General features: G+C 41.6%; 1 protein-coding gene across 1 annotated transcript; it reads right to left on the minus strand.

Annotated features, from left to right (window-relative positions):
* Positions 1–35,694: 35,694 nt before the first annotated feature.
* LOC142176053 (uncharacterized) lies at positions 35,695–36,415 on the minus strand. The gene is made up of 2 exons (XM_075243110.1): positions 35,800–36,415; positions 35,695–35,699 (listed from the first exon to the last, which is right to left on the minus strand). Exons 1-2 carry the CDS (start codon positions 36,413–36,415, stop codon positions 35,695–35,697), a joined length of 621 nt encoding a protein of 206 aa, XP_075099211.1.
* Positions 36,416–72,089: the final 35,674 nt, after the last annotated feature.

A 72,089-nucleotide genomic window follows, 5' to 3' on the forward strand; every position in this document is an offset into this window, starting at 1 on the left:
GCAATAACTCTACCCTCCTGCAACAACACACAACCAATCCCAACTCTAAAAGCATCACAATACACAGTATATGAACCTGAAGCTAAGGGTAAAACCAGCACTAGAGCTGTGGCCAAGGCTATCTTGAGCTTCTGAAAGCTCTCCTCACACTCGTCCGACCATACGAATGGAGCACCCTTCTGAGTCAACTTGGTCAAGGGCGATGCAATGGAGGAAAATCCCTGATCAAACCGACGATAATAGCCTGCTAACCCAAGAAAGCTACGATTCTCTGTGGCTGAGGACGGTCTGGGCCAACTCTGAACCGCCTCTATCTTCTTCGGATCAACCTGTATACCCTCACTGGACACCACGTTCCCCAAGAAAGCCACTGAACTGAGCCAAAACTCACACTTGGAGAATTTTGCATTAAGCTTCTCCTCCCTCAGTCACTGTAACACAACTCTCAAATGCTCTGCGTGCTACTCCTGACTATGCGAGTACACCAGGATATCATCAATGAATACAATAACGACTGAATCCAGATAAGGCCGAAATACACTGTTCATCAAATGCATGAATGCTGCTGGGGCATTGGTTAGCCTGAAGGACATAACAAGAAACTCATAATGACCATATCTGGTCCTGAAAGCAGTCTTAAGAATATCTGAATACCTGATCTTCAACTGGTGATAACCCGAACGGAGATCAATCTTGGAGAACACCCTCGCTCCCTGAAGCTGATCAAATAAATCATCAATGCGAGGTAAAGGATACTTGTTCTTAATTGTTACTTTGTTCAATTGCCTATAATCAATGCACATTCTCATCGTGCCATCCTTCTTCTTCACAAACAAAACCGGTGCACCCCAAGGGGACACACTAGGCCGAATGAACCCCTTATCTAGGAGTTCCTGAAGTTGTTCTTTCAATTCCTTCAACTTTGTTGGTGCCATACGATATGGCGGAATAGAAATGGGCTGAGTGCCCGGCACCAGGTCAATACCAAAATCAATATCCCTGTCCCGTGGCATGCCCGGCAGGGCTGCAGGAAAAACATCGGAAAAATCCCTCACATCTGGGACAGAATCAATACTAGGAGTCTCAGCTCCAACATCCCTCACAAATGCTAGATATGAAAGGCAACCCTTCCCAACCATACGCTGGGACTTCAAGAATGAGATCACTCTACTAGGGACATAATCAGTCACACTACGCCACTCGATCCGCGGTACACCCGGCATAGCCAAACTGACTGTCTTAGCATGACAGTCTAGAATAGCACGACACAGAGATAGCCAATCCATGCCCAAAATGACATCAAAATCCACCTTGCTCAATAGCAATAGATCCACTTGGGTCTCTAGACCCCCAATAGTCACCACACATGACCGGTACACACGATCTACAACAACAGTATCGCCCATTGGGGTAGATACATGAACAAGTAAAGCAAGAAACTCACGGGGCGTACCCAAATAACGAGCAAAGTATGATGACACATAAGAAAAGGTTGAGCCGGGATCAAATAATACAGAGGCATCTCTGTGGCAGACTGAAATAATATCTGTAATGACAGCATCTGAAGAAATAGCATCTGGCCTGCCAGGAAGTGCATAGAAACGGGCCTGACCGCCCCCTGATCGACCTCCCCCTCTGGGGCGACCCCTAGCTGCATGACCTCCACCCCTAGCTGACTGGGCGGGTGGTGAGGTAACTGGAGTAGTAGTCGAGGGATGACCCCTCTACTGAGATGAACTAGCCATAGGACGAGGACACTGCCTCCACACATGTCCAAACTCTCCACACTCATAACAACTCCCAGGTGCTGGAGAAGGGGACTGAAGGGAACCCCTCACACCGGAGTGACCAACTGATGCACTCAGCATAGAAGAAACCTGAGCTGACGGGGCATGAGATGAACTCTGGGCTGGAAGGGCACTGAGTGATGATTGGCCCCGCTGAGCGATATCGACCACCTCCTCGAACGTAGCACCCAACACCCTCTCTTGGGTCATAAGAATACGAAGGTGATAGTTAAGCCCATCAACAAATCTCCTGATCCTCTCACGATCTGTCGGAACCATCCAAATGGCATGACAAGCCAACTCAAAAAACCTCGACTCATACTGTGACACAGTCATATCCCCCTGTCGCAACCACTCAAACTGTCTACGCAGCTCCTCTCTGCGGGACTGCGGCACATACTTCTCCAAGAATAGAGTGGAGAACTGCTGCCAAGTAAGGGGCGCTGCTCCAACCGGCGTACGCCTCTCATATTCCTCCCACCATGTGAATGACGGAGGCTGGAGTCTACAAAACTTCTCAAGACGACGCTGCTCATCATCTGGCATAACTGGCACAATAAACTCCTGAGCTGGTGCAACCGGCTGAGCTGGAGGTGCCCCCAGTGTCTGTAGTCCCTGCACTACCTGCTCAGGTGTGCGAGCAGCGGGGATCTGATTGCCTCCCCCGGCCTGTGAAGTAGCTACTACTGTAGTGGCTGAAAATGCCTGAGCCAGGCCAGTGCAAACTGATAAGATATGTGCCAAGGCCTTTTGAAGACCCGAAACCACGATAGGCATAGCTGGTGCCTAAACTGGTGCTGCTGGAGCATCCATAGAGAAAGCCTAATCCGAAGTCGGGGCAGTCGATGCATCAACAGGTGCTGCCCTCGCTGCTCTGCCCCTGCCACGTCCACGTCCGCATCCACGGCTTCTGGTGGCCCCAGTGGGTGGCACTGGTGGTCGACCACCTTGTCCGGTAGCTCGCGTCCTCACCATCTTTGAGAGAATGGAATATCAGAAGTTTAGTACTCGGACCAACAAGTTCGCACGACAAGAGTTTCAAGAATATGAAATTTTTCCTAAAGGTTCTGTAGCCTCTCGAGGATAAATACAGACGTCTCCGTACCGATTCGCGAGACTCTACTAAACCTGCTCATGACTCGTGAGACCTAAGTAACCTAGGCTCTGATACCAACTTGTCAGGACCCAATCCCCGAACCCGGTCGTGATGGCACCTCTCGTGAAGACAAGGCCAGCCAGACCAAAACGGAACACCTCTTTTAAACAGTTAATCATCATAAACAGTAATAACATATAATATAATGCTCATAAATTGCGGAATTTAACGATAATAACAGCAGGAACCATCCCGACACAGCCCAAACCGGGGTGTCACAAGTCATGAGCTACTACAGAATCTACTATAGGTCTACAAAGTATGGAATCTGATACAACAGTTTGAAGAAAACATAAATGATAGAGGAAAAGAGAGTCAAGGGGCTGCAGACGTCAACAGCTACCTCGTAACTCCAAATCACTGCCTAGCCTGGAAGGAATCAGCGCTCAAGTGCGGACTCTGCTATACCTGAATCTGCACATATGGTGCAGGAGAGTAATGTGAGTACTCCGACTCAGTGAGTAATAATTACAAATAATGACTGAAAGTATGAAAACACGTAAAGGCACAAAGCAATTCCATATCAAGCAGTAAAATCACTTAAAGCAGTAAATCAGTAAAGAAATCAAATGATATTCCTTTTTAAAACAAGTAAAACAGGTAATTTAACAGGTAATTAACAAGTAGAAATCCGCCACTCGGGCAAAGTATCAATCGCTCAGCATAGTATCAGCCCCTCGGGCTCACTCTTAGTACAGTATCAGCCCCGCGGGCTACCTCACAATCACTCAGCATAATGGTCAGCCATTGTTACCTGACCAACTTTCATCAAACAGTGTCATTGTTACAACTGTTTCAAATCACATGGGTACCCGCGCTCACTGTGGGTGTGCAGACTCCGGAGGGGCCCCTTACGGCCCAAGCGCTATATCAAGCCACCTCGTGGCATCATCACTCAACATATCCTCACATCACTCAAGCCACCGCATGGCATAAATAGTATCTCAGGCCCTCGGCCTCATATCACTTAGCATATCCTCACATATGGCTCTCGGCCTCACTCAGTTCAGAAATCATCATAAGCCCCTTGGGCATTAGTAAAACAGTAGTTCTCAGCCCAAAACATGATGTAGAAATATCATTTAAGTTTCAAAACTGAGTAAAAGTGGCTGAGTTTGTAAAACAGTAGATATCAACTGAACTGAGTTCAAATTATAAGTCAAGCAGTAAGGAAATAGTGATAAAAATCTCCGAAGGGTCCAAATAGTTGGCACAAATCCCAATTATGGCAATCAACCCAAATCATGATGGTAACAAATGAATTTCAGTCAAATATTCGGTAAAATCATCAATCGGGATGGACCAAGTCACAATCCCCAGTAGTGAAAACCCCACGCTCATCACCCAGCGCGTATCTTGCTTCAATATGGCACTACGACGTGCAATACGGGGTATCAAACCCTCAGAACATCATTTAGTACCATTACTCACCCCAAACTGGCTAATTCTCTAGCTCACAACGCCTTTGCCCCTTGAATTGGCCTCCACGCGTGTTGAATCTTTCCAAAATCAGAATGAATACGTCACAATATGCTAAGGGAACAAAGCCCAAGCGAAAACATTCGAAAAATATCAAAAATCTCGAAATTAGCAAAACCCGAGCCCCGGGCCCACATCTCAGAATCGGGTAAAATTTACATTTTCAGAATCCTCATACCCTCACGAGTCTAACCATACCAAAATTATCCAATTCCAATACCATTTGGTCCTTCAAATCATCATTTTACATTTTTGAAAGGTTCCACAATTTTCTTCCCAAATTCCATCTCAAATCACGAATTAAATGATGAATTCAGTGATAGATTCATGTACTCTAACCAAATCTGAGTTAGAATCACTTACCCCGACCAATTTCTTGAAAAACCTTCGAAAAATTGCCAAAATCCGAGCTCTCTAGGTCAAAATATCAAATAAAACCCAAAACCTCGTATTTATAGAGTACCCCTCGGATTCCGACACCGCTGACCGCACAAAAATGACCTCGGTCCGCGCAAAACCAGAGGGGTCTGCGCAAAATCGACCGCAACCACGCAGGTCTTGCTCTGCAAGGACAGGCTTTAGTATATTGGCCATAACTTTCGCTACAGATGTCCATATTGCGATATCTTTACCTTTCTGGAAACGAGACACGAAGGGCTACAACTTTCGGTTTTGAATCACCTCAAAATTCCTTGTGGATCAAATGATATGAGCTTCCGAAGTAGGACTAGCAACCTACAGTCTTCACGACCGCAGCCGCGGCCACTTTGATGCGGCCAGCACTAGGCCAACGCGCCCAGCGCGAAAAGGAGCGCGGTCCGCGCCAAAACTGCTGCTCCCTCCATTTTTCTAAGTTCCGGGGTGTCCGTACTCGCTCAAAACTCACCCGAGGCCCCCGGGACCTCAACCAAAAGCACCAATGCATCCTAAACATTATTCAACCTCATTCCAATCATCAAAACACCTCGACTAACACCAAAATCATCAACTCACATCGAATTCAAGCCTATGAATCTCAAAAACTTCCAAATTCCATTTTTGATCAAAAACCCAACCAAACCACGTCCGAATAACCTCAAATTTTGCAGACAAGTTTAAAATGACATAACGAAGTACAGAAAACTCTCGGAATTTCATTCCGACCCTCGTATCAAAATCTCACCTATCAACCGGAATTCGCCAAAATACTAACTTCGCCAATTCAAGCCTAATTCTACACCGTACCTCCAAAACCACTTCCGATCACTCTTCTAAGTCACAAATCACCTCTCGAAGCTAACCGAACCATCAGAACTCACATCCGAATCCTCTAACACATAAGTCAACATTCAGTTGACTTTTCCAACTTAAGCCTTCTTAAAAGAGACTAAGTGTCTCATTTCTTACCAAATCCTCTCCGAACTCGAACTAATCATCTCGATCCCATAAAACACGGATAACGAAGCGTAAAGAAGCTAAAATGGGGGAAATGGAGCGTTAACTTATGAGACGACTGGCAGGGTCGTCACATCTTCCCCAACTTAAACAAACGTTCGTCCTCGAATGAGTCAAGAAACATACCTGAAGCCTCAAATAGATGAGGATATCTGCTCTGTATCTCCCACTCGTCTCCCAGGTGGCCTCCTCCACGGGCCGACCTCTCCACTGCACCTTCACTGAAGCTATATAATTTGACCTCAACTTCCGAACCTGGCGACTCAAAATAGCTATTAGCTCCACATCAAAGGTCAAATCGTCATCCAACTGAACCGTGCTGAAGTCCAAATCATGAGACGGATCCCCAATATACTTCTGAAGCATAGAAACATAAAATACCGGATGCACACTCGACAGGCTGGGTGGTAACGCAAGCTCATAAGCCACCTCCCCAATCCTACGAAGCACCTCAAAAGGCCCAATGAACCGAGGACTCAACTTGCCTTTCTTCCCAAATCTCATAACACAGTTCATGGGCGAAACCTTCAGCAGGACCTTCTCACCGACCATGTAGGACACATCTCGAACCTTCCGGTCCGCATAACTTTTCTGACGTGACTGCATTGTACAAAGCCTCTCCTAATTCACCTTCACCTTCTCTAAGGAATCCTGAACCAAATCTATCCCCAATAGTCTAGCCTCGCCGAGCTCGAACCAACCAACCGGAGATCTACATCGCCTCCCGTACAAAGCCTCATATGGAGCCATCTGAATACTCAACTGGTAGCTGTTGTTGTAAGCAAACTTTGCAAGTGGTAGAAACTTATCCCATGAACCTCCAAAGTCAATAACACAAGCACACAACTTGTCCTCTAATATTTGAATAGTACGCTCTGACAGTCCGTCCGTCTGAGGATGAAACGCTGTGCTCAACTCTACCTGAGTACCCAACTCTCTCTGCACGGCTCTCCAGAACTGCGAAGCAAACTGAGTAACTCTATCTGAGATGATGGAAACAGGAACACCATGCAACCGAACAATCTCCCGGATATAAATCCCTGCCAACCGCTCTGAAGAATAGGTAGTACACACAGGAATGAAGTGCGCAGACTTGGTTAGCCGATCCACAATCACACAAATAGCATCGAACTCCTTCAAAGTCCGAGGAAGTCCAACCACAAAGTCCATCGTGATTCTCTCTCGTTTCTACTCGGGAATAACCATCTGCTGAAATAAGCCACCCAGTCTCTGATGCTCATACTTCACCTGCTGACAGTTGAGATACCGGCTACACATCCCACAATATCTTTCTTCATTATTTTCCACCAATAGTGCTGCCTCAAATCCTGATACATCTTCGCGGCACCCGGATGAATGGAATACCGCGAGTTGTGGGCCTCCTCCAGAATCAGCTCTCTAAGCCCATCCAGAACCGTCTCAATATCACGAGCGATATCGACCACCTCCTCGAACGTAGCACCCAACACCCTCTCTCGGGTCATAAGAATACGAAGGTGATAGTTAAGCCCATCAACAAATCTCCTGATCCTCTCACGATCTGTCGGAACCATCCAAATGGCATGACAAGCCAACTCAAAAAACCTCGACTCATACTGTGACACAGTCATATCAATTGCCTATAATCAATGCACATTCTCATCGTGCCATCCTTCTTCTTCACAAACAAAACCGGTGCACCCCAAGGGGACACACTAGGCCGAATAAACCCCTTATATAGGAGTTCCTAAAGCTATTCTTTCAATTCCTTCAACTCTGCTGGTTCCACACGATATGGCGGAATAGAAATGGGCTAAGTGCCGGGAACCAGGTCAATACCAAAATCAATATCCTTGTCCGGTGGCATGACCGACAGGTTTACAGGAAAAATATTGGGAAAATCCCTCACAAGTGGGACAAAATCAATACTAGGAGTCTCAGCTCCAACATCCCTCACAAATGCTAGATATGAAAGGCAATACTTCCCAACCATACGTTGGGACTTCAAGAATGAGATCACTCTACTAGGGACATAATCAGTCACACTACGCCACTCGATCCGCGGTACACCCGGCATAGCCAAAGTGACTGTCTTAGCATGACAATCTAGAATAGCACGACACGAAGATAGCTAATCCATGCCCAAAATGACATCAAAATCCACCATGCTCAATAGCAATAGATCCACTCGGGTCTCCAGACCTCCAATAGTCACCACACATGACCGGTACACACGGTCTACCACAATAGTATCGCCCACTGGGGTAGATACATGAACAGGTAAAGCAAGAAACTCACGGGGCGTACCCAAATAACAAGCTAAGTATGATGACACATAAGAAAAGGTGGAACCGGGATCAAATAATACAGAGGCGTCTCTGTGGCACACTGAAACAATACATGTAATAACAGCATCTGAAGCAATAACATCTGGCCTGCCAGGAAGTGCATAGAAACGGGCCTGACCGCCCCTTGATCGACCTCCCCCTCTGGGGCGACCCCTAGCTGCATGACCTTCACCCCTAGCTGGCTGGGCGGGTGGTGAGGTAACTGGAGTAGTAGTCGAGGGCTGACCTCTCTGCTGAGATGAACTAGCTATACGACGAGGACACAACCTCCACACATGTCCAAACTCTCCACACTCATAACAACTCCTTGGTGCTGGAGAAGGGGACTAAAGGGAACCCCTCACACCGGAGTGACCAGCTGATGCACTCAGCATAGAAGAACCCTGAGCTGACGGGGCATGAGATGAACTCTGGACTGGAAGGGCACTGAGTGATGACTGGCCCCGCTGAGATCCATGATGACCATGACCCAAAGATGCCCCGCGATACTCTGGGCGGACTGGCTGAGCATGCCTGAAAGAACGGCCTCTACCATGCTGAAACTGGCCCCTCGAAGAAGCACCACTATAACTGCCAGATCCTCGAGGCTTCTTGGCCTCCCTCTCCTCTCGATCCTAACGGCGAACCGTCTCAATCTCGCGAGCGATATCGACCACCTCCTCGAACGTAGCACCCAACACCCTCTCTCGGGTCATAAGAATACGGAGGTGATAGTTAAGGCCATCAACAAATCTCCTGATCCTCTCACGAGTTGTCGGAACCATCCAAATGGCATGAGGAGCCAACTCAGAAAACCTCGACTCATATTGTGACACAGTCATATCCCCCTGTCGCAACCACTCAAACTGTCTACGTAACTCCTCTCTGCGGGACTGCAGAACATACTTCTCCAAGAAGATAGTGGAGAACTGCTGCCAAGTAAGGGGCACTGCTCCAACCGGCCTACACCTCTCATACGCCTCCCACCATGTGAAGGCAGCCCCAGTAAACTGAAAGGTGGTAAATGCCACACCACTAGTCTCAAGAATCCCTGCTGTACGTAGTATCCGCTGACACTTATCCAGAAAACCCTGGGCATCCTCGCCCTCGTCACCACTGAATGACGAAGGCTGGAGTCTACCAAACCTCTCAAGACAACGCTGCTCATCATCCGGCGTAACTGGCACAATAAACTCCTGAGCTGGTGCAACTGGCTGAGCTGGAGGTGCCCCCGGTATTTGTAGTCCTTGCACTACCTACTCAGGTGTGCGAGCAGCGGGGGTCTGATTGCCTCCCCCGGCCTATAAAGTAGCTATTGCTGTAGTGGCTGATACTGCCTGAGCCAGGCCAATGCAAACTAATAAGATCTGTGCCAAGGCCTTCTGAAGACCCGGAACCATGATAGGCAAAGCTGGTGCCTGAACTGGTGCTGCTGGAGCATCCATAACGGGAGCCTGAACTGGAGCCGGGGTAGCCGATGCATCAATAGGTGCTGCCCTCGCTGCTCTGCCCCTGCCACGTCCACGACCTCTGGTGGCCTCAGTGGGTGGCACTGGTGGTCGTCCACCTCATCCGGTAGCTCACGTCCTCACCATCTGTGAGAGAATGGAATATCAAAAGTTTAGTACTCGGACCAACAAGTTCGCACGACAAGAGTTTCAAGAATATGAAATTTTTCCTAAAGGTTCTGCAGCCTCTCGACGATAAATACAGACGTCTCTATACCGATCCGCGAGACTCTACTAAACCTGCTCATGACTCGTGAGACCTAAGTAACCTAGGCTATGATACCAACTTGTCACGACCCGATCCCCGAACCCGATCGTGATGGCGCCTCTCGTGAAGACAAGGCCAGCCAGACCAAAACAAAACACCTCTTTTAAACAATTAATCATCATAAACAGTAATAATATATAATATAATGCTCATAAATTACGGAATTTAATGATAATAACAGCAGGAACCAACCCGACACAGCCCAAACCGGGGTGTCACAAGTCGTGAGCTACTACAGAATCTACTATAGGTCTACAAAGTATGGAATCTGATACAACAGTTTGAAGAAAACATAAATGATAGAGGATAAGAGAGTCAAGGGGCTGCGGACGTCAACAACCACCTCGTAACTCTAAATCACTGCCTAGCCTGGAAGGAATCAGCACTCAGGTGCGGACTCTGCTATACCTGAATCTGCACACATGGTGAAGGGATTAATGTGAGTACTCAGACTCAATGAGTAATAATTACAAATAATGGCTGAAAGTATGAAAACACGTAAAGGCACAAAGCAATTCCATATCAAGCAGTAAAATCACATAAAGCAGTAAATCAGTGAAAAAATCAAAAGATATTCCTTTTTAAAACAAGTAAAACAAGTAATTTAACATGTAATTAATAAGTAGAAATCCGCCCCTCGGGCACAGTATCAATCACTCAGCATAGTATCAGCCCCTCGGGCTCACTCTCAGTACAGTATCAGCCCCTCGGGCTACCTCACAATCACTCAGCATAATGGTCAGCCATTATTACCTGACCAACTTTCATCAAACAGTGTCATTGTTACCACTGTTTCAAATCACATGGGTACCCACGCTCACTGTGGGTGTGCAGACTCCGGAGGGGCCCCTTACGGCCCAAGCGCTATATCAAGCCACCTCGTGGCATCATCACTCAACATATCCTCACATCACTCAAGCCACCGCATGGCATAAATAGTATCTCAGGCCCTCGGCCTCATATCACTTAGCATATCCTCACATATGGCCCTCAGCCTCACTTAGTCCAGAAATCATCATAAGCCCCTAAGGCATTAGTAAAACAGTAGTTCTCAGCCCAACACATGATGTAGAAATATCATTTAAGTTTCAAATATGAGTAAAAGTGGCTGAGTTTGTAAAACAGTAGATATCAATAGGACTGAGTTCAAATAATAAGTCAAGCAGTAAGGAAACAGTGATAAAAATCTCCGAAGTGTCCAAATAGTTGGCACAAAGCCCAATTATGGCAATCAGCCCAAATCATGATGGTAACAAATGAATTTCAGTCAAATATTCGGTAAAATCATCAATCGGGATGGACCAAGTCACAATCCCCAGTAGTGAAAACCCCACGCTCATCACCCAGCGCGTATCTTGCCTCAATATGGCACTACGACGTGCAATCCGGGATTTCAAACCCTCAGAACATCATTTACAACCATTACTCACCTCGAACTGGCTAATTCTCTAGCTCACGACGCCTTTGCCCCTTGAATTGGCCTCCACGCGCGTCGAATCTATCCAAAATCAGAACGAATACGTCACAATATGCTAAGCGAACAAAGCCCAAGCGAAAACATTCGAAAAATATCAAAAATCTCGAAATTAGCAAAACCCGAGCCTCGGGACCACGTCTCGGAATCGGGTAAAATTTACATTTTCAGAATCCTCATACCCTCACGAGTCTAACCATACCAAAATTATCCAATTCCGATACCATTTGGTCTTTCAAATCATCATTTTACATTTTTGAAAGGTTCCACAATTTTTTTCCCAAATTCCATGTCAAATCACGAATTAAATGATGAATTCAGTGATAGATTCATGTACTCTAACCAAATCTGAGTTAGAATCACTTACCCTGACCAATTTCTTGAAAAACCTTCAAAAAATTGCCAAATTCCGAGCTCACTAGGTCAAAATATCAAATAAAACCCAAAACCTCGTATTTATAGAGTACCCCTCGGATTCCGACACCGCTGACCGCACAAAAATGACCGCGGTCAGCGCAAAAACGACCGCGGCCCGCGCAAAAACGACCGCGGCCGTGCAGGTCTTGCTCTGCAGGGACAGACTTTAGTATATTGGCCATAACATTCGCTACATATATCCAAATTGCGATATCTTTACCTTTCTGGAAACTAGACACGAAGGGCTACAACTTTCGGTTTTGAATCACCTCAAAATTCCTTGTGGATCAAATGATATGAGCTTCCGAAGTAGGACCAACAACCTGCAGTCTTTACGACCGCGGCCGCGGCCACTTTGACACGGCCAGCACTAGGCCAGTGCACCCAGTGCGAAAAGGAGTGCGGTCCGCGCCAAAACTGCTGCTCCCTCCATTTTTCTAAGTTCCGGGGTGTCCGTACTCGCTCAAAACTCACTCGAAATACACCCAAGGCCCCCGAGACCTCAACCAAAAGCACCAATGCATCCTAAACATTATTCAACCTCGTTCCAATCATCAAAACACCTCGACTAACACCAAAATCATCAAATCAGATCGAATTCAAGCCTATGAATCTCAAGAACTTCCAAATTCCATTTTTGATAAAAAACCCAACCAAACCACGTCCGAATGACCTCAAATTTTGCAGACAAGTCCAAAATGACATAACGAAGCTACAAAAACTCTCGAAATTCCATTCCGACCCTCAGATCAAAATCTCACCTATCAACCGGAATTCGCCAAAATACTAACTTCGCCAATTCAAGCTAATTCTACACCGTACCTCCAAAACCACTTCCGATCACTCTCCTAAGTCACAAATCACCTCCCGAAGCTAACTGAACCATCGGAACTCACATCCGAACCCTCTAACACATAAGTCAACATCCTGTTGACTTTTCCAACTTAAGCTTTCTTAAAAGAGACTAAGTGTCTCATTTCTTACCAAATCCTCTCCGAACTCAAACTAATCATCTCGATCCTATAAAACACTGATAACAAAGCGTAAAGAAGCTGAAATGGGGGAAATAGAGCGGTAACTCATTTGACGACTGGCCGGGTCGTCACAACTCAGCTGGTCTCTAAAATATCCAACCTCACAAGTTTGTTAGCCAAGGACTGAATGTCCAAAGCTAGTGGCCTTTCCTCTGCTGAAATGAATGTCAAGCTACCCTTACTCTCTGCCTTCCTGCTTAAGGCATTCACGACCATATTTGCCTTGCCCGGATGTAAAGAATGGTGATGCCATAATCCTTCAGTAACTCAAGCCATCTACGCTGCCTCAAATTGAGATCTCTTTGCTTGAATAAATGCTGTAAGTTGCGATGATCAGTGTAAACCTCACATGACACCCCATACAGTTAATGCCTCCATAGCTTAAGAGCATGAGCAATCCCGGCTAACTTTAGGTCATGCACGAGGTAATTCTTCTCATGAATCTTCAGCTGAAGCATATGCAATTACTCGTCCCTCCTACATCAATACACAACCCAAGCCAAAACGTGAAGCATCACAATACACTGTATACTTCCTCAAACCGGAAGGCAACACTAGAACCGGTGTTGTAGTCAAAGCTATCTTGAGCTTCTGAAAGCTTGCCTCACAATCATCGGACCAACGGAATGGAGCACCCTTCTGGGTCAATCTAGTCAAAGGTGTGGCAATGGATAAAAAGCCCTGAGCCCAAGTCAAGATGGGCATGAATTAACCCCAAGCCAAGATAATCCCATGACTGAAATCGGGCTTAAACAAGTTACAGGCCCAAGTTCGAAACATCGTATAATTTCACATGAAATGTATTTGCAGGAGGAATTTTCATCATTTAGAAAACCACTGAGTAGCACGATATTAAACTTACAGTAACGAGTCATTGAATCAAAGATCACATTTCAAAGATAACAAACATCATTAATACCTAAAGTCACAGGAACACAAAGAAAAACTCATTGATTCAACTAGTTGATATTTACAGAATCATGGTTTGCTCACTTTAAATCCTTTTTAAATTTTCTCATTTAAAACCAAGTTTGAATCAATTTACTCAGACATTAACTGTTGCAATAGTGATTCAGTCATTAGTATAAATCCAGAAAAATTCCAAAGCAGGCTCCATTGCATCACAAACGTGGATCATAGCCTCAATTTTTACAATAAAGCTCACTAATACACACTAAACTAACACCTTTTGAAATTAAAGATGCATTTCAATACATAAAATCCAAACTCTGGCCTGCAAATGCTCATGCTTTCCAAACCCCATTCTCTCATGTGTAAGTACATCACTAACAACAATTTGGTACAAATTTTCATGATACCAAGAGTTACATGACTAATAACATCATGAGAGGTTTAAATATTGACTATTAACATGCTTTAGCATGATAAATGAATATCAATAGCAGTTGAATTATTTTAAGAATGGTTTCAAACAAAATTTCAACTAATGATCAAACAAACAAACAACTGATATTAACAGAGAACCACAAGGAAGCACATGTAGCAAACAAATACAAGAAACTCAAAAATAGGCATAGTCATGGAATCAGCAAACTAAAGAACTTCATTTTCATATTCAAAGAGAAGTACAAGTGTGTTTTGGCGTACCTAACAGCAGCAGGTAGCAACAAAGCATAAGAAACAGAAAATAAATCTCTGAACTTGAAGACAACTAAACCAAAATCTCACACAACTTGATGAAAGATGAGCAAACACAACAACTAAAGCAGTAAACCTTGATCACATACTGCCACTGGGACCAAAAGTGCCTGAATATGCACACAAGGTGCAGGGGGTAACGTGAGTACACTAACTCAGTAAGTAACGAGTCCAAACTATAGACTGAAAGGTAGTGACGAACTCAACCGCAACAGAAATAATAGAAATATATGTGCAAAAACGTAGGCATGCTTTCAATTTTATAGACAGCTGAAACAATAAGATAGAGCAGATACGAACAAGGTAAAGAATAAAACTCTGTTGCATCAACATGCCAATGCACATGTTGTATGTCATACACTATGCTGAATATCTCATGTGCTCACACTCTCAAATACCCGTCCACTCAGTACTGTATATGGCTCATATGGCCTAGGAAAGATCCATCCTAGATTATATACATCTCTAACAGCAGTCAATCAGTACTGAGGAAGGCCAATCCAACTCTATGGAGAAGATCCATCTTCAGGTAATAATAATATCCTCACAACCACTCGGTACTGTATATAGCTCACACGGCCCAGGGAAGATCCATCCCGGAATATATACATCACTGACCATCAGTCTCTAGTAATGAGGACATAGGCCAATCCATCCTCATGGAGAATATCCATCTTTAATAATAATATCAACTGCACTCACTAGGGGTGTGTACAGACTCTAGAGGAGCTCCTTCAGCCCATGCGCTATCACAAATCAATATAACCGCTGCGACGTGCAACCCGATCCCATAATTGTCACTCATAATCAGGCTCCCAACCTCACTCATTCATCACTCTCCAATCTCACCCACGGGCTCACAATGCCATGAAAACTAGCTTGGAACAATGATATGATGCGCCAATAAATAACAACTGAGACTGAGATATGATATGAAATGCATGAATATGACTGAGTACAGAATATCAATGAATCAGTGAGATGACAGAAAAAATGACCACTAGGGGTCCCAACAGTATCGACGTAAAGCCCTAACATGATATCTAGCATGTTTTACAACTCATTTACATTATCACATAATGGAAACACGGATATCAACAAAAAATAGTCATTAAACGGTGCCATGGAATGAACCAGGTCCCGATTCTCACGGTGCACGCCTGCACGCCTATCACTTGGTATGTATGTCACCTCAATACTAACCACATAACACGTAGTTCGGAGTTTCGAACCCTCAGAACCAAGTTTGAAAGTGTTACTTACCTCAAATCGAGCAAACATCCTACTCTACAATGTCCGTTCCTCTGAACTCGGCCTCCGAACGCCCCCAATCTAGTCACAAGCAATACAATACGATCAATATAGGCTAAAGGAATCAATTCCACAAGAAAAACACAATTTCATAGACAAAATCCGAAATCGGCTCAAACCCGGCCCCAGGGCCCATGTCTCAAAATTCGACAAAAGTCACAAAACCCGAAAGCTCATTTACTCTCGAGTCTAACCATACTAAATTCATCAAAATACGACATCATTTGCCCCTCCAAAACCCCACAATTCACTCTCCAAATTCCCAAGCCCTAACCCCCAATTTTCACTTCAAAACCTTACTAATTAAGTGAGAAATCTATAGGAAAACACCATTTCTAAGGATAGTTAGGCTCAAGAAACATACCTTAGTGATAAACCTCGAATTCCCCTTAAAAATCTCTTCAAAATCTCCAAAACCCGTGTTCAAAAATGTGAAAATGAGAATAATTCCCGAAGTCCTCTATTTATATATTCTGCCCAGCAAAACCGCATCTGCGGTACAAATTACGCATCTGCATACCAAACTCTGCTTCTGCGGAAAATCACTTAAAATCCAGCCTTCGCTTCTGTGATCAATTAACCGCATATGCGGTCATCGCATGTGCAGAATCCCATCACACCTGCGCCCCATAATCCGCTTTTGCGACCATCGCATGGTGGGAACTTCATCACACCTGCGTCTTCTGCTCAGATCCTCCAATCTTGCATCTGCAATCTTTTGCTCGCTTCTGCAGGCTCGCACCTCCGATGAGACATCCACAGGTGGGATTATGACAGCTGAGTTCAACTTCAGCATTATTCCAAATTCCAAACGTGTTCCGTTAATCACCTGAAATCAACCTGAGGCCCTCGGGACCTCAACCAAACATACCAACCTATCTCACAACATCATACGAACTTAGTCACATCATCAAATCACCTCAAACAATATCAAAAATACGAATTACGCACAGATTCAATCCTAATGAATTTCGAAACTTCAAATTCTACAAACAACGCCAACACCTATCAAATCACATCCGAATGACCTCAAATTTTGTATGCAAGTCAAAAATTACACCACAAACCTACTTCAACTTCCGAAAATCCAATCCAACCCTGATATCAAAATTTCCATTGCCGACCAAAATCGCCAAAATTCCAACTTTCGACAATTCAAGCCTAATTTCACTACGGACTTCCAAATCATATTCCGGACGCTCTCCTAATTCCAAAATCACAAAACGGAGCTAACGGAATCAACAAAATTCAAATTTGGGGTCGTTTACACATAAGCCAATATCTGGTCAATTTTTCCAACTTAAACCTTCTCCTAAGAGACTAAGTGTCTCAACTCATCCCAAAATTACTCCGGACCCGAACCAACTAACCCGGTAAGTCAAAATACACCTGAAGAACACAGAAGAAGCAGAAAATAGGGGGAACGGGGTTATAACTCTCGAAACGACCGACCGGGTCATTACATCCTCCACCTCTTAAACAAACATTCGTCCTCGAATGGGTCTAGAAACATACCTGGAGCCTCAAATAGGTGTGGTTATATGCTCTGCATCTCTCGCTCAGTCTCCCAAGTAGCCTCCTCTACGGGATGACCTCTCCACTAGACTTTCACTGATGCTATATCTTTTGATCTCAACTTTTGAACCTGACACCCCTAAATAGCCACCGACTCCACATCATAAGTAAAATCACCATCCAACTAGACCGTTCTGAAATCCAAAACATTAGATGGATCACCGATATACTTCTAAAGCATAGAAACATGAAATACTGGATGCACACCCGACAAGCTAGGTGGCAAAGCAAGCTCATATGCCACCTCCCCGATCCTCCGAAGCACCTCAAATGGCCTAATAAAACGAGGGCTCAACTTGCCCTTCTTCCCAAATCTCATAACACCCTTTATGGGTGAAACCTTCAACAAGACTTTCTCCCCAATCATGTAAGACACATCACAGACCTTTCTTTCAGCATAACTCTTTTATCTCGACTGCGCCGTGCGTAGCCGCTCCTGAATCAATTTCACCTTGTCCAATGCATGCTGAACCAAGTCTATACCCAAAAGACTATCCTCACCCAGCTCAAACTAACCCACTAGAGATCTACACCGCTTCCCATATAAAGCCTCATACAGAGCCATCTGAATACTCGACTGATAACTGTTGTTGTAAGCAAATTCCGCGAGTGGTAGAAATTGGTCCCATGAATCCCCATAATCAATGGCACAAGTACGTAGCATGTCCTCCAATATCTGAATACTGCGCTCTGACTGTCCGTCTGTCTGATGGTGAAATGTTGTGCTCAACTCAACGTGAGTTCCCAACCCTTGCTGTATGACCCTTCAAAACTGCGATGTAAACTGTGTGCCTTTGTCTAATATTCTAGAAACTGGTACTCCATGAAGGCGAACAATCTCACTGATGTAAATGTCAGCCAACCGCTCTGATGCATAGGTAGTACACATAGGAATGAAGTGCGCGAACTTGGTCAGCCGATTCACAATCACCCAAATAGCATCGAACTCCATCAAAGTCCGTGGGAGCCCAACTACGAAATTCATGGTGATCTGCATCCACTTCCACTATGGAATCTCTATCTGCTAAAGCAAACAACCCGGACTATGATGCTCATATTTCACCTGCTGACAGTTGAGACACCGCGCTACAAACCCAACTATATATTTCTTCATCCTCCTCAACCAATAGTATTGTCTCAAATCCTGGTACATCTTTGCAGCACCCAGATGGATGGAATACCGCGAGCTATGGGTCTCCTCTAGAATCAACTCCCGTAGCCTATCACATAGGGCACACATATCCATCCCTACATCTTCAATACCCCATCATTACCAATAGTCACATCTCCGGCATTACTATGCTGAACCCTGTCCTTGAGGAAAAGCAAATGAAGATCATCATACTGGCGCTCTTTGATGTGATCAAACAAGGAAGACCGAGAAACCACACAAGCTATTTACCCGACTGGGATCCGAAATATCCAATCCCACAAACTAATTGGCCAAAGCCTGAAAATCAATTGTGAGATGTCTCTCCCCAACAGACTGGAATGCAAGACTACCCATACTTACTACTTTCCTACTCAAGGCATCGGCCACCACATTGGCTTTTCCCAGATGATACAAAATGGTAATATCATAGTCCTTTAGCAGCTCCAACCATCTCCGCTGCCTAAAATTAAGATCCTTTTGCTTGAACAAGTGCTGGAGGCTACGATGATCAGTAAACACCTCACAAGACACACCATAGAGATAGTGCCTCCAAATCTTCAATGAGTGAACAATGGCAGCCAACTCCAAATCATGAACAGGGTAGTTCTTCCCACGGGTCTTCAACTGGCGCGAAGCATAAGCAATCCCTCTACCCTTTTGCATCACAATATACTGTATAAGAGCTAGAAGATGATGGCAAAACTGACACTAGAGTTGTGGTCCAGGCAGTCTTGAGCTTTTGAAAGCTTGCCTCACACTCATCCGACCACCTGAAAGGAGCAACCTTCTAGGTCAATTTGGTCAAGGGCGATGCAATATAAGAGAAACCCTGTATGAACCAATGGCAATAACCCGCCAAACCAAGAAAGCTACGAATCTCTATGGCTGAGGACGGTCTAGGACAACTCTGGACTGCCTCTATCTTCTATAGATCTACCTGAATATCCTCACTGGACACCACGTTTCCCAAGAACGCCACTAAACTGAGCCAAAACTCACACTTGGAGAACTTAGCATAAAGTTTCTCCTCCCTCAACCACTACAACACAATCCGCAAATGCTGGGCATGCTCCTCTTGGCTATGAGAGTATACAGGATATCATCAATGAATACAATAACAAACGAGTCGACATAAGGTTGGAACACACTATTCATCAAATGCATGAACACTGCTGGGGCATTGTCAACCCAAAAGACATCACAAGGAACTCATAATGACCATATCGGGTCCTGAAAGTTGTCTTAAGAATGTTCGAGTCCCTAATCTTCAACTGGTGATACCCTGACCTTAAATCAATCTTGGAGAACACCCTCGCTCCCTAAAGCTGGTCAAATAAATCATTAATACGAGACAAAGGATACTTATTCTTGATTGTGACTTTGTTCAACTATTTGTAATCAATGCACATTTTCATGGTGACATCCTTCTTCTTCACAAATAGAACTGGTGCATCCCAAGGTGACACACTAGGCCGAATAAACCCCTTATCAAGGAGTTCCTGAAGCTGCTCCTTCAATTCCTTTAACTCTGCTAGTGCCATACATATAGTACAATAGAAATAGGCTGAGTGCCCGACATCAAATCAATACCGAAGTCAATATCACTGTCTAGCGGCATGCCCAATAGGCCTGCAAGAAACACATCCGGAAAATCCCTCACCACGGGAATTGAATCAATAGTAGGAGTGTCTGCAGTGACGTCCCTCACAAAGGCCAAATAAGAAAGACAACCCTTCCCAACCATCCGTTGGGCCTTCAATAATGAAATCACTCTACTAGGGACATAATCCGACAAACCTCGCCACTCAATCCATGGCACTCCCGGCATAGCCAACGTCACCGTCTTAGCGTGACAGTCCAGAATAGGATGACACGTAGACAACCAATCCATGCCCAATATCACATTAGAGTCAACCATACTAAGCAGCAACAGATCCAGTCTAGTCCCCTAATAGTCACTATACACGACCGATATAGACGGTCCACAATAATAGTATTGCCCATCGACGTAGATACATGAACAGATGAAATAAGAGACTCGCGGGGCATATCAAAATAATGAGCAAAATACGACGACACATATGAAATAGTGGAATCAGGATCAAATAATACAGAGGCATCCTTGTGGCAAACTGAGATAATACCTGTGATCACAGCATCTGGAGCAATAACATCAGGTCTGGCAGGGAGTGCATAGAAACGGGCCTGACCGCCACCTGAATACAGCATTACCCTCTAGGGTGACCCCTAGCTGACTGACATCCACCCCTAGCTGGATGGCTGGGTGGTGGTGAAGTAACTGGCATCGAAGTTGATGGCTGACTCCTCTGCTGAGATGAACCTCCCAAAAGGTGGGTACAATACCTCTTGATATGACCCAAATCCCCACACTCAAAGAAATTCGCCTTGTAAATGACGGTGGAGACAAAAGGGAGCCGCGAGCACCGGGATAATTGCTAGAATGACCAGACATAGATGAACCCTGAGCTGATGGTGCATGAGACGAACTCTAAGCTGGAAGGGCACTAAGAGATGAGTGACCCTTCAAAGAACTATGAGAACTATGGCTAGATGATGTACCACGGTGAACTGGACAAGTCGTCTGAGCATGCCTGTGGGGACGCTCCTTTTCGTGGTGAAACTGACCTCCAGAAGAAACGCCACCAAAACTACCAGATCCCCGAGGCCTCTTGGCCTCCCTCTCAACTCGCTCCTAGCAGTGAACCAACTCTATCTCCCGAGTAATATTAACCACCTACTCAAAAGAAGCACCAAACACCCCCTCTGGTCATAAGAATCCATAGCTGATATGCGGGGCCATCAACGAACTTCCTGATCCTCTCCCTGTCCGTGGGAGACAACCAAACAACATGATGGGCTAGCGCAAAAATCTCATCTCGTAATGCATCAAAGTCATGTCTTCCTGACGCATCTGCTCAAACTATCTACGCAGCTCCTCCCTACGAGACTGCGGCACATACTTACCCAAAAAGAGAATGGAGAACTCCTTCCAGGTAAGGGGCACTGCACCAACTGCCCTATGCCTCTCATAAGCCTTCTACCAAGTGAAGGCAGCCTAGAGAACTAAAAGGTAGTAAATGAGACCCCACTAGCCTCTAAAATACCTGCTGTATGGAGAATCCTCTGACACTCATCCAAGAAACCTTGGGCATCCTCGCCCTCTGCACCGCTGAAAGTCGGAGGTTGAAGTTTACCAAACCTCTCCAATTTATGTTGCTCATCATCAGGCATGACAAGAACCATATAGTCCTGAGTAGCTGCAACCAGCTGGGCTGGTAGTACCCCCGATGTTTGAAGTCCCTGTACCACCTGCCCAAGTGTGCGGCGGGAGTCTGAGCACCTTTTTTGGCATGAAAAGTATCTGTTGCGGCCGAAACAAAGACCGCCTGAGCAAGACTGGGGCACACGGTCAAAATTTAAGCACGGCTCGTGCCTGAGCTGGTTCTGCTGGTACATCTACAATCGGAACCTGAACCTAAACTGGGTCAACTGGTAGGTCTGCAGGTGCCACCCTAGCTGCTTTGCGGGATGCACCCTACCCTTGCCACGGCCTCGACCGCAACCTCAGCCTCTCGCAGCCCCAAGTGGTGGTATTGGTGGCTATCCGTCCTGCTCAGTAGCACGTGTCCTCACCATCTATGAGAGAATAGAATAACAGAAGTTTAGTTACCAGAATCAACAGATTCGTACGACAAGAATTCAAGAATGTGAAGTTTTTTCTAAAGGTTTTGCATCCTCTTGAAGATAAGTATAGACGTCTTCGTACCGATCAGCAAGACTCTACTAAACCCGCTCATGACTCGTGAGACCTATGTAACCTAGGCTATGATACCAACTTCTCACGACCCAAAACTCGACCTGTCGTGATAACGCCTATCGTGAAACTAGGCCAGCCTCAACTCAATAACCCAACACTGCAAAAGTATTTTTAAACAATAAACACGAAAGTGACTATTTATTAAGGAACATTTTTAAAAACAAAATAAAATCCAAATTATGATATAACTACCGAAAATTAGGGTGTCACTAAGTTCATGAGTGTCTAGAGGAGAACATAGTCTATTACAATGTTTAAAGAAACAAACTAAAATACATCTGGAGATAAAGAAGGAGAGTCAAGACTTGCGAACGCCGTGTAGATACCTCAATAGTCTCCTAAATCATGAAGCCTCGATCAACGACTGCCACTAGGACCAAAAGTGCCTGAATCTACACACAAAGTGTAGGGGGTAACGTGAGTACACCAACTCAGTAAGTAATGAGTCCAAACTATGGACTAAAAGGTAGTAACGAAATCAACCACTACAAAATAATAGAAATATATGTGCAGAAACATATGCATGCTTTCAATTTGATAGACAGCTAAAACATTAAGATAGAGCAGATACGAACAAGGTAACAAATAAAACTCTGCTACATCTACATGACAATGCACATGATGTACTATGCTGAATATATCATGTGCTCACACTCTCAAATACTCGTCAACTCAGTACTGTATATAGCTCATACGGCCCAAGGAAGATCCATCCCGGATTATATACATCTCTAACAGCAGTCAATCAGTACTGAGGAAGGCCAATCCAGCCCTATGGAGAAGATCCATCTCCAGGTAATAATAATATCCTCACAACCACTCAGTACTGTATATGGCTCACACGACCCAGGGAAGATCCATCCGGAATATATACATCACTGACCATAAGTCTCCAATACCGAGGACATAAGCCAATCCAACCTCATGGAGAAGATCTGTATCCAATAATAATATCAACTGCGCACATTGGGGGTGTGTACAGACTCTGGAGGGGCTCGTTTAACCCAAGACCTATTGCAAATCAATATAATCGATGTGGCGTGCAGCCCGATCCCCAAACTGTCACTCATAATCAGGCTCTCAGCCTTACTCAGTCATCACTCTCCAATCTCACCCACGGGCTCATAATGCCATGAAAACTAGCCCGAAACAATGATATTATATGCCAATAAATAATAACTGAGACTAAGATATGATATGAAATGCATGAATATGACTGAGTACAGAATATCAATGAATAAGTGAGATGATAACAAGAAATGACCACTAGGGGTCCCAACAGTATCGGCGTAAAACCGTAACATGATATATAGCATGTTTTATAACTCATTTACTTTATCACATAATGGAAACACGGATATCAACAAGAAAGAGTCACTAAACGGTACCATGGAAGGAACCAGGTCCCGAACTCACGGTGCACACCCGCACGCCCGTCACTTGGCATGTGCATCACCTCAATACTAACCACATAACACGTAGTTTGAGGTTTCGAACCCTCAGAACCAAGTTTAAAAGCATTACTTACCTCAAACCGAGCAAAAATTCTACTTCGCAATGTCCTTGCCTCTCAACTCGGCCTTCGAAGGCCGATGTGCCCGATGTGCCACGACGAGTGCCCGAGTCCTACTTGTCGAACACCTTTAAGCACGCGACAAAGATATAAATATGAATAATATTTGCTAAATTATGACAGTAGCATGCACGAGTAAAACCTATCCATAAGACATATATGCATATACGTGCGGATTACAGTGGGCGAGCAAACAAGGCCGCGATAGACAACTATATACCCAAAACTGAAAGCCGACAAGGCCACATACTATCCAACTGGACATAACTGTCTACAGACCTCTAATAGAAATACAACTGTACAAAGACTGGATTGAGCCATGTCATACCCATATATACATGTACAAGCATATTGTACCAAAATCAAAAGCAGCTCTGGATCAAGTGGAGCACGCCAACTCTCGCTGATCAAGGATCCTAAGAAAGGGGACCGTCAGCTTGCCTACCTGCACCTGCGGGCATGAAATGCAGGCCCCGTGAAATAGGGCATCAATACAATAATGTACTGAGTATGTAAGGCATGAAAGTCAGTACGTAAAAGACATAGATGAAACATGGAATAAAGAAATCCATCTGTAAATCTGAATAAATTTGTAAATTCTGAAACATTTATAATGTCATGCACATGAATATAAATGTCATGTCATGCATAGGTATGGATGTACATAATATCATCAAGCCTTTGAGGGCATCCCATCATATCGTCTCGGCCACTGTGGGCAATATCATCAACATATACCAACTGATCAGGTGCTAGTGCGTATATAATGTCGTAACATTTTCCCATATCCTATTTACATATATATATATATATATATATATATATATAAATACGCGTATATAATGCCATCTGGCCATAGGTCAATGCACATGTATAAATGAATGAAATGCATGAAAAATATTTAATAATCTCGATATTCCCTCTGGATAAACTTTTTCAACTGCGTATTATTCTAAGACCCATGAACAGAAGATATAATAATAATTCACATAGAGAATCCAGAATATAGACACCCCTAGGATTTCTATGAATAGAGTCATTTATGAAAGTTGTGCATTTGCTCGTTTCGTTTATTTCGTATGGATCATGCCAAAAAGAAAGGAGGGATAGCCTTAATATACCTGGAGTAGGGAAAACTCCGTATAATACTCTTGAAGAAGATTGCACCGTACTCCTATAGAACCGCAAAATTTTACGTTGCTACGATTCTAACAAATTCTCGTTAGAATTGAATTTGGAACCGTAAAACTGGATGGAATTAAGCTTATGTTCTTGTAGTATTTGAACTAGGAAATGATGTATGTTTCTTGATTTTGGGTTTATGAACATCTTTGGTTCTCTTTTGTCCAAATGAAAATAGGATAAGACTTGTAATAAGTCTTTACTTGTTAAATTCAAATAAATCTTAGATGGCCACCTAGTCCTTAGAATGACTAAGAGTCATGCTAGCAAATGCTGCCACGTTACATTTCTTGGGGGGAGGGGTGTTAGGCTTATCTCATAATTCATTAATTAATTAGGTAATGTCCCGTTATCCGGTAATTAACCAATTACTCGTATAATTAAGAATTATCTCAAATTACCTAAAAATACTACTCATTTTTAATATACTTTATACATATACTATCGTGGTTATATGGTACTAGTTCATAATTATCAGGTATTATCGCTCGACCTGTATTTTATCCCAAATTGGCCACTTTCAATGAAACTCGTTTTCTTTAATTCATGTACCCTTTATCCTTCATGATACTTATTTATTGCTTGTTATAAATAGCATAAATACGTTAACCCCAAGATAATCTTATCCCCGAGTCTACGTCGATTAACTGAAGATGAAACTTTAACGTATGAAAACGTGAGATGTAACATCCTTCTCCCCTTAGAAACATTCGTCCTCGAATGTTTAATTCTCCGGGATCTATATAATCTTGGCAGAGTCACCTTTATAACAATAATACTCCCAAATTTTCCTCTAGAAACTCAATAATTCAATGTGACATAGGACCACAATTATCAATAACGACCAATGACAATAATTAACACAAGAATCCATACACGTACCTTAAGTTGTGAGGTCTTAGTCAGACCCTTCTCTGGAGGGGAAATAAGTAGGGATATCTAGACTTCATGTCCTCATCGGCCTCCCAAGTCATTTCTTCTACATTGTTGCTTCTCCAAAGTACTTTCATCGAAGCTACATCTTTAATTCTCAATCTCCGAATCTGTCTATCTAATATAGCAATGGGAGTTTCTTTGAATGATAGCTGCTATGTGACATGAATGTCGTCAATTGATATGATTCTGGAAGGATCTCTGATACATTTATAGAGCATAGACACATGAAAGACTGGATGTACAGACTCCAAGTCCGAAGGCAAGTCCAACTCATATGCTACCTGGCCTACCTTGCGTATGATCCTATATGGTCCAATGTATCGAGGGCTAAGTTTTCCTTTTTTTTCCGAACCTCATAACTCCTTTCATCGGTGATACCTTTAGGAATACCCAATCGTCAACATGAAATTCCAAGTCTCGACGTCGATTATCTGCATAAGACTTTTGACGGCTTTGAGCTGCTAATAGCCTTTCCTGTATAAGCTTAATTTTCTCGATTGCCTGCTGTACCAATTCTGGTCCTACTAACGTAGTTTCCCCAACATCGAACCACCCTATAGGCAACCTATACTTTTGTCCGTAAAGAGCTTCATATGGAGCCATCTGAATATTAGAATGGTAGCTATTATTATATGCGAATTCAATAAGCAACAGATGATCATCCCAGCTATGAAAGAAGTCTATCACACAAGATCGTAACATATCATCATGTGTCTAAATAGTACGCTCAGCCTATCCGTCTATCTGGGGATGAAATATTATACTAAGACTTACCTGAGTCCCCAATCCTATTTGGAAGGACCTCCAAAAATTAGCTGTAAACTGAGCACCTCTATCGGAGATAATACAGGAACACCATGCAGTTGTACTATTTCCTAAATATAAAGCCTTGCATAATCTTCTGCGGAATATGTAATCCTAACGGGTAGAAAATGGGCTGACTTTGTAAGCCTATCAATAATCACCTATATCGAATCAAACTTACGCTGGGTACGAGGTAAGCCTATGATGAAATCCATATTGATTACTGCCCATTTCAAAGTCGGAATCTTCATAGCCTGCAATAATCCACTGGTTTTCTGATGCTCAATCTTAACTTGTTGATAGCTAGGACACTGAGCACCAAACTCTGCTATATCCTTTTTTATTCCGTCCTACCAATATACTTCCCTAATATCATGATACATCTTTGTCGCTCCTGGATGGATAGAATAACAAGAATAGTGAGTTTCCCCCGTAACCTGTTGACGCAGCCCTGCAACATTAAGGACATATAATCGTCCTTGATATATGAGGACTCCATTTTCTATAATCTCAAACGGTGTATTTTCTTTCTGAGAGGTGGTATCCCTATAATGAACTAATACATGATCCTCATATTGGCGTTCCTTCACTTCAGCTACTAACGAGGATGTTGTTGTATCCTGAATAGTAATTCCAATATCACCTGAGTCTAGTAACCGAACTCCAAGACTAGCTAGCTGATGAATCTTATGGGCTATTCCCCTCTTCTCTGGCTATAAATATGATAGGATACCCATCGATCTATGGCTGAGGACATTGGCTACCACGTTCGCCTTCCCTGGATGGTACAAAATATCAACATCATAGTCTTTAAGTAGCTCCAACCATCTTCTTTGACGTAAATTCAATTCCTTTTGCCTGAAGATATACTAGAGGCTCTTATGATCCGTATAGATATAAACATGAATGCCATACAAGTATTGCATCCACATTTTAATGCATGAATCACTATGGCTAACTCAAAGTCATGGGTCGAGTAATTCTTCTCGTGCTTTCTTAGTTGTCTAGAAGCATAAACTACAACCTTACCATTCTGCATAAGCACACAACCCAGGCCAATGCTTGAAGCATCACAATATATAACGTAACCATTGGTCCCTTCTGGGAGCAATAGAACCGCTGCTGAATTTAATCTGTCCTTCAATGCCTGGAAACTCCATTCACAAGTGTCAGTCCATTGAAACTTTGCTCCCTTCTGAGTCAACTTTGTCAAAGGTGCTGAAAGGGAAGAAAATCCCTCTACAAATCTTCTGTAATAGCCTGCCAAACCGAGAAATCTACAAACCTCCGTCGGTGTTGTGGGTCTAGGCCAAGTCTTTACTACCTCAATCTTTTGTGTATCCACCCGAATGCCTTCACCCAAAATGATATGCCCAAGGAAAGCTACAAAGTTCAACTAGAATTCACATTTGGAGAATTTTGCATGCAACTTTGCTTTTGTAGAGTTCTGAGCATAGTAAGCAAATGATCTGCATGTTTAGCCTCTGAACAAGAATACACCAATATATAGTCGATAAATACAATTACGAACAGATCTAAAAAGGGCTCGAACAGATCTACCTCTCGGCGATGCCGTATAACCTTTCCATTCCAAAACAGGCTCCCCTAGAAAATGAAATCGGACTATCTTTGATCTACAATCAATGTTGGCATGATAAGAAGCCAACCAATCCATACCCATGATAACATCAAATTCTACCACATCTAACTCGATTAAGTCCGCTACGGTAGAACGACTATGAACTACTATTATACAACCCATATATACTCTCTTAGTTATCACTAAGTCCCCAATAGTTTAGACACCTCAAAAGGTTTAACCAAATCAGGTTTTATTCCAAACTTACTAGCAACCAATAGAGTAACATATGATAAGGTGGAATCTGGGTCAATTAGTGTATATACATCATATGAGGAGACTGATAATATACCTGTAACAACATCAGGCGATGACTCATGATCCTGTCATCCTACCAATGCGTAAATGTTGTTCTGAGGATCGCTTGAGCTAGATGCTCCGCCTCTTCCTCTACCACGACTCGTCGATTCTTGTGAACCTTGCCTAGGGGGGCATACTGATGATGACAAACCAACTTCAAATCCCACTGGTTGAGCTATGCTTGCATCACCTCTCATCAGACAATCCCTCATAACGTGGCATGGATAACCACAAGTATAACAAATACCCAATCCCATATGGCACTGCCCGACATTCTACTTACCACACTGAGCACATCGTGGCAAGGGCGGCCTCATCTGACTTGACTCACCCCTATACTGAGAACCTGAGGCCCTGGAATTTTGACCACACCCTAAATAATGTGGAACGATCAAATCTCCTACAGCCAAACTGAGGGGGTGCTCTAGCCGATGGCTGGGCTGGATATCTCGGCAACTATTGTCTCTGACTACCTCAAAACTCACCGGAAGGACGTGAAGACCTTACTCGCTTATTCTGGTCCCTATCATGCTCATGATCGGCCCTCTATTTTTGCTTACGCTCCTCTAAACCCTGAGCGTATGCCTGAATATGAGAAATATCCATGTCTGGCTGAAGTGACACCAACATACAATTGTTAAGCAAGTGAGGCTCTAATCCATCACGAACCGGTGAACCCGATCCTTCAGCTTAGATGCAATAGTGGAAGCATACCTAGCCAACAAATCAAACTGAAGACTGTACTCCCGAACACTCATGTTACCCTACCGAAGGGTCAAGAACCTATCAACTTTAGCCCGTCTAATCTCTGGTGGCAGATAATGATGAAGAAAAGCTTCTATAAACTCCTACCACACTACTGGAGGGGCATCCTCACCTCTGGACAATTCCCAAGACTTGTACCAATTAACTGCAACATCTCGGGGTCTATAGGAAGCTAGATCAACTGACTCAGTCACAGTGGCCTTCATTGCCCTTAACGTCCTCTGCATTATATCAATAAATACTTGAGGGTCCTCGTTTGGATCTGCCCCAGTGAATAACGGAGGGTCTAAATTAATGAAGTCACAAACCCTCGCACTAACAGACCTATCTGTATGACCAATACCTACTTCGTGATGCCGAGCCTGTGCGTCTACTAATTGGTTAATAGATTAATAGCATCTCTCATCTCCTGACCCAGTGCATCTGGCTGAGGAGCTAGACGTACAGGGACGGGCCCTGGAGTAGGTGCCCCTCGGAGCTCTTCTGGAAAGTGCAGGGTATTGAAGTCTGAGATAGAATCTCACTTTGAGACTCTCCCCGAGCCCTAGTAACTTGTGGCGCTCGACTAGTAGTCTCTCCAGCCACAGAATTTCCCTTTTGGGCGGCTGCAATCTTCGGAGGCATCGCTGAAAACGTAACATATCATTAGGAACATGAATTCTTATATCGCACGATCTGAGATAAAAAAGAGAAGATAACATCCTATATGTCTTCTAGCCTCTTGTCTATAAGTATGGTGTACAACAAACTCATAAACAAGACTCTACTAGACACGATCTATAGACAACCCTAGGACAAAACTGCTCTGATACCACTTTTGTCACGACCTAAGCTGATGGGCCGCGACGAGTGCCTGAGTCCTACCTGTCGAACACCCTTAAGCATGCGACTAAGATATAAACATATATAATATTTGTTGAATTACGAGAGTAGCATGCACGGGGAAAACCTGTCCAGAAGACATATATGCATATACGTGCGGATTATAGTGGGCGAGCCAACAAGGCGGCGATAGACAACTATATACCCAAAACTGAAAGCCGACAAGGCCACATACTATCCAACTGGACATAACTGTCTACATACCTCTAATAGAAATACAACTGTACAAAGATGGGACTAAGACACATCATACCCATATATACATGTACAAGCATATTGTACCAAAACCAAAAGCAACTCCGGATCAAGTGGAGCACGCCAGCTCTCGCTGATCAAGGACCCTAAGAAGGGGGGCCGTCAGCTTGCCTACCTCCACCTGCGGGCATGAAATGCAGGCCTCGTGAAATAGGGCATTAGTATGAAAAATGTTTTGAGTATGTAAGGTATTAAAGTTAGTACGTAAAAGACATAGATGAAACATGAAATAAAGAAATCCATCTGTAAACCTGAATAATTTTGTAAATTCTGAAACATTTATAATGTCATGCACGTGCATATAAATGTTATGTCATTAATAGGTATAGGTGTACATAATATCATCAATCCTCTGAGGGCATCCCATCATATCGTCCCGGCCACTGTGGGCAATATCATCAACTTATACCAACTGATCAGGTGGTGGTGCGTATATAACGTCGTAACCTTTTCCCATATCTTATATATATATATATATATATATATACACACACACACATATAATATATGCGTATATAACGCCATCTGGTCATGGGTTAATGTACATGTATAATAAATGCATGAAATGCATAAGAAATACATTAATAAGATTTGTCGGTATGTCATAAGATCAATATACCTTTCAGATAAACTTTATCAAATACATATTTTTCTGAGACCCGTGAATAGAAGATATAATAATAATTCACATGGGTAATCAATAATATAGACACCCCTAGGATTTCTATGAATAGAGTCATTTATGAAAGTTGTGCATTTGCTCGTTTCATTTATTTCCTACGGGTCATGCCAAAAAGAAGGAGGAATAGCCTTAACGTACCTGGAGCAGGGAAAACTCCGTATAATACTCTTGGAGAAGATTGAACCGTACTCTTATAGAACTGCAAAATTTTACGTTGCTACGATTCTAACAAATTTTCGTTGGAATTGAATTTGGAACCATAAAATTGGATGGAATTAAGCTTCTATTCTTGTAGTATTTGAACTAGGAAATGATGTATGTTTCTTGCTTTTGGATTTATGAACGTCTTTGGTTCTCTTTTGTCCAAATGAAAATGGGATAAGACTTGTAATAAGTCTTTACTTGTTAAATTCAAATAAATCTTAGATAGCCACCTAGTACTTAGAATGACTAAGAGTCATTCTCTTAGTTGGTGGCCTTTTGCCACATTTTGGGGGGGGGGGATTAATCTTTATCTCATATTTTAATAATTAACTAGGTAATGTCCCATTATCCGATAATTAACTAATTACTCGTAATTAAGAATTATCTCAAATTACCTAAAAATACTACCCATTTTTAATATACTTTTTACATTATAATACCATAGTTATATGGTACCTTGCATGGTACTAGTTCATAATTATCGGGTATTATCGCTCGACTCGTATTTTATCCCAAATTTGCCACTTTCAATGAAACTCATTTTTTTTATTCGTGTACCCTTTATCCTTCATGACACTTACGTATTGCTTGTTATAAATAGCATAAATACGTTAACCCCAAGATAATATTATCCCTGAGTCTACGTCGATTAACTGAAGACGAAACTTTAACGTACGAAAGCGTGAGATGTAACACTATAAATGAGTCGACACCTGTCTATGAGCCTCTAAAGGAACATAAGTGCTACAACATTGCCAGAACAAGGCCCCGACATACCCATGATGTCTATAACAAAAATGCCTGCCAAGCCCACGGCAAGTCCGGAGAAGGGATCTCGCCAATAACCGCAAAACTAAGCAGCCTACTGTGGTGGGAGCTGCGTCTGCCTGTCTATCAAGACCTGCAGCATGACATGCAACGTCCACAAATAAAAAAGACGCCAGTATGAATAAAGTACTAAATTTGTAAGGAAGGTAACCATAAGTACAAACAATAATCTAAGCAGGGATAGAGAATATACAACTGTAACATTTGGGTGCCTCTGAGGGCTACTGACATGAAATGCATGATACATATGTATATATACATAAACTTTTAAAACACACGCCTCTATGGGCATCATCATCATCATATCGTACTCGGCCGTAATAAGTTCGGTAAAAATGTACCCGGCCATTATAAGGCTCAATAGAATCGTACCCGGCCCCGTGGAGCTCGGTAAAACCCAACTGATCAGTGGTTGCACAATAGGTGTCGTACTCGGCCGACTATAGCGCGGCTCGGTAGAGTAAAATAGATACATATATATAATGCATGCTCGACTCATGGAATCACATTCTAAACCTTTCGGAGTGACGTAAGGTCGGTATCCTCTGTACACATTATTAAGACTAACTCTTCACTATGAATCTTATAAGAATCAGGAAGTACCAACAACATTGATAACATAAGAATAAGAGAAGCAACATCAACATCAATCGCTCCATAAGAAGGGAAACAATGTAAGTACTGCTAGCTTCTAAGAGTAGAATATCTTTGGAAGCTCGTTCATTACATTGTGTCAATCGGAGTCGTGCAAAAGAAGGAAAGGGATAGCCTCACATACCTTGTATATACTGCCCAACCTCAAGCTATGCAAATTTCACGACTCCTTAGTTTACAATAAGAGAAATGATACTATCGTTATCGTTTAGGCATCATAACTATTATGTATCGACCGCAACCTATTTTACGACGAAACAAACATCACCTCCCCTATTTATATGACTTCCCACAAGTCAAAAAAATCACCAACATCCCAAACAATATCAATAACAATCATATTGAGCCTCCCAAAACAGTCCACCAACCAACAACACTACTACCAAGCCTTTCGATATATATTTCACAAGTTCTAGCTTCAACGACTTAGCCGCAACTTGGATAATCTTAAATACATGTAGAGTAAGAGGTTCCTTATCTTTAAACAGAAAAAACAAATCCAATTTGACCTTAATTTTCCATAAAATATTCCTCCAATGTTACCACAAGAACAAGGAAGCGAAACTAGCAATCAATAAGGGTTTTTCGGCACTAGAATCAATTTATAAGACATGAAATCACCTAGAGTTGATATTAAAAACTTGAGGGAGTATTTACAGAACATAAACCATTTAAAACAACCTCCCACATGAGCTATAATAACACAAAAATGAGCAACAACAAGAAGAACAAGAAACTTACGAGCATCACGGGATTCCCGACACTTGATTTGTGTTGTTTATCCTTTGTTTGGGTCTTGGATTATGAGAGAAACTAAGATATGAATATACTGAAAAAATGACTTGAAATGGGTTGAGGCATCTTTTATATATATCCATATGTCTTAAATCGCCTATGTGGGCCCCATAGAGAGCTGCTTGGCGCAGTCTCGCGAAAACGTGAATATTTCTCTACTCCAGATCGTATCGATGAACGATTTAATGCATTGGAAACTAGACTCATAGATCTTTAATTTTGTGTGTATATTATTCCATAATTCCAAGTAAATTGGGAGAAAAGCTTAGTAATATTTGACCTAAAGGTTAAGTAAAATTATGAACCTAAGTTGCGACAACTTTTGTTGACTTTTGTTTCATAAATCGTTTGACTTCAAGACTTATGATAAGGATATTATATGATTCAAATACCTTAAAACAACACCTTTTGAGTATATTAAGCACCTATGGGTTTACCCGAAAATACAGGTTACAACATCCTTGATTTAACTTCTAATACTTGTTAACCACCCTTATACACCCTTGTATAATTGAAGACCAATAGGATTAACTTCTTATCATCTTAAATATAATCTCTTAATGGATTTATGTCAATTATCTTATGGAATTAAGTAACGTATGTGAATATGGGTTGTAACAATTTGCCCCTCCAAAACCCCACAATTCACCCTCCAAATTCCCAAGCCCTAACTCCCAATTTTCACTTCAAAATCTCACTAATTAAGTGGAAAATCTATGGAAAAACACCATTGCTAAGGATAGTTAGGCTCAAGAAACATACCTCAGTGATAAACCTCGAATTCCCCTTCAAAAATCTCTTCAAAATCTCCAAAACCCGTGTTCAAAAATGTGAAAATGAGAAGAATTCCCGAAGTCCTCTATTTATATATTCTGCCCAGCAAAACCGCACATGCGGTACAAATTGCATATCTGTGGGTCCGCATCTGCAGACCAAGCTCCACTTTTGTGGAAAATCACTTAAAATCCAGCCTTTGCTTCTACGATCAGTTGAACGCATCTGCGGTCATCGCAGGTGCGGAATCCCATCGCACTTGCGGTCCAAACATGCACTTGCGCCTATAATTCGCTTCTACAACCATCGCAGGTACGAGAACTTCATCGCACCTGTGCGTTCTGCCCAGCTCCTCCAATCTCATATCTGTGATGTCTTGCTCGCTTCTACAGGATCGCACCTACGATGAGACATCCGCGGGTGCGATTATGACAGCTGAGTTCAACTTCAGCAATCTTCCAATTTCCAAACTTGTTTGTTAATCACTCGAAATCAACCTGAGGCCCTCAGGACCTCAACCAAACATATCAACATATCCCACAACATCATACGAACTTATTCAAATCATCAAATCACCTCAAACAAACATTAAAAACACGAATTACATACGGATTCAAGCCTAATAAACTTCGAAACGTCCAATTTCTACAAACAATGACAAAACTTATCAAATCAAATCCGAATAACCTTAAATTTTGCACACAAGTCAAAAATGACACCACAAACCTACTTCAACTTCCGAAAATCCAATCCAACCCCGATATCAAAATTTCCACTGCCGACAAAAATCACCAAAATTTCAACGTTCGCCAATTCAAGCCTAATTTCACTACGGACCTCCAAATCACATTCCGGACGCGCTCCCAAGTCCAAAATCACCTAATGGAGCTAACAGAACCATCAAAATTCAAATCCAAAATTATTTACACATAAGTTAATATCCGGTCAATATTTTCAACTTAAACCTTCTCCTAAAAGACTAAGTATCTCAACTCACCCTAAAATCACTCCGGACGAACCAACTAATCTGGTAAGTTAAAATACAATTGAAGAGCATAGAAAAAGCAGGAAATAGGGAGAACAGAGCTATAACTCTTGAAACGACCGGTCGGGTCGTGACATGTTACCTAGAGTGGCTGGACAATTACAAATTGTAATAGGAAGAAACTTAGCACTATTACATATTCCACGCTTGTTCTTGTTTAATTCTGGCTCAACAAAAAAGGGTGGACAAGCATGATAAAAATACTTAGTAGGGGAGAAGTTTTTAACAACTTCCTTAGCTAATAGGTGTGCTACTTCATTTCCTTCTCTCAAGTTATGTCTCAGAGTTGGGAGCTTCAACTGGTGCATTAACAACCTGCATTCAAGAATAATATTAGAAAGATATTGATTGTCTTCATATAAGAGCTTGATGATTTCCGTAGGGTCTGTTTCAATTTTCATTTTGAGGAAATTCATCTCTCTTGCAATCCTCAAACCTTCATGTAAAGCCATTAATTCAGCATGCGTGGATGATGTTGCATGGCCTAATTTATGAAAACCAATGATCCAGTTTCCATTATTATTTCTGAATACTCCACCTAGACCAGTTGTCATAGTGTTTTGTGAATAGGCACCATCTATGTTTAATTTAACCGTACCAGGTGGTGGCTTATCCCACTTAATCCCAATCTTGATCTTATGAATTTTGAAAGGGTTTTTCCGTAAAGAAATTAAATTCCCAGGCTTGGTGAATAACATTTTTGGGCCTCAAGGTCAAGATCAAGGTTGTTGAAATTGTTGTTATTCCTATTGTTTTCAAATGTTCTAGATGGAGAAAGGAAATATGATCTCCCAACCTGTAGAATGGTTAGTATTCTGAATGAAAATCTCTTTTAGGCTAATAAGCTAGTGAGTGTTATTATCCAAAGGTTGAGTCAGAATGCCCATATTGTTCCAAAAGTGCTTTGTAGCTGGGTAGTGCAGAATGATATATTGGATATCCTCCACATTCTCCTTGCAGATCGTGCACCTTGTATCAATATTAATGTCGATATGTACTAATAAGGCTCGATAAGGAATACGATTATGCATGTATTTCTAGAGGAAGAATGTGATTTTATTAGGGCAGCGGAGGTCTCAAATCCAGCTAAACGAGATATTTGTTGTTTTATTAGAAACTAAAAGCATGTAGCAAGATTTGTAGAAAATAAACCATTTGAGTTTGGGTTCCAACTGATAATGTCTTTATTAAGAGCTTTACTAGGTAAAGGTGTTGAAGCAATCTTATTCATAATAGTGGAGGGGAGATATTCCACTCATCTTTCTTAATAAGGTTTTTAATGGAAAGATTTTGATCATCCTTACTAGGAGGGCCATATATGAAATTTTTGAGGGTGTTTGGGTTGTAAATCCATTTGGAGGACCAGATATTAATTTTGGAGTTTGTACAAGGGTGTCATAATATACCTTCGTTGCAAACTTTTCAGCCTATAAGGATAGCCTTCTAAATGAAAGAGGTGTTAATAGTAGACTTTTTTCGGGCATACTTTATAGAAATGAGTTGTGCCCAAGGTGTAGTAGGGTTTTGCAAGAGTCTTTAGGTGAGTCTTGTTAGCAAGACCATGTTTTTAGATGCGGCTGAGCGTACCAAGACCACCCTCATCTTTTTCCCTTGTAACCATTTGCCAATTAACAAGATGTAATTTTCTAGAAGAGTTAGTGGATCCTAAAATAAAATCTCTTTGTATTTTATCTATTTGTTTAAGGATTTTATTAGGGAGTAATGTGTATTGCATGGAATGAATAGGAATGACACTTAAGGTACTTGTGGCCAATGTTGTCCTTCCAGTCATATTTAAGAAAGAACATTTCCAATGGGACAGTAAAACATCTCTTTTCCTGGAAAGTTAGTCTTTTCATGAGAGGAATTGATGTTCTAAACCTTCTCCCTCCCTTCTATTGATTAAAAAACTCTTACAAATTCAAAAAGTCGCCCTTCCTTCCAGTCGAATTATGAAAGCAAAGCCAAGAGGCGTGGCATCGGTCTTCTTGTTCCATGAGTAAAAGGTCCGGAATGACCTATTTTCATGTCTAAATTGGGAGTTTAGGGGCTCTGTAGGGTCTCCATCTATAGGGTACGCAATTTATCTAACACTAATTGAAAATCTATAGGTTTTGGAGGGTGATTTAGGATTGGGAAGCCAAGATATTTACCAAACTCATAACTAGACTTTATGCCAAAAAAGTTTGTGAAGTAAGAGGTAATTTCCTTGTGACAATTTTTTTGGGAAGATAACTTTTAGTTTTGAGTAATTTATGGAAAACCCAAATTCATGAAAAAAAAAGTTCCATGCATGATTTTATGCATTGAACCGTTTTTTGGTTAGCCTTTCCCATTAGAGTAATATCATTCATGAATATAACATGAGAGATAGATGGACCTTTCTGGTTTGTTTTAGTAGGATCCCACCTTAAAATGTCTACTTGATGGTTTATGCGCCTTGATAGTAGCTTAGGGCAAGGGATGAAGACATATGGAGATATAGGATCCCCTGACGTATACCCCAATTGGGACTGAAGAAAATTGTTTTAGAACCATTTACCAGGATCTCCATAGAGCTTGTACTAATATAATGCATAATTAATTTGGTCATTTTTTGGGTAAATTTGAAAAATCTTAGAGTTCTATATACAAAAGACCATTCCAGTCTATCAAAAGCCTTCTCTAGGTCTATTTTAATTAACATATCGAAGTTGAAATATCTTGACCTATGGAGGTTATTCATGATTTCCTGGATAATAATGGCGTTGGCACTAGCTCTTCTGTTCTTTATGGAACTGGATTGAAGAGGACTAACGAGGTAAAGGAGGAATGGTTTGATCCTATTAGCTACAATTTTTAGTAATAATTTTATAAGAAGTATTACATAGACCAATATGTCTGGAACTTTTGAGATTATTAGCATTAGAAAATTTCGGTATGAGGCACATAAAGGTTTTATTTATACCTATTATCAAAGTTTCAGTTTCAAACACCCTATGACAATAATTAGTAACAAAGTCATTAATAATGTGCCAATATTTTTGGTAGAAGAAGGGATGTATACCAACTAGACCTGGTGCTTTAAAAGGTCTAAAAGGAAAAATAGCCTTAGTAATTTCTATATTTGATATAGGCATATCAAGGCTAGTTAAATCAACAGTGGTATGACATGAGGGGACTTTCAAGATGGCATTTTTATGGGTGATGGATTTGGAGGTTTTAAAGGCATTTTGAAAGTAAGTGAGGGTATGATCTAGGATTAATTTGGGGTCAGAAATCCAATCACCATTGTCATTTGCATAATACATAATAGCATTATGACATTTACTATTGGAGGCCATTATGTGGTAGAATTTTGTGTTTGCATTACCATCATTAAGTGTAACGACCCGACCGGTCATTTTGAGCTTTTGAACTTTGCTCGCCAGTTCTTGGGCATGACTTTCCCCATGTGATGTATTATGATTTATGTAAATCGTTGATTTTGGGTTTCAGGGTAATCAGAATGAATTTGACAGTTTGAAGCTTGAAATTTGAAAGGTTTGACCAAGATTTGACTTGTTGGTATATGATCTTGGATCGAAATTTTTATGATTTGGTTAGCTCTATTAGGTGATTTGGTACTGAGGATCATGATCGGAATGCATTTTGGGGTCCTTGGAAGGTTTAGGCTTGAATTGGCAAAATTGAGATTTTGGCAATTTTCGGTTGATAGGTGAGATTTTGATATAGGGGTCGGAATAGAATTTCGGAAGTTGCAGTAGTTCCATTGTGGCATTTGGGATGTGTGTGCAAAATTTCAGGTTATTCAGATGTGGTTTGGTATACTTTCTGATCGAAAGCGTAATCGGAAGATTTTAGAAGCTTCAGCTTGAATCTAATGTATTTTGGGTGATTCGATGTTGTTTGAGGTGTTTTGAAAACTGGTACAAGTTTGAATGGTGGTATGTGACTTGTTTGTGCTTTTTGTTGAGGTTTTGGGGGCCTCGAGGTGATTCCGGATGGGTGACGGAAGAATTGGAATTGAGTTTTTGCAGCTGAAGCATTTGGTTTCTGTCATAACCGCACCTGTGGTTGGGAGGCCGCAGGTGCGATGATCGCAGAAGTGAAAGGCAGCCAAAGATGCGGCCAAGTTGAAGTCCTTCAGGAACCGTAGAAGCGGTGTCGTGGGCGCACACGCGGTAGCGCGGGTGCGAGTTTTTAATCGCAGATGCGGAAATTGGCAACTTAATGAAAACTGCAGATGCGGTGGATTTGGTCGCAGAAGCGATACCGCAGAAGCGAAAACTGGACCGCAGGTGCGAAAATGGCTGGGTCAGAAAGTATATAATCTTCATTAGCGAATTTTTGCTAAGTTCTCAATTTTTGAAGAAGGGAAGCGAGCTAGGGTAGTGAATTCAAGGGAAAATTGAATAGAATCAGTTGGGTAAGTTCCCTGAGCTTTATTACTCATGTTTATGATCATTTTTCCATTGTTTAATCATGGTATTAGTGGAAATTGAGGGATTAGGGCCTGAGATTAAGAGACCTTTGAGTGGGGATTTGAGGGGTCATCTGAGGTCCGATTTTGATGTTGTTGATATGTATAGACTCGTGGGAGGACGAGGATTCTATTGATGTTAATTTTATCGGTTTCTGAGACGTGGGACCAGGGGCCGGGTTAGAGCAATTTTGGAATTTTTGATGTAGATTTGATATTTTCGAGTGGGCTTTGTTCCCTTCGCACATTTTAATGGTTATGTGCTGATTGTGGCTAGATTTGGAGCATCTGGATGTCAATTCGTGAGGGCAAAGACATCACAAGCTAGAGTTTGGATCGGATCGAGGTGAGTAATGATTTTAAATATTGTCCTGAGGGTATGAAACCCCGGATTTGCACATCGTTCTGTTATATTAAGGTGACACACACGCTAGATGACGAGCGTGGGGTCGTGCACTGTTGGGGATTGTGACTTAGTCCATCCCGAATGACTGTTTTACCGTGTATTTGATTGAAAACTATTTGCTATCATCATGTTTTGGACTGAATGCCATATTTGGGCCTCACGCCAACTATATTTGAACCCTTAAGGGATTTTTATTGATATTTCCTCAATATTTTGACTTTATACTTGAACTCAGTCATGCTAAATTCTACTATTTTCATAACTCAGTCGTATTTACTTCGTTTTGATATTTTAAATGATCTCTTGGGCTGAGCATCATGTTTTACTATTGCCCGGGTGGCTTGTGAGAATTTTGACTAAATAAGGTCGAGGGCCTATGTTATAAGGAAACCAAAGACCTGAGATTTGAATGCCACGAGGTGGCTTGTTGATATGAGGCCGAGAGCCTAATGATGATGCCACAAGATGGCTTGATATTGCGCTTGGGCCGTAAGGGGCCCCTCCAGGAGTCTGCACACCCCCAGTGAGCGCGGATACCCATTGTGATATGAGAGATAGCCCGAGGGGCTGGTTTTGTTTCTGAGATATTGCCCGAGGGGCGGATTTGTTGACATTGTGCCCGTGGGGCGATCCTTTATGTGTTTATCTTTCCTATTTGCCTGTCATTGCTTGCTTAATTGTTAAGAAGGCATTTTATGAAGTTTAAACTGAACTCAGTGATTTTACACATCTTTACTGCTTCGCCATTTTTACTAGCTTTTACTGCTTCATTATATCCTGTTATGTGCCTTACGTGATTTCTTACTTCTCAGCCTATATTTATGATTATTACTCACTGAGTTGGAGTATTCACTTTAATCTCTTCACCTTGTGTGCAGATTTAGGCGTGCAGATCCTGCATGTGAGGGTTGAAAGCTCCCGGTAGATATCGGAGTTCACGAGGTAGCTACCCAGCGTCCGCAGCCCCGTGCTTCTCCCCCTTTTTCTCCTTTCTTTCTCTTTCAGTGATTCTGTAATAGCTTTGTAGACATTTCAGACTTGTATTAAATTGATAGATGCTCATGACTGGTGACACCCCGGTATTGAGCTTTGTTGGGTTTTAGTTTCTCAAACTGTAATCAAATTGTTTAATTGATTAAAATTGAAATGGGAAAGTGTCCGCCGGTCGTGTCTTCATGAGAGGCGCTATCACAACCGAGTCTGGGTTTAGAGTCGTGACATTAAGCCAAGTAATTCTAGAGCGAAGTTTCCAGAAATCTTGTTCCATTTTAATAATGTTATTGTATTTAAGCTGTAATCTAGATTCTAAGTCTTGTATGAAAAAACTCATTTGATATGATAGAGAAGATTGAATTCCATTTAGATGAGCTAAAATCCTTTTTTTTTCTTTTCAAATATATCTCCAAACGTTTTTTTTTCCACTTATCACAACATCTTTAAAGAATTTTTGAGCACTAACAATGTCATTACTATTCCAGCATTACTTAACAATGTTGTTGAAGTCAGGGTGTCTACGCCATATAGACTCCCATCTAAATGGTTTACCACTATAATTCACACTTTTCGGGATAAATTTGATTAGGAAGGGATTATAGTCAGAATGTGTTTTAGGAAGGTGTGTAACAACAATCTTAGGAAATAAAGACAATCAATCGTTATTAACAAAAATTCTATCAAGCCTTTCCATAATTAAGCCACTTGATTTTTTTCTATGATTAGACCAAGTATATTTGCATCCCTTATATCATAAATCCATAAGATTACAATTGTTAATACTATTCCATAAGGAATTACTACGCCTACGATTAATGGGGTTCCATCCAAATTTGTCATATGCACTAAAAGTATCGTTAAAATCACTTTCTAATGAACAAGGACCCTTATAGTTACTATGAATATTTTTTATATTATTCTATAAATCACGTCTTTTATAGTAATTACATAGATAGAGGAAAAAAGCCAAGTAGTTTGAGTAGGAAGTACCTCAATAGTGGCGTGGATTTCCTAGTTCCTCCTAACAAAGTTGTGAAATTTCACAATGCTAGAATCTCACAAGATGACCATACCACCAGCTTGTCCTTCAGAAGAAACCTCAATCATCTCAGAAAATACAAAGTAATTTAAGAGAGAATATGATTTTTCATTCGAGTTTCCAACAGTGTCACCATGCATGTCTTATGATCCTGTGGAGGCTTAATGTCCATTGAGCATTTGTATAGAGCCGGGGGCAACTGAGAATAAACCTTTTCTCGTGTACCTCCCTGAAGAAATATATCTTTACTTCGTTTAGGCTTGAAAATTCTATTATTTCCTCTTATCCTAGCAAGTTCATCTCTTCTGCATTCTCCGCTTGGTGGTCTTCTAGTTTTGGCACATTGGGATGGTGTCCTGGAGGTAGTGCATGGTTCACTGGTGGTGTTGCATAGGCTTGATTTTGCACATGGTCTTGAGATGCAGCCCTTGGCATGAAGATTGGATTCATGTTCGAGATTTCCTCTGGTGAAAAAGGAGAGATCCATTGACATATTTTATGATTGTAGAGGGTTGAAATGTGGAGGCAGGTTCCAATGGTTCCTCATTGCCTAGGCTTGGATTGCATTCATTGCAGGGGCTAGTGGGTGGATAATGTTGTTCAACCATACATGGTTGAGGTAGTTGCTCATGCCTATGTGCATCCCCTCGGATACTAGCTGGGCCAAGAAGTGTAAGTTTTGGAGAATGATTACCATCTCCTGGCCATCCAGGATCATGTTGAATGATATTGCATGGCCTATTAGAGCTTACTCTATCCAGGACAATAGTTGATGATCTTGAGGTAGGGGTGGTTGAATGAAGAAGATCATTTGGTTTCTTGTCTGAGTGTTCAAGTTTGGTGGAGGATTGGCCATTGTGTGTGCTCGTTGGTGTCTTAGGATTTGGACAAGTTTGAATCGTCTCCATTGGGATATTGGTATTCTTGGCATAGTTATTGTCGGAGTATTGTTTTATATTATCTATAGGGCTAAGTTAATGGAAGGGGAAGGATTTTGAGAAGTAGGTTTAGATAGGGTAGTAATGATTGGATCTATTTAAATGTTTTGGCAGCTTGTGGAAGATGAAATATTAAACGGATTTGGAGTATTGATAGGGTTAGGCATGTGTTGTTCTTCATTGGCCATTTCTGCATCCAAAATGTTATTGTGCGATAGGTGTTGTGGGACACTATCTTCATCCATGCAACTAATATTATTGTTTTTGAAGATATTATGGGGGTTAATTCGAGGGTTTAGAGGGTCTTTTGTACACTGTTGGTGAGTATTATGAGAGGTACTAGTAATGTTATTTTCATCAGTAGATAGCTTAGATAATTGCATGTTAGTTAAGCTAGCCTCCTTCATAGAGGACACGTAGTCATTAGTCTAGTTCTTTGAAGCCACGTTAGAAGTTTTATATCCTAAAATCATTTTTGAATTTCTGATTTCATTTTTATCCAATTCCATAGGCGAATTCTCCAAAGCAACAAATTTGTTTTCCTTGGTAACGCGTTCTTTTGTAGAAAGATCATTATCATTAGTGATGATCTTTGTTTTGAAATTGTTATGGTTGCTAGGGGAATTATAACTGGTATTAGGATATTGAGAGGATATCTTACCCGGTATTTCATGTGGTAGTTTATTGATTATACCTGGCTTTTGGATTGTCTTGTTCCCCCTCCCATTGGCTCTCTTTTTTTTTTGGTAAAGTTAACCGTCTGCCATACTTCTCCACTGGATTCTTGGGCATTGGTGCCTTTATTTGGTTGGGGAGATGTATTGTTTGGCAATGTAGATGGAACAGTTGACATGGCCTTTATGATTTGGCATTTTAAAGCTATATGACCTAGCTTCCCACAATTTTTACATAAGAATTTCTCAGCCTCATATTGTACATATTGCTTGTGATTTCCAATATAGATAAAAGGAATAACCGGCTCCTCCAGCGGCAATTTTATACACATTCTTGCATAACGACCCCTTAGAGTAGAGGATGTACAAGCATCTATTTTTAATAATTTTCCAATGGTATCACCAATTTTCTCTAGTATAATACCATCGTAGAACTCGGTTGGCAATTGTGGTAAGCGAACCCAAACTGTTGTTAGTGAATTAACAACTTCCGTTGCTACAAAATTTGGTTTCAACTTTTGGACTGAAAGGAAGTAACCAAATATAAACGACGGACCATAATGTAGTACCTTAAACATATGTTCCTCACAATTAAATTTAGTAATATAATAGTCTGCCCCTAGATCAATTAAAGGGAAGTTCTCTAGAAGTTTTCAAATTTCTTGTACTTTCGTTTTAAGAATATGGTGTTGAATTCTTTTACCATGAAGTTTGATAATGACTGAAAATTTTCATTGCTGATAGATGCGCTCTTGTTCTTCCAATGAAAGATGGATTCGGTGACCCCCAGTAGAACTTATATTAGAGGATGGCAGACTTGATCCTTGTGCTAGTGATGGATAACCACCAAAAGAAGGGGTGTGAACATTAATTAGTGTAACATGCTCGCCCGCTATTAATTTATCTTTGAAACATGGACTGGGCTTACAAGGATTTGTGTTAGTATATTTAGGATCTATATCAGGTGGTTTGGGAGGGATTTGATATAATCGCCTTGAATTGACCATAGCTACTGAAATAGGTTAGGGCAAGTGTAGAGGACTTTTCTTATTTAGTGAAAGGCAGGAGAAATTTCTAGAGAAAGAATTTATCCCTCCCCCCTTAAGATACTACTAACTTAATGGTCTTAGATATTATGTAGCATTAAATACGTTTTCGAAGAAGTAATTAACTTATTTTTAATTATAATTATAGTTTGGTTAACATGGAGCATAAACGGGGGAAATCGAAAGAAATGAAAAAGAAAGGAATTGAAAGTACTCGTAAAGTGTTTTAAATATGATACTCTTAGATTTAAGTGGAGTTCATAGTGAAGGACTTAAATTAAATAATATGATATTCCAAATCAAAGATCTAAATATTTGAGAAATAAAGAAATGATTCTCTATAAATATAAGAAAATAATAAAATTATTATTTCTAAATATTAAAAAAATAATTAAATGACTAAACTAATTAAATGACTATTCCTATATATGATTATTTCTAGATATTAGGAAAATAACTAAATGGCTCGAGTTTTAATGGGTAAAAAGACGAACGATATTTCGCTTCTGTCACGATCTGGATTTCCCACCCTCGGGAGTCGTGATGACGCCTACTAATGAAAGCTAGTCAAGCCAAATGTTTGAACAAATTAACTTTTTCTCATTTTAACTCTTTAACAATTATGAAACAAAAGCTTATAAACAGCGAAATTTAAACAAGCGGAAGGCATAATAAAATCATTTAAATAATTCCAATATCATTTCTTAAACAAAATTATCCAAGACTGGTGTCACGTTTCACAGACGATCTAGAATTACTACAAACAAGGTCTGAAAAATAGATAATACACTGCTTCTAAAATATGTAAAAGAAACAGAATGAAGGGGTAGAGGAAGACGCTAGGGCTTGCGGATGCCTGCAAGACTACCTCGGAATCTTCTACTGGACTGAAGGCAGCCACCTAAGCTAAGGTACGAATGCTGCTGCTCCAGGATTTGCACACAGTGCAGAGTGTAGTATCAGCACAACCACCCCATGTGCTGGTAAGTGCCTAGCCTAATCCCGGCGAAGTAGTGACGAGGCTAGGACCAGACTACCAAATAAACCTGTGCAGTTATATCATATATAGCGGAAAATAAAACAGAATTATACAATTAAGGATGGGAGGGGGATATGTTGCGGGGGAATATCATTTACCAACAGTAACTCAGAAGAATAAAGAAACTATAACCAATCAATAACCACTTTTATCATTTATTGTTGCGGCGCGCAACCCGATCCAAATGATAAAAACATTGTTGCGGCGTGCAATCTGATCCATGTCATTTATCACTGTTGCGGCATGCAACTCGATCCATATCATTTATCACTGTTGCGGCGTGCAACCCGATCCAATTATAATGTTGTTACGGCGTGCAACCCGATCCAAATATAATATCGTTCCGGCGTGCAACTCAATCCAAATATAATATTGTTGTGGCATGCAACACGATCTCAATATACAATCCAACACCAATCACAAGAAAAGAGTCCCGGTAAGGGAACAATAAGGAAACAACACTATCCCGGTAAGGGAATCGACAATATAAGTAAATACGTCCCGGTAAGGGAGTCAGCTATAACCAAACTTGTTCCAACATTTAACTTCACAAGAGAAACCTCATTTAGCACCAATACTCAACCATAAGCAACTTCCACGAGAATAATCATAATTCTTTCCCAACACAGAAAATCAACAACTTAGGCATTCGTTGTACTTATTAAGAACACAACGATTTCAATTTAAGACTTACGGGCATGCTTGACACCAATGTATAGATACTCGTCACCATGCCTATACGTCGTACTCAACAAATAATACATAGCAAATAGGACACAACTCCTAATCCCTCAAGCTAAGGTTAGACCAAACACTTACCTCGATGCAACGAACACAATTCAGGGCATCTTTGCATTTGCGAAATTGCTTTTGCAATAAAGTCGGCGCATTTGTGACCTAAGGCAGCCCAGGCCATTTCTCGCATTTGCGACACATTGCTCACATTTGCGAGCCAATGCGAAGCCTGCAGGCCTGCAACATACCAGCAAATTCCTAAATGCAAATTTTACTCTGTGGCCTATCCAAAACTCATGCGAGCCCTCGAGGCTCCAAACCAAACATGCACACCAACTTAAAAACATCATACGGACTTGCTCGTGCATTCAAATCACCAAAATAACATCAACAATAATGAATTTAGCATCAACATTATGAAATTACTTAAGAACATCAAATTTTCCAATTTTCTCAAATAAGGTCCAATTCATGTCATTTCAAGTCCGTTTCTTACCAAATTACACAAACTCAACCTAAATCACATATAAGACCTGTACCGGGCTCCAAAACCATAATGCGGGCCCGATACCGTCAAATTTCAAACACATTTCATTTTCAAACACTCATAAATATTCCAGAAAATAATTTTCTTTAAGAAATTCATTTTTTGGGTTTGGGAACTCGAAATTTGATTCCGGGCATACGCCCAAGTCCCATATTTTCTTACGGACCCTTCGAAGCCGTCAAATCATTGGTCTGGGTCCGTTTACCCAAAATATTGACTAAAGTCAACTTAAATTTATTTTAAAGGCAAAATTTATTATTTTTCACAGATTTTTACATAATGGCTTTCCGGCTACGCGCTCGGACTGTGCACGTAAATCGAGGTGAGAGAGAAAGAGGTTTTTAAGGCCTTAAAACACAGGGTTATCACATTCTCCACCTCTAAAACAATTGTTCGTCCTTGAACGGACATAAGAAGGAAGTACATGAGTCGGGAAAAAGATGGGGATAACGGCTCAGCATATCGGACTCAGACACTCAGGTCGATACCTTAACAGGCTGACCTCTCCACTGAACACGAACAGAAGGGAAACTCTTCGATCTCAACTGATGAACCTGCCGGTCTAGAATAGCTACCGGCTCCTCCTCATAAGACAAGTCCTTGTCCAACTAGACAGTGCTGAAATTTAATACGTGGGATGGATCGCCGTGATATTTTCAGAGCATGGATACATGAAACACTGGATGCACGGCTGATAAGCTCGGCGGCAACACAAGTCTGTAAGCCACCTCTTCCATTTGATCAAGAATCTCAAACGGGCCAATGAACCTAGGGCTAAGCTTGCCCTTCTTCCCAAATCCCATCACGCCCTTCATAGGCGACACCCGAAGCAATACCCGCTCACCGACAATGAAAGCCAAATCACTAACCTTACGGTCGGCATAACTCTTTTGCCTGGACTGAGCTGTACGGAGCCTATCCTGAATAATCCTGACCTTGTCCAAGGTATCCTATATTAGATCCGTACCCAACAACCGAGCCTCTCCTGGCTCAAACCATCCAACTGGCGACCGATACCGCCTACCATACAAAGCCTCATAAGGAGCCATCGGGATACTCAACTAGTAGCTGTTGTTGTAGGCAAACTCTGCTAAAGGCAAAAATTGATCCCACGAGCCTCCAAATCAATTACACAAGCTCGGAGCATATCCTCCAAAATCTGAATGGTCTGCTCAAACTGCCCATCTGTCTGAGGATGAAACATTGTACTCAACTCAACCGGTGTGCCCAACTCTCGCTGAACTACTCTCCAAAAATGTGAGGTAAACTGTGTACCTCGATCAGAATTGATAGACACGGGCACACCATGAAGACGAATAATATCCCGGATATAGATCTCGGCTAACCTCTCAGAAGAATAGGAGGCTGCCACAGGAATGAAATGTGCTGACTTGGTCAGCCTACCAACAATAACCTACACTGCATCGAACTTCCTTTGAGTCCATGGGAGTCCAACAACGAAGTCCATAGTGATACGCTCCCACTTCCACTAAGGAATGTCAATCTTCTATAATAAACCACCAGGCCTCTGATGCTCGTACTTAACCTGCTGACAACTCAAACACTGAGCCACATATGCAACGATATCCTTCTTCATTCTTCTCCACCAATAATGTTGTCGAGTACCGGGAACTATAGGCCTCCTCTAAAATGAACTCTCAACACCCATCCACATTTGGCACACAAACTCGACCCTGCAGCCTCAAAACCCCATCATCTCCTAAAGTAACCTGCTTGGCACCTCCGTGCTGCACCGTCTCTCTAAGGACACACAAATAAAGATCATCATACTACCGATCTCGGATACGTTCCAATAATGAAGAACGAGCGACTATGCAAACTAACACACGGCTGGGCTTAGAAACATCCAACCTCACAAACTAATTGGCCAAAGCCTGAACAACTAAAGCAAGTGGTCCATCACCGACCAGAATATAAGCAAGACTGCCCAAACTGGCTGACTTCTTACTCAAAGCATCGGCCACCACATTGGCATTTCCCGGATGATATAAAATGGTGATATCATAGTCTTTCAACAGCTCCAACCACCTTCTCTGCCTCAAATTTAGCTCTTTCTGCTTGAACAAATACTGTAGACTTTTGTGATCCATGAACACCTTACATGCCACGCCATACAGATAATGTCTTCAAATCTTCAACGCGTGAACAATGGCTGCTAACTCCAAATCATGGACTGGATAGTTCTTCTCGTGAATCTTTAACTGCCGCGAAGCATAGGCAATGACCTTGCCATCCTGCATTAACACCGCACCAAGTCCAATACGAGATGCATCACAATACAATGTGTAAGGCCCTGAACCTGTGGGCAAAACCAACACCGGCATCGTAGTCAAAGCTGTCTTGAGCTTCTTAAAGCTCGCCTCACACTCATCCGACCACCTGAACTGGGCACCCTTCTGGGTCAACCTGGTCATCGAGGCTGCAATAGACGAAAACCCCTCCACAAACCGACAATAGTAGCCTGCCAAACCCAAGAAACTCCGGATCTCTGTAGCTGATACGAGTCTAGGCCAGTTCTCGACTGCCTCTATCTTCTTTGGATCAACCTGAATACCCTCTGCTGATAGAACATGACCCATGAATAAAACTGAACTCAACCAGAACTCACACTTTGAAAACTTAGCATACAACTGACTATCTCGCAAAGTCTGAAGAACCACTTTAAGATGTTGCTCATGTTCCTCCCGGCTGCGGGAATAGATCAAAATATCATCAATAAAGACTATCACGAACGAATCCAAGTAAGGCCTGAACACTCGGTTCATCAAATCCATAAAAGTTGTTTGGGGATTTGTTAACCCGAATGACATCTCCAAGAACTCATAATGCCCGTACCGAGTGAGGAAGGATGTCTTAGGGACATCGGATGCCCTAATCCACAACTGATGGTAGCCAAATCTCAAGTCAATCTTCGAAAATACCTTGGCACCATGAAGCTGATCAAACAAATCATCAATCCTCGACAATGGATACTTATTCTTGATTGTAACTTTGTTCAACTGCCGGTAATCAATACACATTCTCATCAATCCTTCCTTTTTCTTAACAAACAACATAGGCGCACCCCAAGGCCAGACACTAGGTCTAATGAAGCCTTTCTCAAGCAAGTCTTGCAACTGCTCCTTCAATTCTTTCAACTCAGGCATGGCCATATGATACGACGAAATAGAAATGGGCTGAGTGCCCGGAGCCAAATTAATGCAAAAGTCAATATCCCTATTGGGTGGCATACCCGATAGGTCTAAAGGAAATACCTCAAGAAATTAACGAACAACACGCACAAAATCAATAGAAGGAACCTTAGCACTAGAATTACGAACATAGTCCAAATATGCCAAACACCCCTTCTCGACCATACGCCAAGCATTCATATATGAGATAACGCTACAGGTAGAATGATTAGAAGTCCCTCTCCACTATAAACGAGGTAAACCCGGCAAGGCTAAGGTCATAGTTTTGGCATGACAGTCCAAGATTGCATGGTAAGGTGATAATCAGTCCATCCCCAATATGACATCAAAATCAACCATGTCTAGAAGTAACAAATCTACACGAGTCTCAAGACCCCCAATCACAACTATACACGAATGATTGACTCGATCTACCACAATAGAATTACCCATCGGAGTAGACACATATACAGGAGCACTCAAAGAATCACCAGGCATTACCAGATATGGTGCAAAATAAGATGACACATAATAGCATGTAGATCCTGGATCAAATAAAATTGAAGCATCTCTGCTACAAACCAGAATAGTACCTATGATAACTGCTTCGGAAGCCTCAGCCTCAGGCCTGGCTGGTATAGCATAGCATCAGGGCTGGGCCCCACCACCCTGAACTACATGTCTAGGATAGCCTGTTGCTGGCTAGCCTCCACCTCTAGCGGCCTGACCTCCACCTCTAATACCTCTACCTCCACCTCTAACACCTCTACCTCCACCTCTAGCTGGCTGCGAAACACCTAGCGCCTGAACCATAGCACGGGAACCCTGCTGCTGCGACTGAGTACCCACCAACCTTGGACAAGCCCTCCGGATATGACCATACTCACCGCACTCAAAGCATCCACCTAAGAGATACGGCTGAGGAAACTGAGAGTGACCCTGGCGACCTGCATGACCACCCCAAAAACTCTAGAGCGGTGGTGCACTGATAGGAGCTGGTGGTGCACTATAGGACTACTTATCAGAATACTGCATATGAGAACCTAGACCACCTGAGGCACCGTGAGAAACCTGAAGTGCTAACTGAAAAAGCCTAGGAGGATGGCCTCTACCATACGAATCCCTGCCTCAAGACGAGGCACCACTGAATCTGCCTGAATGACGAGGCCTCTTGTCAGACCCCTGACCACCCCCATGTAATAGAATCATCTCAACTCTCCTAGCCATATTGGCCGCCTTCTGAAAAGAAATCTCACTTCCCGTCTCCTTAGCCATCTGAAGTCGAATAGGCTGAATAAGTCCCTCAATGAACCTCCTTACCCTCTCTCTCTCGGTGGGAAGTATGATAAGAGCATGACGGGCCGAATCTGGTTTTGTACTGAGTGACAGTTATAGAACCCTGCTAGAGACACTCAAACTGCCGCCGATAGATCTCTCTCTGAGTGATAGGGAGAAACTTCTCCAGAAATAGCTGAGTAAACTGCTCCCAAGTCAAAGCTGGTGATCCGGCTAGTCTTGCCAAACAATAATCTCTCCACCAAGTCTTGGCGGATCCAGACAAGTGGAAAGTAGCAAAGTCGACCCCACTGGTATCCACTATCCCCATGTTCTTGAGAACCTCATGATAGCTGTCTAGATAATCCTGGGGATCCTTAGAAGTTGCACTGCTGAAAGTAGTAGTGAAGAGCTTGGTAAACCTGTCCAACCTCCATAAAGCATCGGCAGACATAGCTGCTCCATCACCGGTCTAAGCTAACACACCCGACTGAACTGCTCCAACTGGCTGAGCAGCTGGAGTCTGAAACTGGGCAGACATCTGCTCCAGAGTGCGAGTAGCAAGAGTCTGGGCTCCTCCTCCAGCCTGAGAGATGGCTGGTTCTACAGGAAGCAAGCCTGCCCGGGTGAAACTCTCCATAAGGCCCACTAGATGGACCAGAGCATTCTGGAGTACTGGGGTAGCAATAAACCCCTCTGGGACCTGAGTTGGGCCTACCAAAACTGCTTGGGCCGGAACCTCATCATCAAAGTCAACTTGAGGCCCCGCCGCTGGTGCTGCTACTCTGGGCTGAGCTCTTCCCTTACCTCGGCCTCGCCCCCTGCCCGTTGTGGGAGTTGATGTTGGGGGCTCGGGCTACTGGTCGGTGGATGAGGAAGCGCGTGTTCTCGCCATCTGCGAAAGAATAGAGTAAAAATTCAATTATCATTGAGAAACCAAACCGCACGATAGGAAAGAATAAATATGAAGTTTTTCCTAACTCTATAGCCTCTGGGGGGTAAATACAGACGTCTCCGTACTGATCCCTCAGACTCTATTAAGCTTGTCTATGAATTGTGAGACACATGTAACCTAGAGCTCTGATACCAACTTGTCACGGCCCGGATTTTCCACCCTCGGGAGTCGTGATGGAGCCTACTAATGAAAGCTAGGCAAGCCAACTGTTTGAACAAATTAACTTTTTCCCATTTTAACCCTTTAACAATTATGAAACAAAAGCTTATAGACAGCGGAATTTAAACAAGCGGAAGACATAATAAAACCATTTAAATAATTCCAACATGATTTCTTAAACAAAACTACCCAAGACTGGTGTCACGCTTCACATACGGTCTAGAATTACTACAAACAAGGTCTGAAAAATAGATAATACATTATTTCTAAAATATGTAAAAGAAACAGAATAAAGGGGTAGAGGAAGACACCGGGCCCTGTGGACAGCTGCAGGACTACCTCGGAATCTCCGACTAGACTGAAGGCAGCCACCCAAGCTAAGGTTCGAATGTTGCTGCTCCGGGATCTGCACACAGTGTAGAGTATAGTATCAGCACAACTGGCCCCATGTGCTGGTAAGTGTCTAGCCTAACCCCGGCGAAGTAGTGACGAGGCTAGGACAAGACTACCAAATAAACATGTGCAGTTATATCATATACAACGGAAAATAAAATAGAAGTATACAATTAAGGATAGGAGGGGGACATGCTACGAGGGAGTATCATTTACCAACAGTAACTTAGAAGAAAAGCATAAAGAACAATCTAAAATTTGTGGTAGAAAGAATAAGGAAACTGTAACCAATCAATAATAACTTTTATCATTTATTGTTGCGGCTCGCAACCCGATCCAAATCATAAAAATATTGTTGTGGCTTGCAACCCGATCCATATCATTTATCACTGTTGTAGCGTGCAAACCCGATCCAATTATAATATTGTTGTGGCGTGCAACCCGATCAAAATATAATATTGTTGCGGCGTGCAACCCGATCCAAATATAATATTGTTGCGGCGTGCAACCCGATCCTAATATACAATTCAACACCAATCATAAGAAAAGAGTCCCGGCAAGGGAACAATAAGGAAACAACACTATCCCGACAAGGGAATCGATAATATAAGTAAATACGTCTCGACAATGGAGTCAGCTATAACCAAACTTGTTCCAACATTTAACTTCATAAGAGAAACCTCATCTAGCACTAATACTCAACCATAAACAACTTCCACGAGAATAATCATAATTCTTGCCCAACACAGAAAATCAATAACTTAGGCATTCGTAGTACTTATTAAGAACACAACAATTTCAATTTAAGACTCACGGACATGCTTGACACCAACGTATAGATAATCATCACCATGTCTATACGTCGTACTCAACAAATAACACATAGCAAATTGGACACAACTCCTAATCCATCAAGCTAAGGTTAAACCAAACACTTACCTCGATGCCACGAACACAATTCAAGTCTCAACTATCGCTTTACCTCTTGATTCCACCACCAATTTGCTCGTATCTAATCACAAGTTACTTAATTACATCAATAATTGCTAATTGAATCAACTCTAATGCATGGAAATAAGTTTCCTAAAATTTTCTCCAAAAAGTCAAAAATCGCCCCCGAGCCCACATGGTCAAAACCCGAGGTTGGAACCAAAACCTGATTACCCATTCCCCCACGAACCCAAATATATAATTTATTTTAAAATCGGATCTCAAATCGAGGTCCAAATCCTCAAAATTTGAAAAACCTAGGTTCTACCCAAAACACCCAATTTCTCTCATGAAAATCTTTGATTTTGAGTTGAAATCATGTGAAAGATGTTAAATATTGAAGAAACGAGTTAGAAATGACTTACAATCGATTAGGAAGAGAAGTTGTCTTTGAAAAATCGCCCAAGAGTGTTTTGGTTTTGAACAAGTGTGAAAAATGGTTGAAATGCATCTAAGTTATGAATTTACAGGTTGCAGGTATCGCAATTGCAACCAGGGCTCGCAATTGCGAACCCAGAAGTCTGCTACTCTCGCATTTGCGAAGGGAATTTCGCATTTGCAAAGTCGCTTATGCGATAAATTTGTCGCATTCGCGACGATTGGGGAGTTCAGGGCATCTTCGCATTTGCGAAGGGACTTTCACATTTGCGGAATCGCTTTTGCAATAAATTCGTCGCATTTGCGACCCAAGGTAGCCCAGGCCATTTCTCGCCTTTGCGACACATTGCTCGCATTTGCAAAGCCAATGCGAAGCCTGCAGGCCTGCAACATACCAGCAAATTTCACTCCGTGGCCTATCCAAAACTCACGTGAGCCCTCGGGGCTCCAAACCAAACATGCACACCAACCTAAAAACATCATACGGACTTGCTCGTGCATTCAAATCACCAAAATAACATCAACACCTATAAATTTAGCATCAAAATCATGAAATTACTTAAGAACATCAAATTTTCCAATTTTCTGAAATAAAGTCCAATTCACGTCATTTCAAGTCTGTTTCTTACCAAATTTCACAGAGTCAACCTAAATCACATATAAGACCTGTATCGGGCTCCGGAACCAGAATATGGGCCCGATACCATCAAATTTCAAACACATTTCATTTCCAAAAACTCATAAATATTTCAGAAAATAGTTTTGTTTAAAAAATTCATTTCTCTGGCTTGGGACCTCGGAATTCGATTCCGGGCATACGCCCAAGTCCATATTTTCCTACGGAGCCTCCGGGACCGTCAAATCACAAGTCCGGGTCCGTTTACCCAAAATATTGACCGAAGTCAACTTAAATTCATTTTAAAGGCAAAGTTCATCATTTTTCATAGATTTTCACATAATGGCTTTACGGCTATACGCCCGGACTGTGCACGCAAATCGAGGTGAGATAGAAAGAGGTTTTTAAGGCCTCGGAACACAGAATTTATATCTAAAACAAGTGATGACCCAAAATCATAGCTTCATTTTCAGGAATATTTTTTAAGTTTTTCTTTTATAATTTTATATAACTCAATACATCGTCTAATAATATTTACATAATTTTCTTTTCAAAATTTTGTACCCATTGTTATATATACACGCGCAAAATGTGTATCCTAAAATTAGTACTTTTAAGTAAATTTGTGTGATTTATTTGTTTGATTTCAATATTAGGATACACGGTGGTGTAGTTAATCATTTGGAAATGCAACACCCTAAAAATTGCGGAGATCTATCTCATTTGAGAGGATAATTCTATTCTTTGCTCAAAAGAGTGGATAAATCTGCTTTTGATAATATCTTTGTAATTCTATTGATGAACTTACTAATTACAATAAAATTAATTCTATTTATTCATTCATTTAATAACTTATACTATAAAGAAGAGTAAAAGGATTAATAGAGATCTTTCATTTGGGAGGGATAATTATATTTTTACTCAAAAGAGGAGAACAAATCTGTAATAAATATTTTTGTAATTTTTATTAATAAACTTACAACAGTACTAACACATGAGCAAGTATGTATATATATCTATATTATATTAAAAACATGAACTCCTTAAGTTAAAAGTTGAATCTTTATTATATTAAAAGCATGAACCCCTTAAGTTAAAAGTTGAATTATTAAAATGCCCTTCTTATTTGCCTAAATATTCTACTTCTAAAAATATTTAAAAATAAAAATAAAAACGTTTTGATTAAAGTGGCTTTTCTAAAAGTTGTGTTTATTCTTATTAACAACTAAGCTTTCTTTCAAAAATAGTTTTAACCATTGGATTTCAAAAAAATTTGTTCAACCATTGTCTCTGGAAAAAATCTAAGTACCTCACTTAGGGTGCATTCAACTATCCGCACCTATTCAGATTATTCCACTTCTAATTGAAAAAAATTATATTATAAAAGCCACAAAACTTATATAGTGAAGTGATACGTAAGCTTATGAGTTTTTCTTTTGTTCTAGATTATAAAACAAATGAAATTGTTCCTTTGTCTCATGTCAAATTTTATTAAAGAATAATGTGTGAATTCCCATTCTTATGAAGTAAAGGCTCGTGATGTCGAGACAAAGGAGTGCACATACCTTATTTATTGGGCCGAAGTTCCAGACTCATTTTAGTGATGGTTTTGCAAAATGTCATGTCGATCATGCGTCGTTAGTATATTTGCCAAGTTGACTATGAAGAAGCAAACTCCCCCAGGTTTATGGGGTTGTGGTACTAATGTTTCAAACATATGTTCTCCTTTCATATTTTTATTCTTTGATCTTTTAATTCTTTTCTTCATACTATGAAAAAAACCCAAATAAAACAAGTACCACTTGGCCTCTGCATTACTGGAGATGGAATTAGATGGCAATGCCTATTGATATTTTAGAGACTAAACTTGGCTTACTTTAGCACCAGTTAACCACCCAAGGTAGTGTTAGAGCAGTATGCACAGCTCTATTGTTAACTAGAGAGTCTTGAGTTCAAGCTATAGTTAGCATGTCTTATTTGTTTATCAGACGTTCTTCTTAATTTAACCATCTCTAATATTCTCAATAATTTATCAATATTTGATTTAATATTTATCCAATGTAATTTTTTTCCAATTATAACTATTTACTCAAAGTCACCTCATTAATCCTAGCTAAAAGTCATTATTAAATTAAAGTCTAAAGAAACGAACGGTTACATTATATTAAAATCTAAAATTCTCCATTTGCCAATACATTCATACAACAATGCCTCTTATATTTTTTTAATATTCTCATTTGGGTTTATTGCCTCTCACCATATCTTTAAATACTCATCAATCAAATATTAAGAAATATTTTTTACAATAATATCTTTCATAAAAAATAATTAACTATGCCATATCAAACACACAAGTGATGGATGTCGCACCTCCTTTTTGCGCGCCCGCCCCGGAGGGTAAATGCGCGAGGGGAGTTTTTCCAATTTAAGTGACAATATTCGAAATGGGATTATTTATTTTAATTCAGAGTCGCCACTTGGGAAAGGTTTGGTTTTTGGTGTCCCAAGTCACCGGTTTATCTTGAATCCCAAATCAAGGAAATTTTCGACTTTTCCAAATGAAGTCTGCGAACCAGAAATTCTAAGTAAGGAATTCTGTTGACCCGAGGGAAGGTGTTAGGCACCCTCGAATCCCGTGGTTCTAGCATGGTCGCTTAAATTGTTATAATAGCTAAATATCTGATTTAAATACATGTTATGACTTACGTGCTTTTATTAAGTTTAAGCCGCTTTTATTATTGTCATTGATTTTTATAGAATTGCAACGTCGTGAAAATGCATCTCGAACCATGTCACAATCAATGCACCCGTGGTCGTCGACACATTTTGACTCCGTTGAGATTTGGATTTGGGTCACATCAATGTGCACCCGTGTTTAAGAATGTAATTTAATTAAGCCGCGCCTAAAGAGTCTAATGTGTTATTGTCTTTGGAGAAGGCAGAGAAATTCACTAGACCGCCCATTCCGAAATTCTAAATATCTATTATGGTTAATTATTGAGGGCCTCGCAATTTATATTTTTTAATCTGACGAGGCTCGTCTCATTATTTTAGAAAGGATGTTCTAAAGCGACTACATTTCTAATGTGTTTGTTTCTAAAAAAGTAGAAGAAAAAGATACATGCTAATTCAATTATATACTTTGGCCAAATCCGGATTCTTATTAATTATCTGGTTAATTATTTACTAAGTGAAGAAATATTATACCTCATGGAACATGCTTTTGATGGGATAGAAGAATTATATGCGAGATTGATGAAACGCTACACTTAAACCCCAAATACTCCTCGAGTTAACGTCAAACTTATTTAAACAGGATTAATAAAGTTACTCATTAGATGGTGCTACTAACAATATTCGGAACTCATCCTAAAAGAACTGCCTACCGAAATCGAAACTCCCAGATTTAAAACTGTGTTGTCTGCGACAATATTTTGGAAAACCAATTCGCCCTAACATGCTCAATACAACTAAAGGAAAGTTCGAATTAATGATTACATTAAATGGTTACACATTACATGAATTATATAGTCACCTCCCGTATACCTCTAAACGAATCACATATCGAGGTTTTAGATCAATGTAAGCTTCGATTAAGTACAAACTTAATAATGCATTCTCTATTGAACTAACAGACTAAAGTTTACATAACTTAACAACATTTATAAAGGGCTGTAAGTAAAACAAACAGATGATTATAATTCCTTCAGACCTTTCAATTTATGCTTTTCATTGTTACAATCAGTTACACCAATATGGGGGCTTGAAATGTGTACCTGGAAATGCTTACAACGAAGAAGCAGGGAAGTCAGTAGAGCAATAGTAGCATACACCAAACAGCAGCAGTAACAACAGATAGTAACAGAACAAATCCCAGTGCAAGATGCAACTATAGCCAATGGAAAGATAGCCAAATGATAGCAGCACACAGTGGGGTAGAATCAAACTTCAGATAGACCAAATTCAAGACATAAACCAATGCAACCCACAACCAGTAAACTTAGTTAAGACTTGGGAGGATCAGAACTGATTGAACAGGTTGGAAACAAGTGAAATCAAACAACAATAGGAAACAGTTTCTGATTTTTGTTTCAGTGTCTTCTATCTCTCAATGTGTATATGTATATGCCTCTCTATTTTCTCCTCAAAGATGTTTCCCTCGCCTTTTAAAATCCAGTCCCCTCCCCTTTTAATGGAAGTTCTGCTTCCTTTTTATATCCTAAACTCAAACTATTCACAGCCTGTTAAGCAATCAGAAACCCCTCCCATGTGGTCTGTGCTCTTTCCAGTTTCCACTCAACTATTTAAATATAAACCCTCCCATGATATTCCCTGACAAACCCTTTTAATCACCTTATTAAACTAAAAGCAGACATGGGCAGCAGGAATATAACCTGACAGCACATGTTGTCAAGTTATTTTAAACTCTAAAAGGGCCTTTATGCACATGTTGTGCACAAGTGCACATGCCACCAATTCAGATTGCAACTACAAACCAAATCCTTAGATTTCTGATTCAAATTAATAACTATAAGTAGCTATACTCGATCCTTAATTTTGATTCAAACAATGTTCATCAAGAACAGATCAAATTGTTATCATTCAAACAGCTGAAACTATTCGACGATACGTATTGAATCGACTATACTAATTATGACATGTACAATCGAAGACCATGATCAGACACCTAACAGTATTAAACACATGATTCGAATTGTACTGACTAAACAAAAATTGCACTGGGGAATCAATTAATCAATCGAATTTGAACTCAATTAATTGTACAACTCAACACATATACATGATCAGTAAAGGGAAGGAAAATTTGATCGAATACAGAGGTCCGGGCAAGGTGGGCAACAAAAGTTGATACAATTCAAAAGCACAAACTAAACCAGACGTTTGGCCATACGGACAGACCTTTAACACATACATGAACTGGACAAAGAAAAGAAAAACAAACTTACCTTAAAGCCCTTGAAAAAATCAGAAAACCAACTCGTGTTTGAATAGACCCTTCTTGGGGTTGAACGGACTTTAATCGAAGTGTTCTCACTGAGAAAACTTCGATTAAGGTCCATTAGACCCTAAATACTTTGGCTCAAACGGACACAGACCAGGCCCGGGGTTTCTAGGGTTCCTAAATGGCAGATTTGGGATTTGAGTTCCCACGGTTAGATTTGGACCAAACCAAGCATGGTTTGGTCACGAGGGAGGTCCGGGGACTGTCTGGTGTGAAGATGGTGTACATCGGTGTAAGTCGAGGTCCGACTCGAATCTTCAAATGAAGATTCGAGAAGGTGGGAGGGGATTCGAGCTAAGTGGCTAGTGGATTTGGGTTCAGGATGGTGAGGTGCATCTATGGTGTTAAGGTGAGGGCCACCGGCGTTCATGCCGCCGGGTTTTTGGTGAAGGGAAATGGGGGCGGCTAGGGTTCCGGGGTTTGTGGTGAGGACGATGAAAGGTAGGGGGGTGTTTGGATGGGGCATGGGGTATGGTCATAGGCTTATATAGTTAGTGGGTGAATAGATCCAGGCCGTCGGATGAGGCGAGATGAAGGGCCAAGATCTTTCAGCTAGTGGGAAACGATGTCGTTTCAAGTGCAAGGGGTTGGGTTGGTCCGGGGTTGAACGGGTCGGGTTTATACGTGGGTACGGGGGATATGATCTTGGCCGTTAATCATTCTGAGATCAACGGCCCAGATCAGACCAGATCAAAACTGCGTCGTTTGGACGCCCCTGAGGTCAGCTGGTCTGGACCGGGCCAAGCCTGGGGTTCTGGATTGGGTTGTTTGGGCCTGTTTGTTTTAAATCGGACTGGCCCAAGTCCGAAAACTCTTTCTTCTTTCTTTTTTTTTCTCTTTTTTTTTCTTTTTAATTTCTTAAATTAATTTGCCAAATAACACAACATAAAACCTTAAACAATAATTTACACATAACTAACATTTAATTACACTAAAATCACTTAATGACAAAAAATAGAATGAAAGATGCACATATTTCTTTATTTTTTTATTTTATTTTTAATAAACGGATTACGGTTCATATCACATATATATTTTTTTTTTATATTTTGTTTGAATAAAATAAACACGGACAAGATCACAAATAACTAAAGAAATGCCACGTAAAAATCCAAAAATTGTAAGGCGAAACCAATTGCCATTATTTTTGTTTCTTTTGGAGTGATTGTTGCGTAAAACAAAAATCATATGCTCACAGTTGCCCCTCTTTGTTCGGAAACGCGAAGGGTTTTCGTGCAAAGATAAAGTGAGTGGATATGAGCGATTTTTGCCTATTGGAAAACTCCGCATGAAGCAACTTTTTGAAAGATTTGACCGAATCTTCACTTCAAAGATTTCCTACATATCCTGGGCTAAACAGGAATCAGGTCAATGTAGTTCGGGAAATTTTTGCAGCTGGGACTACCATGGGATTGCAATGCTTGTTGTTACTGCTGTTGCTGTTGTCACCGTTGCTTTACTGACCGCCTTATTACAACCAAAGAAAAATTGAAACTGAACTAAATACTTATATGCATGTCAACTGCTAGTTACAAGATTCCTATCTATGATTCTTTTGCGACTTGATCTTGGGTCTTAGCTGATTTTGCTTGGAGACTTCGATCCGAATCTTGATGCTTGCGAGTTGTAGGTGCTTGTTTAATCTCTGGGATACTAAGTGAGACGTGATTGGCAGAGTTCGGGACCTTGATCAAGTCTTGGAGCGATCCGCCTTCCATTTTCTCCGGTATCTCGGGACATCTTCTTTTTTTTTTTTGTCTTTTTCTTCTTTGATTCTGAGTTGAGACTCATCTCGTGGGTCGTTTCGATCCGTGTGGCTCGAGGTCAGACCTGCGAGGAAAAACAAACGAACGAAATTTTCTGCCCCAGTCCTACTAGGAAAAATTTCGTGAGTTAGTTGCCAGGAAGTTTATAGAGTTGGTGAAAGGATTGAAAAATTTCAGTTTCCAAAATGCCAACTCCGGGATTGGATCAACGATATGGCCACAAGGTATGAATGCTCAGTTTAGGGTTGGAGCCCTAAGGCTGGCGGAATGGAAATAGTTCAGTTCAGGGTGGGAGCCTTAATGCTGACTAGCTGGGGAGAAGCTTAGTTTAGAGTTGAAAACTCTAATGCTGACCAACTGGGGAAAAGTTCAGTTTAGGGTTGGGGCCCTAATGCTGACTGAATGGACAGAAGTTCAGTTTAGGGTTTAAACCCCTAATGTTGACTGAATGGAAAAAGTTCAGTTTAGGGTTTAAAACCCTAATACTGACTGAATGGAAAAAGTTCAGTCTAGGGTTTAAAACCCTAATGCTGACTGAATGGAAAAAGTTCAGTTTAGGGTTTAAAACCCTAATGCTGAATGAATGGAAAAAGTTCAGTCTAGGGTTTAAAACCCTAATGCTGACTGAATGGAAAAAGTTCAGTCTAGGGTTTAAAACCCTAATGCTGGCTGAATGGAAAAAGTTCAGTCTAGGGTTTAAAACCCTAATGCTGGCTGAATGGAAAAAGTTCAGTCTAGGGTTTAAAACCCTAATGCTGGCTGACCATTCAGTTCAGTCTAGGGTTTAAAACCCTAATGCTGGCTGAATGGAAAAAGTTCAGTCTAGGGTTTAAAACCCTAATGCTGGCTGAATGGAAAAAGTTCAGTCTAGGGTTTAAAACCTTAATGCTGGCTGAATGGAAAAAGTTCAGTTTAGGGCTTAAAACCCTAATACTGGCTGAATGGAAAAAGTTCAGTTTAGGGTTTAAAACCCTAATGCTGGCTGAATGGAAAAAGTTCAGTCAAGGGTTTAAAACCCTAATGCTGACTGAATGGAAAAAGTTCAGTTTAGGGTTTAAAACCCTAATGCTGACTAAGGGAAAAGAGTTCAGTTTAGGGTTTAAAACCTTAATGCTGACTAAAGGAACAGAGTTCAGTTTAGGGTTTAAAACCCTAATGCTGACTGAATGGAAAAAGTTCAGTTTAGGGTTTAAAACCCTAATGCTAACTGAATGAAAAAAAGTTCAGTTTAGGGTTTAAAACCCTAATGCTGACTAAAGAAAAAGTTCAGTTTAGGGTTTAAAACCCTAATGCTGACTGAAGGGAAAGAGTTCAGTTTAGGGTTTAAAACCCTAATGCTGACTGAAGGAAAGAGTTCAATTTAGGATTTAAAACCCTAATGCTGACTAAAGGAACAGAGTTCAGTTTAGGGTTTAAAACCCTAATGCTGACTAAAGGAAAAGTTCAGTTTAGGGTTTAAAACCCTAATGCTGACTGAAGGAAAAGAGTTCAGTTTAGGGTTTAAAACCCTAATGCTGACTAAAGGAAAAGTTCAGTTTAGGGTTTAAAACCGTAATGCTGACTAAGGGAAAAAAGTTCAGTTTTGGGTTTTAAACCCTAATGCTGACTAAAGGAATAGAGTTCAGTTTAGGGTTTAAAACCCTAATGCTGACTAAAGGAAAGAGTTCAGTTTAGGGTTTTAAAACCCTAATGCTGACTGAATGAAAAAAAGTTCAGTTTAGGTTTAAAACCCTAATGCTGACTAAAGGAAAAGTTCAGTTTAGGGTTTAAAACCCTAATGCTGACTGAAGGAAAAGAGTTCAGTTTAGGGTTTAAAACCCTAATGTTGACTGAAGGAAAGAGTTTAGTTTAGGGTTTAAAACCCTAATGCTGACTAAGGGAAAAGAGTTCAGTTTAGGGTTTAAAACCCTAATGCTGACTAAAGGAACAAAGTTCAGTTTAGAGTTTAAAACCCTAATGCTGACTAAAGGAAAAAGTTTAGTTTAGGTTTTTAAAACCCTAATGCTGACTAAGGGAAAAAAGTTCAGTTTAGGGTTTAAAACCCTAATGCTGACTAAGGGAAAAAAGTTCAGTTTAGGGTTTAAAACCCTAATGCTGACTGAATGGAAAAAGTTCAGTTTAGGGTTTAAAACCCTAATGCTGACTAAAGGAAAAGTTCAGTTTAGGGTTTAAAACCCTAATGCTGACTGAATGGAAAAAGTTCAGTTTAGGGTTTAAAACCCTAATGCTGACTAAAGGAAAAATTCAGTTTAGGGTTTAAAACCCTAATGCTGACTAAAGGAAAAGTTCAGTTTAGGGTTTAAAAACCCTAATGCTGACTGGCTGGGGACAAAGTTTGAGGATACTAACTGACCTCTTTTTTTTTTGAATTTTCTTGTTTTAGTAGAAGATAAAAGGGAATCTCGTGGAAACTTACCTTTCGAGTGGATTCCTTATTGCTAAAACTGTTTCTTGTACCCACGTACCTTCTTCTTTGGGTGACACCTGCTTCTTGCACGGTTGTCTTGGATTATACCTGTTTCAACTTTTCAAACATAGAACAATTTGTAGTTCGGAAATGGCGGTTGGTTCGGTGACCTTGATTGTTCCAGTTGCTTTGTTGCGTCCTTATTTCTGTTGCGAAGTCCTGCCATTGATTGGATTCAAATGGCGAAACCCTTTTAGACTGCTCAGGCTTGTATTTCCAAATTCCGTGATGATTTGCCTTGTAAGGCTCTTTTTGTGTCCCGTTTTGCTTGGAGATCCTCAACGGGGATTTTACTGGGGATACTCTGTGGGTATTTGTACAAGGCGGACTTGCCGGGGATTTGTTGCAAAGCGGACTTGCAAGGATTTGTTGGGAAAGCTCGCTGGGGAATTTTTACAAAGGGAGGCTCTGTGGGGATTTGTACAAAGGGAAGTTCTGTGGGGATTTGTACAAGGGAAGTTCTGTGGGGATTTGTACAAGGCAGGCTTGCTGGGATATTTCTCTTCTTTTTTTTAAAAAAAATGCAGTCAAACATCATGATCCATCGGGTTTGGACAAACGTACCAACGAAACGGGGCATTTCCTTTGCGAAACGGAATTCCGTGAAACCAAACCTGCCACATGTCCTTTCCGGTATATCTGGAAACTTAGGGTTAAAAATGAAAGGGATTTGAAGAAAAGCAAATAAAGGAGAAAGCAAACTTCAAAAAAAAGAAGTGTCCCTTTCGGGACGAAAAGACTTATCTGAGGAAAATAATGCTAACTTTAAATGGACATGACATGCTCTTTGGACTGGACGCCTGACCTTCAATGAACTTGCATTTCCTCCCGAACCAAAATGGGTTTGTGTTTCAAACCGGTGGAACTTTGCCGAGACTTCCTGGGGTGGAGTCATCTTTTCGGCCAACAGCGCCCTTTGCGGGTTTTCGCTAGTTGACCTCTCCCGTTTCCCTCCTTGCTGTCGCTTGATAGCACTCTTTACGAGTTTTTACTACACAAGCTCTCTCTTTTTGATTTCTCTACTCCCGTCGCCTCGCGGTGCCCGGAGGTTTTCACCGACGAGACTCTCTCATTTTATTTCTCTCAATTTACAGTGTACCGGTCTCCATTCGTGACGCTTTTTGGCTTCCCGTTACCTTTGGTAATTGATCTGAAAGGCTTGTGCTTAGCAAAGAAAAGTAGATGATACTAACTTCTAAACCGCTTGACGTGCCCCGGTTTCAATTTCAGGGTAAATGGGATTTTATTGTTGGTGTGACTGAACCTCAGGGAGAGGCTGCCTACGTATCCTTTCGGAATCAAGTCAGACGTAGTTCAGGCCTCGATCAATGTTTTGTTTTTGTTTGTTTTTTCTTTTTCTTTTTTTTTTAAAATGTAACCGGCTCAAAGGCTTGTAGAGAGAGTTGATAGTGGGAATAAAACCTTCAGCATTTCAAATGTGTCAGGACCGCTGGAGTGTCATTCAGACGTAGTATCTCTTGACTGCATCTGCATTTACTGCTGTTTCGGGGTCATTTCCTTCGATATCACCTAGATACAATGCTCATCTCGGCAATATCTTCCTTATGATGTATGGGCCTTTCCAATTTGGAGCAAATTTCCCTTTTGCTTCCTGGTGATGTGGCAGAATACGCCTCTGTACCAGCTGACCTACTTCGAAATTCCTAGGTCGGACTTTCTTGTTGTAAGCACGGGCCATTCTTCGTTGGTACAACTGTCCGTGACAAACCGCGGCCATTCGCTTCTCATCGATCAAAGTCAATTGCTCTAATCGAGTCTTGACCCACTCGCTATCTTCAATTTCTGCTTCGACAATGGTTCGAAGCGAAGGAATTTCTACCTCTGCCGGTATTACAGCCTCGGTCCCATAAACCAAAAGATAAGGAGTTGCTCCTACTGACGTGCGTACCGTAGTGCGATACCCCAACAATGCAAATGGTAACTGCTCATGCCACTGTCGGGAACTTTGGATCGTTTTCCTCAAAATCTTCTTGATGTTTTTGTTTGCCGCTTCTACAGCGCCATTGGCCTTTGGCCGATAATGAGTAGAATTCCTATGCGTTATTTTGAATTGCTCGCATACATCTCCCATCAAGTGACTGTTCAGGTTTGCTGCGTTATCTGTGATGATAGTCGCAGGAATACCGAAACGACAGATAAGATTTGAGTGTACAAAATCCACTACAGCTTTTTTAGTGACCGACTTGAGAGTGACAGCCTCTACCCATTTTGTGAAGTAGTCGATGGCAACTAGTATAAATCTATGTCCATTTGAGGCTTTCGGCTCGATCGGACCGATGACGTCCATGCCCCAGGCGACAAATGGCCAAGGTGCAGACATGGGATGCAATTCCGTAGGAGGTGCATGAATCAAATCACCGTGCACCTAACACTGGTGACACTTCCGAACAAAACTAAAGCAGTCCTTTTCCATGGTTATCCAATAATAACCTGCTCGAAGGATTTTCTTTGCCAAGACGTACCCGTTCATGTGGGGTCCGCACACTCCTGCGTGTACTTCGTGCATGATCTTTCTTGCCTCCTCGGCATCAACACATCTTAGTAGGTTGAGGTCCGGGGTCCTTTTGTACAACAATTCACCGCTCAAAAAGAAACCACTTGCATGCCGCCTAATGGTTCTCTTTTGATCTCCAGTGGCATGCTCGGGGTATTCTTCTGTCTTCAAGAACCTCTTGATATTATGGTACCATGGCTGTATACTTGATTCTGCCTCGATTATGTTATAGTAACCGTGCCTCTCCCTGATTTGGATTTCCAAGGGATCGACGTGGGCGTTGCCTGGGTAAGGTAACATTGAAGCCAAAGTAGCGAGTGCATCTGCTAGTTCATTGTGACACTGTAGGATATACCTGAACTCTATTGATTTAAAGCGCTTGCTGAGGTCCTCCACGTGTTGTCGGTAAGGAATAAGCTTGACATCCCGAGTTTTCCATTCACCTTGGGCTTGCCAGATAATCAGGTCAGAATCTCCCATGATCAGTAAGTCTTCGACATCCTGATTGATCGCCATATGCATGCCCATGATGCAGGCTTCATACTCAGCTGTATTGTTTGTGCAAAAGAAACGCAGTCTAGCTGTGGCTGGATAATGCTGACCGGAGGGCGAGATCAAAATTGCCCCAATCCCTACACCTTTGGCGTTTACGGCTCCATCAAAGAACATCTTCCAAACATGAGCGTTCTCCGAGACCACTTCTACAGTGTTTATTTCTTCATCTGGAAAGTAGGTACTCAATGGCTGGTATTCCTCATCGACTGGATTTTCGGCCAAATGATCTGCTAGCGCCTGGGCTTTCATTGCCGTGCGAGTGACATAGACTATGTCGAATTCAGTAAGCAAGATTTGTCCTCCGAGACCACTTCTACGGTGTTTATTTCTTCATCTGGAAAATAGGTACTCAATGAGGAAAGTAGTGTGGGCTTGGAGATAATTTCTCAGCTTTTGAGCAACCCACGTCAGAGCGCAACATGTTCTTTCCAGTAGAGTGTACTTGGCCTCGTAGCCGGTGAATTTCTTGCTCAAGTAGTAGATTGCTTGTTTTTTCTTTCCGGTTATGTCATGTTGCCCGAGGAAGCAACCGAAAGAGTTTTCCAAGACTGTCAGATACAAGAACAACGGTCTCCCTGGCTCTGGCGGGACCAAAACTGGAGGGTTCGAAAGATATTCTTTGACTTTGTCAAAAGCTTCCTGACATTCAGCCGTCCATTTGATCGCCGCATCTTTCCTCAACAGCTTAAATATGGGCTCACACGTGCTTGTCAGCTGGGCAATAAATCGACTGATATAGTTTAATCTGCCCAACAGACTCATCACGTCTTTCTTCGTTCTTGGGGGAGGTAGATCCCTGATAGATTTTATCTTTGTTGGATCTAATTCGATACCTCTCCTGCTCACTATGAAGCCCAAAAGCTTGCCCGATGGAACTCCGAAAGCACATTTGGCTGGGTTCAGCTTCAAGTCATACTTCTTCAGTCTCTCAAAGAACTTTCTCAAGTCTTGGATGTGATTATCCTGCGTCCTGGACTTGACTATCACGTCGTCCACGTACACCTCTATTTCTTGATGCATCATGTCATGAAAAATGGCAGCCATGGCCCTCATGTAAGTAGCCCCAGCATTCTTCAGACCAAATGGCATGACCCGATAACAGTAGGTGCCCCAAGGCGTAGTGAAGGCAGTTTTCTCGGCATCTTCTTCATCCATCAATACCTGATGATATCCAGCGTAACAATCTACGAAAGACTGTATCTCATGTTTGGCGCAATTATCAACGAGGATGTGGATGTTGGGCAGTGGGAAATTATCTTTGGGACTTTCTCTATTCAAATCTCGGTAATCTACACATACCCGAGTTTTCCCGTCTTTTTTCGGCACTGGAACCACATTTGCCAACCCTGTTGTATATTGGACCACCCGAATCACTCCTGTTTTCAGTTGTTTGGTGATCTCCTCTTTAATCTTGTCACTGACCTCAGTTTTGAACTTTCGCTGCTTTTGTTGAAATGGAGGACAATTAGGGTGAATTGGCAATTTATGAACCACTAGATCAACACCTAATCCCGGCATGTCATCGTATGACCAAGCAAACACATCTTTAAATTCAAAAAGAAGTTGAATTATCGCGTCTCGCGTTTTCTTATCCATATGAATGCTTATTTTGGTCTCCCAGATTTCTTCAGGAGTTCCTAAATTAACCGGTTCGGTGTCATTCAGATTTGGCTTAGGTTTATTCTCAAAATGTTCCAACTCTCGGTTTATTTCCCTAAAATCCTGTTCCTTATCATATTCTGGTTCTGGGTTTATTATTTCACAATTAAATAGCTCATTGTGATCTGGGCGTGAAGTCCGCGAGCATGTCATATTTAAAGCCGCATTATTATAACTGAAAGAAAAGATAAAGGAAAAATAACAAAATCGGAACAAAGGAAAAATGGGAAAACAATGATGATTTTTTTTTTCTTCTTGAAATTTGGAAGACAACAATGTTTACAAACTCAGGAATTCAAAACGACAATTAAAAGAAGAAAAACATCCAAGTTATATCCTGGAGATAACTTGTGATGCAGGAAAGGTGGCAGGATAGGTCTACCCGGACTTCCGTCTAGTCGGGAATGGCGTGGCCTCCCAGTTTCGGAGTTTGGCGTTTTGCCCCATATATAGTATTTCGGCGGTGCTGGTGCCTTCTCCTGGTTGAACCATGTGATCCTCGTAGAGCATTTCTCTCATTGCCCCACATATCTCCTCGATTTCCTCAGCCATGAAAACCTCGTCGTCTTCTTCTTCAGTGTATCTTGGTCCGACGAAAGTTTCATATAAAGCCGGTAGTGGCCGAGGCAATTTCCACCCCTTATTCTTCCTTTTATTTGCCCATTCTTCATCTTCTGGGGTCGGTTGAAAACCTATCCCAAAAAGTTTTTTGGCGGAAGGCAAGGTGATGGGTTCCGTTATTCCCTGCAATGTTCGTCCGAGCCCTTTTCCTGGCCTGAATCCGTGCCGGATCATCTCTTTAGCCACCATAACCGAGGCGTTAGACAAGAAAGGTTGGGGGCAAGGTCTTCCCTCTTCATGCTGCTCTGCTAACACAATCTCTAAAGCTTGATAGACCGTGTGTTTGCTCCCTTCTCTTGGTTCAAGATATGGGATGGATGGGTCCCGATAAATAGCATGCTCGTCTTCTCCATAGACCACGATCTCTCGGTCTTCGTACTCAAACTTCACCATCTGATGAAGAGTGGAAGGCACAGCTCCTGCCGCATGAATCCAAGGTCTGCCAAGGAGGAAATTGTAGGACGTATCCATGTCAAGCACTTGGAAAGTTACCTCAAACTCTACTGGCCCTATGGTCAAAGCCAAGTCTATTTCTCCAAGGGTGTCTCTTTTGATGCCGTCAAAATCCCTCACACAGACATTATTAGGGCGGATTCTTCCGGTCCCAATTTCCATTCTCTGTAGCGTGGAGAGCGGACAAATGTCAACACCTGAACCCCCATCCAACATTACCCGCTTGACGTAGTAGCCTTCGCATTTAACTGTTAGATGCAGGGCTTTGTTGTGTGCCGCTCCCTCTGGGGGTAGATCATTCTTGCTGAAAGAGACTTGGTTGATGGCAAAGAACCTCTCTGTCATCTGTTCCAGTTGTTCAACTGAGGTTTCAGCTGGTACATATGCTTCATTCAGGGTCTTGAGTAATATCTTTTGATGCTCGGTTGACCTCATTAGCAGAGATAGCATGGACACTTGCTCAGGGCACTTGCGCAGTTGATCTACTACTTCGTAGTCTGGTATTTTCATTTGTTGGAAGAAAAATTCCGCTTCTTCAACGCTTACAGGCTTCTTTGGTGGGAAGCGTCTCCGTGTGGCGTTGTTCAGCTCTTGGGTGTTTAAATACCTTACAGTACCGGCCTTTTCCCCTTTTTCTGATTCTTGGGCTGTTTCAGGCTTTTTCCCCGCGTCAACAATGGCGATTATAGCTTTCAAAGCAGGGTCAAATTCTTTGTCTTCGCAAATCATTCCGATCAATGGCCCATTATTGTGAGCAGGTAATGGATTGTTAGTCACATTTGGGACCTCCTCGTCCCTTAGCACTATTTTCCCTTGCTCTATTAAATTCTCGACCACTCTTCTTAATGACCAACAGTCATTTGTATCGTGCCCCTCGGCCCTGAATGATAGGCGCATCTGACACCGGCTTTGTAAGAAGGTGACACCGGGTTGTGCCTTGTCTGAGGGACTGACTGCAGGAAACCCAACTGAACTAGCTTCGGGAACAAAGTAGAGTATGGCTCACCGATAGGCGTGAAAGTCCTCCTCCTAGGTGGCTCTTGAGGACGGAAGTTATTTTGCGGAGGTTGTGGGTTATAGTGGTTGCGGTAAGGAGGCTGATTTCTGGGAGGTGGAGCTTGGCCTCTGTTGGCTTGGTGCGGCGGATGGACATAAGGCTGGGCGTTCATGACCATGTAGGGCTGAGGAGGATATGCCGCATTTGAGTGGGGGTAGTAGTGTTGTGAGGTTCTTTCTGAAAAACGGGGCCTGGGATTACGATATTCCCTTGCTTCTGAGGCTGCCATGGCTGTTTCTTCCTTTTTCTTCCCTCTTTCCATTCCTCCGGACCCGCTTTGGACGGCTTGGGAGGTCGCCCTTATGGCTGCTTAACTCAAAATCCTACCTGTTTTCAGACCATTCTCCACCACCTCTCCAATCTTAATTGCTTCTGCAAACGGCTTTCCCATGGCTGACATCATGTTTTGGAAATAGTCAG

Source organism: Nicotiana tabacum, chromosome 22 (assembly GCF_000715075.1).
Source record: "Nicotiana tabacum cultivar K326 chromosome 22, ASM71507v2, whole genome shotgun sequence".
Classification (NCBI taxonomy): Eukaryota; Viridiplantae; Streptophyta; class Magnoliopsida; order Solanales; family Solanaceae; genus Nicotiana; species Nicotiana tabacum.

Excerpts from the sequence above, each read along its gene's own strand:
- LOC142176053 (XM_075243110.1), bottom strand. The coding sequence starts at position 36,415 with ATGTTATTCACCAAGCCTGGGAATTTAATTTCTTTACGGAAAAACCCT.